Below are 72,089 nucleotides of genomic sequence, written 5' to 3'. Positions count from 1 at the left end.
CCATTGTTTCGAGCTGCCCCATTTGTGTCGCTTTGTTACTGCCCCCCAGGACCTAATCCTCCTTCTTTCAGCCAATCACCTCGTCTGTTGTGAGTCAGCTGGGGTCCAGTGGGGAGGCACCGACCATTTAAATAAAATTCATCAGAGAACTTTTGCTAGTGGTAAGAAACTGAATTCATTGTAGACTAAAACCAAAAGCAAAAACCAGAATAACACCTCCTTTGAAAATGAGTGATTTCCTAGTATTATGGGCTGGTCACAATATTGCCACTGCTCCCTGCCCAGCTGTTTTGTCAGGAGCCGGGACTTGAGCTTGTGCTCGTGGTTGTGGAGTCTCTGAAGGGGGCCTGGGACGGTGGTACAGATCAGCACCCCGGTCAGAACACTGCCGGGTCCTCAGTGGGAGACCGTCCGTGGGCACTTTTATCACCAGCGGACCGGCGGCCTCTCTCTCCTTCAGCCATCTTCCTGAGTTATTGCCAACCTGCCTGGATCAACTTCTTCCATTAAGAAAAAGCTCTCACCGGGGCGAGGTTTTGTGGGTCATGAAAATGAATATGGACTCAGACTTTGAGGGTCGAAGAGAAGGTCACGTAGAAAACAGGAAAGCCCTTACTGTATGTAGTCACCTACAGCACTGCTTCTCCATCCCACCTCGGACCTCCCCACCTGCAGTGTGCTAGGAGGGGCTGCTTCTATGGGGCACTTGTGTGTCTATCAATCTTCTTAATAATGGCCATTCATTGCCCAACAGTTTCCATCTAGGACAAAACAGAGGAGGGAGGGAGTGCTGATTAATTCTTTTCCCAAGAAGCTTCTAAACAGCGACCCGACGCTGCCATCTCTGCAGCCCTTCTTCTTCTCGGCGGAATTCCCGACTCAGGTCCATGGTCACCGGGGCAGCAGCGGGTAGCTCACTGCCCTGTCCCAGCCAGGTGCGTGAGTCCTGTGGGAGACACTCTACACCATCTAGGACGGTTGTGTCTGACTCACCACCAACGCCTGGAGAATAGACCAGGAGTGACCCTCGGGTGACCCGCCAGCACGAGCAGTTTATGCGATTGTAGTGTTGAGTGACACGAGCCATCCCTCTCTCAGAACCTGCCCTGTGCCCAGCTAGTTGCCTTTGGGGTTCCAGAGCCAGTGTACGGCCCTGGAGGAGAGCACTGTCCACTCGGGGCCACGCTTGGTTCCAGCCACTCAACCACAACACTGGACATTTAAGTCACTGCCCAAGGCACAGAGGGTGATGGTTTCCTGCCTGTCTCACCAGGCCAGCAAGCCCAACCTGGCTACACGTGACACTGGGGGAGTTGTCAAATTACCCAGATCTAAGCCTCACCCAGGAGGTTCTATGTTATTGGCCCTGGAGGAGTGGGCATCAAATTTTCCCAGGACAGCCCCACATGCCCACCCAGGTGAGCCTGTGTGGAGCCAGGTTGAGATGGCTGAACTAGAATATTAACCCCTGAAGTTATGGTGTTGCAGTCTATACATTTCTTTTAATTATTGATATAAAAGCCTAGCCTAGTCTATCCCATTTAACAAAAATGTTCCTTGAATGAATGAATGAATGAATGAACAAACGAATGAACAAACGAATGAAGCCTTATGTGCCTTCCTCAGGTTAAGAGGAAGAGTTTGTATGTGATCTGCCAATTCTGAGATGTAAAGACGAAGGTTACTTTCCTGCTAAACTGTGATTCGCTGAAGTTTGTTATTTGACAGGAAAAGGGCAATGCTCTATGAAAAGTGAATAACACATTTTTCATGCCTGCAAAATTACCTAACAGCAGACCTCGTTTGACCCAAATAAACCAAGAGTAATTTGACTTTGGAATAAGATTAAATATGGAGAGTTGCAGACATAAGCCACAACCAGGGAAATGGAGGCAAATGGAGATCTGTGAGTAAAACGGAGTTTCTAATAAACCATTTGTAAGTGTGACCGTGGCAGTGAGCTTCCAGGGCCGTGCTGGAACTTATTAAACGTTCTCATTCTTTGACCAGGAAAAACCTGGTTAAACGACATCTTACTTATCAAGCTTCAAACACACAACATCTCATTAAATTCAGCTCTGCATCTTTAATTCCTCTGACCATTCCATGAAGAATTTGGGGCTCCTACATTGGTTGATATCACATAACTTATTCCTACTTTCCTTCATTACTTACACATTTTCAAAATTATTTCTCAACGTCCTGATTTTCTGAAGGATGTTTTCCTACTGTGTAAATGTTTGAGCCCAGAGGAATTAAAGACGCAGAAAATTCCCAGTACCAAGTATTTTCTTTAGGGATCGTCACAGCCTCAAAATCACATGATTTGACCCAAATTTCTAACAATACCATTCAGTCACACAGTAGTTCTCCATGGAGTCTCTTTTCTGTGCTAAGTACCCATTCTTCTCTTGGCAAAACAGGCTACCAAGGAGACGAGGGAAGGAGCTACAGATGTGGCATCTGGGGAATTCTCCAGACTGGCTCTATTCCTGAAGTTCCATAGCTAGAAACTCTGCCCTTTTAGGTTAAAGCAGTGTTCTCGACCAGGAGCGATCTTGCCCCCAGGGGACATTTTGTGAGGTCTGGAGACATTTTGTCATCACGACTGGAGTAGGGGTTGCTACTGGGATCTGGTGGGTGGAGACCAGGATACTGCCAAACATCCCAGGATACACAGGGCAGCTCCCATAACAAAGAATTGATTGGCCAAAAATGTTAATAATATCAAAGGAGAAAAACCCTGGATTGAATCAGTGAAGTTTTAGACATCTGGAATGAAAATAAAGCTAAAAAGGAGCATTAATGATGTCTTTTAGATCACTAAGGGAGGGTCCACAGATATTTACTGAGTGGCTAATATGGGCTGGGAAACTTGGAAAATTTATTGTATCTAATTTTATCACAATCCTTTGGAGGTAGGTATTATCCTTACTTTATTGATAAGGAAATTTAAGTTTCACGGAAGTTAGATAACTTGCCCCAAATTATGTAACTCTTATCGTGATGCTCCAAAATCAACCCAACCATTTCACCAGAATGTCTCTATTTATCAAATCAAAAAGCTTCAACAGAGCATGAAAGATGAAAATCTAAGACTGAAAGAAGGATGGCCTCACATGGTTGTGAGTAAGTTTATGGAACTCAATACTCACAAAAGTCAGTACCAGCTAAGCATAAACACAGCCACACAGACACTATATAAATTCATTTATAACATTACTAATGGCATTCTCATGGGAAGTTAGCCTGTTTGGAGCACACTTCTGAAATTGACATCAGAAAGGACAATCACCTCTTTCCGGAAACTACCTTGAGATTGAGGCCACATCCTGCATCTCATACTCAATAGTCAATTAACAACTGCGTGTCAAACTAGTCTGAAATTCTTGATGTTCTGGTCAAAGACAAGATTCAGTGGAATGGGTCACAGAGTTTTACTTGACAATTTCTATGTTTATATGTTCTTAGCTGGAAGGAAGGGAGAGAGAGGCAGGGAGTGGGGAGAGAAGGAAGGAGGGAAGGAAGGAAGGGAGGGAGGGAGGGGGAAGGGAGAAAGAGAAAGAAAGAAAAAGAGAGGAAGGAAGCAAGGGAGGGGGAAGGGAGAAAGAAAGAGAAAGGAAGGGAGGAAGGACGGAAGGAAGGAAGGGAAAGAGAGAGGGAGGGAGGAAGGAAGGAAAGGAGAAAGAAAGAATGAAAGGAAGGAAGGAAGGAAAGAAGGAAGGAAGGAAGAAAGAAAGGAAGAAGGAAAGAAAGAGGGAGGGAGGAAGGATGGAAGAGAAAGAAAGAAAGAAAATTAAACTGAGAGTGGATGAATTCCACTTGTATAGTGAGCAGACATGGGGTAGCTAAGTTGAGGAACACGTAAACAGATCTCAACTACCAGTTCAGGGAACTCCTCTTGAAGACAGGGTAATGTCTACAAGCATATCAAGACTTTCTCTATTTACATATTTTTTCTAGTTTAACACTATTTTCATACCTGGATATTTTAATATTAGTCCCAAATCTAAATATTATAAAATGTTCCTATTTTACAAAATCCAACAAATCCTAGACCTTTAACAAGGGAGTTCTCAGGTGTCTTCATGACCTCAGACTTGGTGACGTTTGCAAATAGTCATGAAATGAATCACATTTTCCACTCTGCATGCAGACTGTTCTATGTCACAGACACAGCTTTTGCGTATTACTTTTAAAAATAGCTCACTCTGTTTCCTGGGCTGGCTCGTCCTTCCCCTGGGCTGGCTCGTCCTTCGCTTCTGCATTCCTCTGCAGAGGTTCCCAGGCTGGAGGGGTGGCAGGGCTGTGTGGGAGACTCCGGAGCACAGCCCAGCCCAGCCTGGCCCTTTGCGGCCCAGGGCTCAGGGACCCCGCCATCAGCCAGAGGTCCAGGGCACTGCTTTGACTTCCACCTCTGAAGCCTTTCCACGAGGAACTTCCAACTAGTAGGAGCTTATCTCTGAAATCTGGGGTTGGACTAGATATGTTTTCAGGGCTCATCCATTGGCAGATGGGGGAGCAAGCTGCTCGTGGCCCAAGAAGCTGACTCTCCTCCCCCCACAGGTGCCAGCCTCTCCTCCGCCACAGTTGCCAGCCTTAGCTTAGCAGGGTGACCCCTCTCCCTGCCTTCCTTCCCTTCAGAGCCCTTAAGGCCTGACCCTTCCTCTCTTCAACAACAGTGCAGCAGGACAGGGGAGAGAAGAAATTTTCTCTCTCTGGGTGCAGTTGCCCACGTTAGGGGAGAAGAGGCCGGAAGGTTCCCTCTGCTTCCACACCCCCCACTGAGGTCACAGCCTCCATCAGCACAATCCCTGGGTGCCTGGTGCGCACCTACGGGCACCGGGTGCTCTGTTGGGCATTGAGGGCTGCGGAGGGGAAGGTGAGGTCACGACTCATAGGCAGTCAGTTCATAACCCACTTGGAGAAAAGAATAGCAGAACCATCAGTTAAAGTGATGTGCTTCTAAACAGCAAGGTGAAGACAGTCCTGCAGTACTCAGCTCCCCCCGCTCTGCCCCTCTGTCCCAGGTCCCACCTGGGTGGCACCCAGAGCCCCAGCACCACCTCCTGGGATGAGCCCAGGGGAAGCTACAGTGGTCCCAGCAAAACGCAAAGGGTGAGCCCTCCAGGGCTGGGGGTTAAGTGTGTGTGTCTGCCTGAGGGTTGTGAGGAAAGGCGCAGAATGAATGGCCAGGGAAGAATTCCACATTTCAGGTTTCGAGGACCACTGTACGGCGGTCTGGGCACATACTCTGCACACAATAGTGTTCTAGGGGCAAATAAAATGTGTGCTCTAGGGGCTTCCCTGGTGGCGCAGTGGTTGGGAGTCCGCCTGCCGATGCAGGGGACGCGGGTTCGTGCCCCGGTCCAGGAAGATCCCACATGCCGCGGAGCGGCTGGTCCCGTGAGCCATGGCCGCTGAGCCTACGCGTCCGGAGCCTGTGCTCTGCAACGGGAGAGGCCACAACGGTGAGAGGCCCATGTACCGCAAAAAAAAAGGAAAAAAAAAGAAAAAAAATGTGTGCTCTAGCGGACTTAAAAGTGAGCCTTGGTGACACAGTGCTTCCTAGACTAGCTGGAGAAGAAGTTTGGAGTTAGAAGCCACGGCCATGCAGAGCGGGCCAGGACTCTGCGCTGAAGAATCCCACCCCCTCTGTGCAGGGCACAATGGGGACTCATTGGGCCAACAGGCTTCTTCAAGGGTGCGGGCGTGGGTGTATTCGTTTACTAGGGCGGCCATAACAAAGTACCATGTTTTCACAGTCCTGGTGGCTAGAAGTCCAAGGTCAAGGTGTTGGCAGAGTTGACTTCTTCTGAGGCTCTCTCCTCGGCTTACAGACGGCCGCCTTCTCCCAGTGTCCTCACGTGGTCAGCCCTCTGTGCCTGGGATCTGTATCTTAATCTCCTCTTCTTACAGGGACACCAGTCATAGTGGATACGGTCCACCCTAATAACCTCATTTTACTTTTATTACCTCTATAAAGGCCTTATCTCCAAATATAGTCACATTCTGATGTATTAGGGGTTAGAACTTTAACATGTGAGGTGGGGTTGAGGGACCCAGTTCAGTCCGAAACAGGGGAAAATTGTGAATGGGTGTCTTGAGGCATTCATAGACTTCTCCTCACCCCCAACCCAGGCTCAAGTTGACTAATGCAAATAACTGGCGCCCCAGGGGGTCACAGGTAACTGGGGAAGCTGAGCTGAGGGGTCTCCGGGAGCTGTGAGCCTCTGCGGCTGGGGGCGTTATTTTCAGGCACAGAGAACATAATCAGGGTGGGGTGGGGTGAGGGACAGGCCGAACCCAGAGCAGGGAGGAGCTCTGCAGGAGGGAAGGGACAACGGGGCTGCAGCGTGGAAATAAGGTCTGGATCCCACCTGCTTGTTGTTAGCTCAGAACTGGCCCTGCTGCTTGGATGAAGCTGGTAGTTCAACATACACATCTGACATGAGTGGAATGACTGATAGCAACCAAAAGGGATCCACACCTCAACTTGAATGGCTCCTCTACCTCTTGAAAAACATATTCGCAAAAATGTTCTGCCCTGCAAGACAAGATTCTACATTCAAATTCCTCTATCCCAAACCCCAAACATTGTTTATATAATGAGTCTGAAAATAAAAGAAAAATGTTAGAAGACATTCTTCATGATTTCTGATAAGGATGTGATTCTTTTTGGAGGCATCCTAATTAGAAAGCTACACAATAAACCCCAATTCCAACAGAGTTATTCTTCTCTATCGGGTAGATGGTAATTGCTTTTAAAAATATATATATGTGCACAACTCGTGGCTCATCTGCTTAAGCTATCTGTTTGGGGGAAGTAATATCTAATCTTCTTAAATCGCCTAATTTTTTATTCTGCAGAGTCTCACTCAGAATAAAATCTCTTTTCAAGAAAAATATTGCTACCTAGATGAAACAGCAGCACTGAAAATATAGAATATTTTCTCAGAAAAGACAATAGCAGGTTGTCAGAGAAAAGTAGTTCAGTGAACACACACGTGAAACTTCTGCCACAGAGGCTGGAACTATTTCAGACTGAATGAAGATAAAGGACAGGATGGGGACCCCAGACAGTCACCGAGGTGATCCAGGCTGTGCCACAACAGGCAACATTGGAAGATGCACCCAAAGTTAGGAGAAAGCATGGGTGCAGCTGGAGATCCCAGGATGAATTGGAAGCTGCTTCCCTGGATGACCAGTACCAGTTCACTCCTTCTGGAAGCGTGCCCCTCACCCTCAATCACGGAAAACAAATTCAGAATCAGCCTTGCATCAGATTGCAAAGTAATAGATTCAGAGGGGGGTCTTATAAGTGTTTGCTCCCCAGCTACTTGTGAATGCAAAGAGCAGCAATGAAGTTTTAGGCTCTTCAGCCGCTCGGGCTCAGACACATTGGGCAGCTTGGGATGGGGGTGGCCTCCAGGCTCATCCAGACCCCAGGAAAGGGGTGGGGGAGTTCCAGGCATTTTAGGAGTAATCCAGTGTTGATTACCCCCAGGGTCATAGAGGACCATGACAGTAGAAATGCTGCAGTCCCTGGATTTCTACCCAAGGACCACTGCACAAACACAAACATTTCCAGCCAGGCAGTATCACCGGTGGGATTGCTTTGATCAAAACACAGGCTTTTCTATTTGAATATTCATGACTGGATTAATTCATTTATGCATGTATTCGATCATTCAGTAAAAATATGTTCAAATATGCCATCCACTGAAAGACAGAATAAATTTTATCTCACATTGCTTTTGAAGATATTTGTTATATATCTTAAAATCTCTTCTGTTTTTCTTCGAGCTTTGTTTCCTTGGATGTTAGTTCTTTGGTTAGGGTTGCTTTTCCTCAAACATTTGGTGGTGTTTTATTCTCTGTGCATGTGGGATTGCTCAGGAATCCCTGTTCACCCCCTGGGGAAGGCTGATTCTGAATTTGTTTTCCGTGATTGAGGGTGAGGGACACGCTTCCAGAAGGAGTGAACTGGTACTGGTCATCCAGGGAAGCAGCTTCCAATTCATCCTGGGATCTCCAGCTGCACCCATGCTTTCTCCTAACTTTGGGTGCATCTTCCAATGTTGCCTGTTGTGGCACAGCCTGGATCACCTCGGTGACTGTCTGGGGTCCCCATCCTGTCCTTTATCTTCATTCAGTCTGAAATAGTTCCAGCCTCTGTGGCAGAAGTTTCACGTGTGTGTTCACTGAACTACTTTTCTCTGACAATCTGCTTCAATCTGCTATTGTCTTTCAAGGATGCCTCCAAGTTTCATGTCCACTAATGATTCTCTTTCTTGTTTTCTAGCAGTAATGCTGGTGGGAGTGTAAAACAGTTCAATCAACATGGAAAAGAGTTTAGAAGTTTCTTGCGGAGTTAAACATATGCCTAGCCTTTGACACAGCCATTCCACTCCTTGTTATAACCTGAGAGAAGTGAAAACATATATCCAAAAAGACGTGCACCTCGGTGAGCATAGAAGTTATATACACAATATTCAAAACTGGAAACAACCCAAATGTCCTTCGACAGGAAAATGGATAAACATATTGTGGTATATTCATGCAATGAATACTACTGATCAATAAAAACAACTACTGACACATAGACGACATGGACGAATCTCACCGTGAAATCATATACTGATTATATATCACTGACAGAAGCCAGATATAAAAGAGTACATACTGTATAACCCTATTAATATAAAGTTCAAAAACAAAAAGCAAAACTACTTTATGGTGATAGAAATCAGAACAAAGGGTGCCTTTGGTGGAGGGTTAGGGTAGGCTTGACCTCAAAGGAACGTAGGGGAACTTTCTGGAGTGATGGAAATACTCCATATCTTGATTGAGGTGTAAGCTACACAAGTGCATACATTTTTCGAAACCCACTGAGTTGTGTAATTAAGATCTGTACACTACACTGTATGTAAATGAATCCTCTATTTAAAAATTTTTGAAAATAAGATACTATCTGAGTACCAAATTTGCAGAGTTCATTTTTCATTATATTTTTCAAAGCTGACATGAGAGCAATAAGACATGTATTGTCATACACTGCTGTTATGATAAATAGCAAAAAAGGTTCAGAAGATTCCGTTATACTCTAACGCTTTGAAAATGCATAAGATAAATATAATACATGTTCTCAGTTTCAGCTAATTACAATATTTCACTCACCACCCCTCAGCTTGCCAGGAAGCAGAACTGACTTTTCTTTCTCAGCACACTATATTTGGACCTATCTTTAGACCTAATATTTAAGGTAACAGTGAGTAGAGACACCACCTTGACACACAATATCAGCTGTCTCACACTTCCACACAACCAGAAAGTAACTGTCTTTGCCTCAAGCAAAGATGAAAAGGACAGGAAAAACGAGATGATTATCTCTGGAAATCTCTCCAGGACCAAGTAGTTTCTTCTTCAGAAAAGAATGCATGACTCATTTCATCGGTCAAGCATGCCTTCAACTGCCAGAGAAAATCTAAATTCCGTTATTACAAAAGCCATCTTCTCCACTCAAAAAGCTAAGTAGAGCCCAGGAGGAAGCCTTCAGAGATCGTCATGGCGACAGTTCACACGGGTCCTCCAGGCATCCCGCACGCTGACCCGCGTTTGGACTGGACCACCTGACTTTTGGAAGTCCTGAATGAACAAAGGGGTCAGGATGCTCCGATAGCTTCTGAAGGTCGCTGCAGAGTGGAAGCAGCAGCGGCCTGAGGCAACACATGGGGACAGCACACAGCACCTCTACAGCCATTTCTGGCACTGATGGCATTTCTGGGAGGTGAGCGGCTAAAACCTAAAGGCAATACCCTTCTTTCTTTTGGCTTCCTCAGCACCCCTGTTTCTTCTTTTGTTTCTCAAACACTTCAGTGGCTTTGTAACCAATTATCTGGATTAAATATCTCCTGTTGAAACACTTAGCCTAGCTCTGTGCTCCTGATTAGACCCTAACTAATACAGGGCTTAAGACCAGGAGTGGGTCCAAAGATTGAGATGACCAGCTAATGGTTTTGACCTCGAGCACAACGATGGAATCGATGCTGGCGGAAAATGGAAAATTGGTAGTTAGTGTAAAGCAGCATCACAGTTCCGTAATGATCACCCCCTGTGGTTGCCTGAGATGTGGGACATACTTGAAAGGAAGGTTTGGGGAGAGCAAGTAGCTGCTGCCCTTGACCGTGACGGTAGAAACGCTGATGACAGTGGAAAGGCGGAAGATGAGCTCCTCTGAGCAGTGGAGGGAGAGCTCGCAGAAGGAAAACAGCAAGCTCAGAGATCAGAACACTCAGTCCAAGAAGAATCAGAGCAGGCAGGACACTCCACAATGGCCCCATAAGACTGTCATAACCCTTAGAGCAAAAGGACTGGTACAGCGCAAGACCAGTCCCCAAATATGATTCTTGAGGATACAGGATTAGGAAGTACATTGAACTCACAGCCTTGCCAACACTCTGATGTAAAACTCTGAGCATCGATTGGGAAGAAATAGCAGCCTGAGAACTGAAACGGGCCCCTGTGGGTGACTCAGAAAGCTTTGAGAACCCACAACCCTGACACTCCTTGCCTGTGTCTTTCCACACCTGAGTCAAATACTAGCTCCTTTGCCTGCAGACCCCATACTAATCTTGCCCAAGGGAGTTGCCTTGCAAGGGAAGGCCTGTTCTCCCCAACACTCAGCCACCGCCCCTCACTGCCACCAAACCAGAGCCCAGCTCACCCCAAGGGGACAAAGCCCATGTCTGACCCAAGAGGAGAGAGCTTGTACTCCAAAGAAATTGCAACACAGTGTGAGCTTACACCAAATCCGAAGGGCAGAGTGAAGAACTGCTCAGTTACAGGCTAGAGAAAATGCCCGATAAAGATCGCGTGCACACACACATGATCTGAACTTCTTCCCTTTGGTTTACTCTCCTAAATTAGCTATTAAGTACAGGTGGTAAAGACTTCTACCGGCCCCCCAGAATCCATACCTCCCTGTTTCTTTCTAGTGAGTTTAACCTGGCACACGCTAGCCAGTGAAAAACAACATCTCCCGTGCCGCCTTGGAGATGGGTGTGGAATTGGCTAGGAGTGGTCTATGGAATTCCCTGGACATTTAATTACAGCTACATCCAGAATGAGCAAAAGGCAGCAGGTGAAGCCACCAGGGAGGCCATGTGGCAACTGCCTTGTCCTATTACATACAAGAGAAATAAACTTCTTATTCGAGCCCCTAGATTACTTTTTGTTAAAGCAATCTAACCAGTGCTCTACCTAATACAAAACATATTATTTCAAAATAAAAACACTGCTATATATTATCTAAAGTTTCATGTGAATTAGTTTGACCTAAGTCCACGCACCAAGACCAACTCCCATGGAGCCTCCATCTTCTAACCTGAAGTTCTGCTTTGATGTGTCGGATTGGCTGAGGCCAGGTCCCGTGTCTGTGCCTGGATGCAAGGAATCTGGGAAAGCACGTTTCTGGCTTCGAGGAAGTGAGAATCAGAAAGACCTGTACTGTATTGGTTATCTATTATTGTGTAACAAGTTGCCCAAAACATGACGGTCTACAACAGCAGTGTTCTTTCTTATCCCTCACAGTTTCTTTGGGTGGGAAAATCCGTCAGGGCACAGTGGGGATGGCGGCTTTCTGCTGCTCAGTAACTGGGGCCTCAGCTGGAGGGCTCAAAGGCTGGGGGCCAGAACCGTCTGAAGACAAGTTCACTCACATCTGGTCCCTGCTGCTGGCTGTCTGCAAAGACCTTAGCTGGGTCGATGGTTGAACACCCACATGTGCGGCCTCTTTAATGAAGGTTGGGCTTCCTCAAAACATGGTGGCTGGGTTCCCAAGGCGAGCATCCTGACAGAAAGCCGTCAGAGCCCTGTCCTCTCATAGCACAACCTATGGAATTTGAAGACTGCATTGTGATAGCACTGGATGGGGCATCAGGCCTGGGGCTCTGGGCTCCCTCTCCATCACCTCCTGTGACTCTGGGCAAGATCCTCACTGCTGTGACTTCAGACATCTGTGCTGTAAAATGAAAGGCTGAGTTTTCAATTAAACAACAAAATACATCTGCTTCCATCATGGGTCTTGAGCAAATGCAGAGGTGAGTATGGAACATTCCTTGACGTCCTCAAGCTCTTTCCTTTAGAGCCTGCTAGAGCAATTTTCTATCGAGTGCTCAGAGGGTGATAAAGACATCCTCCCCAGAGCCCCAGCTCCAGGAGGGCAGGATTTCTTCACTGCCGTCTCTGCAGTGATGACTGCATGTAGTAGGTGCCCACAGAGCAATAGTGCAGCACCATATGAAACTGTCTGGGTTTGAATCCTGGCTTCACTGACCACTCACTGTATCATTTTGGACTAGTTACTTAATTTCTCTATAAAGGAAGGCTAAACATGGTACCTACTTAGAAGGTGTTATGAAGAGTAAGTGAATATCTATATTTATATAATACATATATAGTGCTTGGGATGACACTTGAGATATGAAGTCCCATCTAAGCACTGGCTTTGATGATCGACAAACGAATGCCATAATAGGTCAGGTGACCTGGTGACACCAGAGATCAACACTATGCTGCCTTGCAGTGAATTCTAGCAGAAAATGTTTCTGAATTTTGATAGTGATCTTAACACCTTCGTTCAAGGGAATAAACAATGTGTATGAATTGGGGGCTGATATTTTGAGCTAGTCTGGTTGATGCCTTTATGAGACTGGGGCTCCTGAAGAAATAGGACCAACTGGAAAAAATGGGGATGCAGTCCTCTGAGACAAAGAATAAATGGGCAAACCCAGTTCTGCATCTCTTTATAAAAACTGCCACTGGAGACAGCAGGCCCCTGGCACCATTGATTCAAATGCTCATGGGAGGATCACTGGCAGGTACAACACAATTCCCAGACGACGGACGACCGTGATAACCAGCTTCCCTCCCTCCCTGCCTCCCTCCCTTTCTCCCCTTCACGGCAGATTGGCCTCAGCTCCCTCTGCAGAGATCCCCTAGCCGTTCCCCTCCCCACCCCATCACTACTTGCGAAGGGAGGAGGAGATAGAGACCCACAGCTGTTCTTAGAGATTATTTTATTTTGCTAAACACTCTCAATTCAACTGTCTTAATGTTGTAAACTTAATCGCCAATCAGCCAATTTTTAAAAACTTGCTAACAATTTTTTTCATTGTAACTGCAATATATTCTTTTTCAGTGTTTGAAAATCAAATAAAAGAGAATAATTTAAAAAACAAAATGCAACCTCTACACATTGCTAAACTGGGTAGGTGCCCATTCATTCCACTGGTGATGTGGAAATTTCTAGAATCTCCTGGGATAGGAGAAGGAGGGGGCCCTTCTTCCCACCGCTGCTGCTAGCATCCCGTCACTGAAGCAAATGTTTGAGTCCACGGACTGGAGGGTTGAGGAGGGGGTATGTTGAGAATACCTACCTGTACTAACGTAATAATTGTTACCATTTCAATTTTCCTCCTTCTTGTCTTTTTTCCTACATGTAGCTTTATGCAGTTGTAGCTATAGTGTATATAATTTTGCACTCTGCTTTCTTACTTAAAACTATTATGTACATCATAAATATTTTTATTTTGCTATATAATCTTCATAACTGTAATGTTGTTGCTGCATAATATTCTCTCAAGTGGATTAGGTATAATTTACCTTCCACTTATGCTATTGTTGCAAATTTAGGTCGTTTCCAATTTTTAACTAACATTGGCCTTTAGCCCTTTAAAGAGTTGATCAGAGATGCTGAAAGTGTGACAGGTAGATAATAATTAAGATGACCTTTATCTCACCTGTCAGTCTGTCCTGCTTTGGCCTCTTGTCCCAGCATCAGTATTAACTGTGATCCTTTCACTTGCAGAAAAAAAAAAAGAAAAGCTCTGCATCCCAAGAATAAATTATATGATCACCCTAATAATACTTCCAGTCAGAATTAAAGCCCTTACAGATGGCTGCCTGGGATTTCAGTTAAACCATTCCCAAACCACACTGGATGACACCCCTGCTTCAGGTAGGAAACGTTTCTCCAAGGCCTCCCCCTAGGTCAGCTGGCCTGTGGGGATTACAATCACACCTGTGGAGACTTTCTCACCTCCACCTCGGGGACTGGGACTGAAAGCCAACCCCAGCAGAAACCTTGCAGGGCAGTGTACTGTCTGGGGCAGCTGGTCAACCTCAGCACAGGGCTTGGGGGCACAAGGACCAGGATGTAGGTCCCAGCACACGGCTGAGCTGGGCTTGCTGCTGAGCTTCTTTGAAACACAGTTTCTTTACCAATAAAATGGGTCAGATAAAACCCGAGATGGCTTCTGTGGCCGTGAAATGATAAAACATGTAATGCCTGGCTGTCCCCACCAGTGTCACCTCCCGATCTGCTCACATCCCCTCTTCCCATAGGTTAAATGAACTCAGGGTACTTTACAGACAGACATTGTCATCTTCCTGATCAACCTCTCTTTAAAAATCAGAGCTGGACAGAACGGGTCACAAAAAAGCCCATGAGACCAGGACAACTAGATCTCAGTCAGTTGCAGCCAAGATTTGGTCACCAGCCACTGGTCTTGCCTGGTCTGCTGCACTGCCCCTCCCACCCACTGGAAAACAGTCTCCACGGAAAGGCACCTTTATATATAGTCACCGATCCAGGGGACCACGTCCCAGGGTTGCATGCACTTGCCACAAACCGGCGAGGACTGGCGGGCACCTCACTCTACCGGGAAGCAACTCTAGAAAACCGAACCACAGGCCCGTTAGGTCTGAACTTAATTTCCGCGGTGATCTGAAGAGCTATTTTCCACAGGGAAAATTTTTAATAATTTATAAAAAGTGAAAATGGTAAAGACGTTTAAAAACAATCGTCACGGTGACATCAGAATGAACGCGCTCTGCTGATGAATTTAGAGGTTCCTCAAGATGAAAGCCAAACCAGCAACAGCGGTGAAGTTTGGAGTCAGTCCTTGGCCATTTGGGTTTTCGGGGTGATTCCTCCTATATTGCGGGGATGATCACCGCCCCTCCCCATTGCGCAGCTGGGCCACAGACACTAGACTATGCGCGGCGGCGCGATTCCTGCAAACGTTGGACTCTTCACGGCTTCCCTGGTTGTTCCAGCTTCTGGGGCTCTGAAAGTGCTTTTTGCTTGAAATTTCACCAGATAAAAATAAGTTTCAATGAGTTAAAAGCAGAAAGGGAGGGGAGGGATGAAAGCGTCCAAGTTGAAGGAGGATCCCCACCCCTTCCGCGGCCAGTCCCGAGGTTACCCGCGGGTACCGGGGACTCCAGGGCGGCAAAGGGCCCGCCCCGCGCCCTGAGCGCCCGCTGGCGCCAGAGTCGGATGCGTTTCCCCGCAACCTCTTGGAAATGACTCGAAAGCCAGTGCTCCGTGGTCCCTTCCTTCCCCTTTTGGAACACAGGGACCCCCTGGCGTGGCGGGGAGGAGAGGAGCCAGGCCCGGTCGCAGGGGTGAATTCGCGGAACGGTCATCCTTTAATGTCGGGACTTGAGGGGTTCTTTAGCGGGTTGCGGAGAGCACGCTTCCCGCATCCTCCTCCCCAGGCCCTGATTCTTTGATCAGTCCTTAGGAGAGCACTGGTTCCGCAGACCCCGGTCCAGGATTGTGGTGTGAACACCAGGCTCCATCTGGTACACACGGGATTCAACAAACAGGTTGCTTTCCATCCTTCTCTGACGCCCCTTCCCCTCCGGATTGCTCCAACTAGGTTAAGTGAGGTCGGAGGCTCAGGCCGGGGTTAGAGCCTGGATTCCGGGCAGAAGGACCCGGAGCCTCTGAGACCCTCATTAGCGCGCGCACACACGTGCCCCTTCTCGTCCTGCTCCCCACCCTCGCTCCGCTCCGGCCGGCCGGTCGGCTCCGCGCGGCGCTACCCCGCAGCCCGGCGCGCACCGATGTCTCCCCCCAGCGGCCGTGCGCGTGTCGCCGCAGGAGCCGGGCGGCTGGCGGGCGGCGGGGAAGCGGCGCGGCGCAGGCAGTCCCGCGGCTCCGCCCCGCGCCCCCCTCCCCGGCCGGCAGGACCGCCCCCTCCGCGCCGCGCTCGGCTCAGACTGAGCAAACGCCTTTGCAATGTCAGCAGCCGCGGCGGCGGCGGCGGTCGAGGCCCCGCGGTAGCGGCCAGCGCAGCACGGCCCGGCGGGCGCGCACGGCGCGAGCCCGCGGCCGCCTCTCTGCCTTCGGGGCGCTGCGGACGGCTCGGCGCGCCCTGAGGCGGCGCTCGGACTCGAAGCCAGCCCGGCTGCGGCCGCTCACAAAGGACCGCGGACACCAGGCTCCGGGGGGCTGCGCGCAGGGACCGGCCGGGGGACGGCCCGCCGCGGCGCGTCCCCTCCACGCTTCCCCTCCCCGGGCGGCTGGAGCCCGAGACAGAGCGGGCCCCGTCATATGACAGCGGCGACCCAGCGGCCGGCGAGCGCGCGTGCTGCCCGCTCGGCTGCGCCACGGCCGCCGGCGCCAGGGGGGGCCCGCGCCGCGCCCCGCTGAGTGGTCGCCGGTCGCTGCCGCCCCGCGTCCCCCGCGCCCCGGCTCTCGGGCTCCGGGGGCAGGAGCCGAGGGGAACCCCGCGCCGGCGCCAAGCCTAAAATGGCCACGCTGCTCCGCAAAATCGGGCTCATCCGCCTGCACAACCGGGACACCGAGGACCCCAAGCATCACCACAACCACCGCGGCGGCGGCGGCGGCCAGCAGAGCGCGTCGCTGCGCGGCAAGGGCGGCGCCAAGAGCGGCGGCCACAAGCCGCAGCAGCAGCATCCCGCCGGGGGCGCGGGCGACACCAGCCCCGGACCCGGCAAGGGCAAGGGCAAGCGCGCGGCGGAGCTGGCCCAGCGCGACAAGCCGCTGCAGCCGGCGGCGGGGGCGGCGAGCGGCGGGGGCCCCCGGGAGCGCGCGGCGGGCGCCAGGGCGGGGCCGGGCCCGGCGGCGGCGGCGGCGGCGGCGGGCGGCAGCCTGGTTCCCGCGGCGCGCCAGCAGCACTGCACGCAGGTGCGCAGCCGGCGGCTCATGAAGGAGCTGCAGGACATCGCGCGCCTCAGCGACCGCTTCATCTCCGTGGAGCTGGTGGACGAGAGCCTCTTCGACTGGAACGTGAAGCTGCACCAGGTGGACAAGGACTCGGTGCTGTGGCAGGACATGAAGGAGACCAACACCGAGTTCATCCTGCTCAACCTCACCTTCCCCGACAACTTCCCCTTCTCGCCGCCCTTCATGCGGGTGCTCAGCCCGCGCCTGGAGAACGGCTACGTGCTGGACGGCGGCGCCATCTGCATGGAGCTGCTCACGCCGCGCGGCTGGTCCAGCGCCTACACCGTGGAGGCCGTCATGCGCCAGTTCGCCGCCAGCCTGGTCAAGGGCCAGGTAAGCTGGGAGGAGGCCGGGGGCGCGCGGGGCTGGCCCCTCGGCGCTCTCGCTCCTGGTGCGCGCGGGGCTGTGTCTCTACCCCAGCCTGCCAAGGGGAGACGTTCCCGAGCGCCTCCGCTTCTCTTCCCTGAGCGTTTTCTTCTTTCCCTACTTTTCCATCCCGTCTCTGCGGGTCTCCCGCTTGTTCCCGGTCGGTCCCCATCGCTCTAGAATACGCTCTCTCCCTCTCCGCACACCCTCCTCTCTTTTCTCCTCTGCTGCTTCTCCCCTCTGGTTCTGCCCCTCTACCCTCTGCCCTGATCTCCTGACCCGCTGTCCCCATGTGCCCCTCCCTTTCCTCCTCCTCCGCCCCCGCCCCAGGCTTCCGCTCTCTCCCCCTCCCCCTCCCTCTCCCGTTTACCCCCTTCTCCTTTTCCTTGGCTTCTCTCCATCTCCTGACCCCACAGTCTCCCTGAGGGTGGAACTTCACGTGGACTTAGGAATCTAAGTATCCAGCCCAGTTTATTGCCCCCTTCCCTGCCACACACGCAAAGTTCCCCCCCCGCAACAACTCAGGGGGGCTCTGCAGGTGGGGGGCTCTGCAGGGGGCCTGCTGCCTGCTGGTGAATCTGCTCCCCTGCTCTGCCCCCTCTTGACCAGCATGTAGCGCAAAGGTGAAAATTTTGCTCTTGAGAAATTTCACTGGAGAGGCAGAGGTGTGGTTTGAGTGTGACAAGGCCAGATGACCTCAAGGAAATGCATGGTACCTGGCTCCTTCCAGGACCATCACCTTCTGGGTAGTTGTTCAAGGTCTTGGTCTCTGTCAGACCTGTTTCTTCCTTCCGGGTTACCCCTGCCCCGGGGGGTTAAATCCATTATCAGAACTAAAGATTTTTAACTAAATACTGAAATCAGGGGCAGGCTTGGTGCCTGAACCTTCTCACCTATTGCACCAGACGCAGCTTTACCAAAAGAAACCCCAGAGAACTTGAGAGCAGAGAATGAATGAATCTTCTGAAATTTGTCCCCCCCACCACCAGCTGCAGGCAGAGGCATGATGGTTTTATCTTTCCACATTATATGCTCCTGATCATGTTCAAGTTGGTTGATGTTTTCCCAAATCGCTATTGAACATTACTTAATAAAATTATAATTTTATATGGGTGTCTTTTAGATTTATGAAGAATCCCTGTTTTGTTTAGGAGTCCCGAAATGACCTCGATTTGATCTTTCTACAGCTAGCACTTCAGAAGCCATCAGTCCCCTGTCACCTGCCTCTGTCCCTTTCACGGCACGATCTTTCACACTAATCAAATAATGCTTGTTCTGCCAATTTCACTAGAGGTGGAGCCCCTGGGATTCCAGGCAAATCGCATTGTGACTCCAGTGGAGAAAGGCACTTAATTCTTGACTGAGGTCTGTTGTTACCAACTACTATCTTGCTAGTCCATCTTTTCTGGGGTTTAGCTTCCGCTTATTTCTCGCGTTCGAAATAGGAGGGACCTGGCGGCTCTAGAAAGGTGAGGTTTAATGCTTTAACATCAGAAATGCAGTCTGAAGCCTGTGGTTCAGCGCTGGCTCTGATGTGAAGAGCCTGTGATTCGATACAAGCCACGGGGGTGGGAAAGGGTCCCGGTTTATGTTATTATCAGGATTTATACAAATGATGGGGAAAAATATTTTGCAGAAATGCTTCTGTTATTTTTTCTGAAAGCACTGCTAATCAGAACTCTCTGGAACACTCTCTTACCTTCTTTCATTCTTCACAGAGATGACTTTGGGGATGAGGGGCAGAGGAATATCATTTTGCCTTATAATCACAGAATCATAGCATTTAGATTTGGAAGAGTTCCTCAACCACAGCCTGCATTTTGAAAGATGTAGGAACGTAAATATTTCAAAGGAGAAATAAGGACTTTTTTTTAGGAGAGATACATGTCAGTAAGTTAAGTGTTTTCCATGTTCACATGAATGCTGTGATTGACAGTTCTCTTGGTGCCCCTGCACTTCTATTAAATTAGGCAGGTCCTTGTGTATATATGTCTTTTCTTTGTAATCCAAATTGAGAGTCTTCATACAGTCAGCAAGTCAGAGACCTTATTGTTGAAAGTAATTATGAATATTTTTATTTATTAATTTCAAAATCTTACTTAGTTGAACTCAGGGCCCTCCATGTAGCCTATTGTGTTATATCACCTATTCTAAAGTCTAGTTATGAAATATCTGAAAGGGAGGTGAGTACTCAGCAATTTATAAAAATACCAGTTCAGTTTCTTTGCACTTTTCGTGCTGACTTCAACATCCAAAAGAGAGTCGTGTAGGATATACACAAACAACTCGAAATGCAGTGTAAGAACAGGAGGAATGAATGTTCATCAGTGTTTCAGGATTCTGTGCAGGAAAGGATCCTAATAGTGTCTCAGGGCCCTCAGCATTATGGTGCCTTTCCTGCTTTTGTAAATTTCCTACCTACAGGTTGTTCATTGCACTTACTGCAGTTACCGAATTATTTCCGTAGTTGAAGGTAGTTAAAGGACTTTGGGAAAGCAATCAAAATACCTGATTAGGTATTCAAAGAGAACCAAGAGTGCTACCAAACCAATGATTACTTTAAAAGGCAGAACCGTTCCGTTCTAGTTACATTCCTCCATCTGTTGGCCCTTTCGTTTTTCTTAAGCAATGGGATTAGAAAAGGCTCGTTTTCCTCTTCCATAACTACTAAGCGTAACTTTCTGAATTGGGAATATCCTAAGTTGATTTTGTTTCTCTACCTTTAGAGAAATCATAAAATACTTTTAAGGGTTTCATTGGTAATATTAAGAAAAGATCTGCTTAACCATTTTGTGTATAGTATTAATGTTTGCGTTTATCTCACGGTGTGACAGATTCAGTCATTTCACGAGACTTTTACCTGACTTTTGGGGCCCATGTTATCAAAATCTCTCTTGTGCTACCTTATGGATTGTGGTTGTTTAAAATTAACTTAAAACTTTCTTGTATGATATATTCTTTGTAGAGATAATGACATACATACCTCACCTATTTGTTTATTACCGAATCGTCTTCTGACTACAAAGAGACATTTTAGGTAACTCTTGGATCCTGCAATTAAATGAAAACTCCCCGTACCTGGGAGGGTCCTGCCCAGGCTGGGCCTCGGCGTTCACTGGCATGTGTACCAGGTCTCGCACCTGGGATGATTGATGATGCAACAGAGACCCTCTCCTTGCAGCTGTGTGAGCAGAAGGCACCCAAAAGTAGCTTGAGGGCACACTAACTCAGGGTTCTACTTTCACATCAGTTCGCCTCCTGAGTGTCCCCTTTTTAATTAGTTAGACATCGCCAGGGGCAGGGAACCAGACGGCACTTGGAAGACAGTTCCTTACTCCTCCTCTGTCCGCTCAGTGCCAACCATGCGCCTCAACCCAGCATGAGGACGATGTGGCAATAATAGCAGTGGCATTTACTGTTTGCTCCATGCCAAGCTCTGGGCCAGCGAAGCACTTAGGGTGTTAACCTTACCTGATTCTACTGTTTCCGTGGTCACTGTACAGGTGAGGAAACCTCAGCTCCACACGGTCAGGTGAAATTAATGCAGCCTCGTGTTCTAACACTAGCAATGAGTGCGAGCCTCTGAATACCAGTCCACATTAGTAAAAGTCAGCGACGGCAGAGTCACACCCAGGCCACCTGAGCCCCTGGCCGTCTCCAGCCAGTGGTTGGCGGTGACCGGTGTGATCATCATTTGTGTCCACAGAAGACAGGTACACAGTCAGCTGTCAGCAGAAGAATGAAAACAACAGGACTAAAACACCTTCAGTTCTTAGTGTTTGAATTAAAAATTGCTAAGCGATTCCGGAACAGTTATGTTTCCTGACAGCACTAGTTTCTGGAATTTTTGAACACAGAAAACTGGTAGATGTTGCCACGTGTCAGTGTGTGATGAAGAAGTAACAGGCTCTGCAGATCAGCTCTGTTTGACGATAAAGTGCATCTCTGAGGTCGACTTTAGGGCTTAAAGTGTTCTGCACCATGGGTGTCACTGAGAATCTTGCACACGGGCGCACACACACACACACACACACAGCCTGTCTTCAGAACCTCTTCCAAAGTACTAGGCCTGGAAATAGCTTTTTACTTATGGCTACACAATCTCCAGGTCTTATCAGGAAAAAGTAATGAAGATAAACAGCCTTGTGGGTTCCTAAAGTTTATTGGCTTCTGAACTATTATAATTCACACAACATTTTTGAAAGCCCTGTGTGAGTGTGCTAGGGCTACTGTCACAGAGTCCCACAGACTGGCGGGCTTCAACAACAGACATTTACTTCTCACAGTTCCGGAGGCCAGAAGTCTGAGCTCAGGGTGAGAGCAGGGTTGGGTCCTTCCGAGGGTGTGCAGAGGATGAGCTCCAGGCCTCTGCCCTTGGCTTGCAGACGGCCATCTTCTCCCTGTGTCCTCACGTGGTCTTCCCTCTGTGCCTGTCTGTGTCCTAATCTCCCCTTCTGGTGAGGACACCAGTCGTATTGGATCAGGGCTCCATCCTAATGACCTCAGTTTAACATGATCACCTCTGTAAAGACCCTGTCTCCAAATACAGTCACCTTCTGAGGTGCTTGGGAATAGAACGCCAACATATCAATTTTGAGGGATCACAGTGCAGCCTATAACAAGCCCAAACAGGAATTTCTTAAGCAATCCAACCTCTCATTTCTCTAGAGGCTATTACTGGTTTGCAAAGTAACATAAATGATGCCCATCCGTGTGAACACAGGACCACACCGAGGAGGCCCCAGGAGGGCCTACGTGGAATAGAGAGATGGTGGCCGCTTTAAAGGGAAGCTGGGAGAACCTAGCGTGTGAACCGTGACAGCCAGGGGGTGGGTCCTGCCGTGTGACTCACCGAGGAGAGTGGATTTGTGGAGGAGTCTTATGAGTCAACCGTGTCGTTGTGTCCTGTGCCCATGTGTAGGTGAGGGAGGTCATTACCACACAGGATGACTCTGCAGCTTGAGGTCTCCGTGTACTCGACGGATCGGAGAAAAAAATAGCTTGTTCTGGTATCAAGTGGGACAGGGCAGGAGGACGCAGACAGGACTCTGCATCCTAAAAATAGTGCCGCGCCGACTTGGCAAGCTCCCACGTGCCCGCTCCCTGGCGAGTCTGCTCATCCCAGGGCTGACGGTGCAGTTAATAATAGTAGTGGCTTACTTTACCCAGAGTTGTAAACTTTTGAGAATCTAAAGTTGCAAAAAGAGGATGCAAATGCATTTGTGTTTACTTTTCTGATTTATAGTAAAGGGTGTGAGAGGATTGTTTTCCTATTTAAGGGTCAGGAGAGTTTGGGGGGTTTGTTTGTTTGTTTAATGGAAAGTACCAACATGAACACTAAGTTGAAGTTTGTTTTAACCCAGAATCCTGCCCTTTCTCATCCTCACGAACAGGCGTGTGTGAGTCCAGGTTTAGAAGGAAGGCAGCCTCAGTGGTACCACTCTGGGGACAGCTAAGGAACCAGCCAAATGGCTTTCATGGCTTTTTTTTTAAGCAGCCACTAATAGTGGGTTCTTTGAGCCACATTTCATATCTCCTGAATCCTAGATTTTTGCTGTGTTGATAGGGTTGTGGGGAGATGGGGCAGAGGATGGGGACGAGGTAACTCCTTTTCTCTCTTTCCTGTACTTATGGCTACACAATGGCCGGTGGTCCTCAGCCCCAGGTTAATTAGATGCTTCCGGGAACCTTTAAATTATTCCAATGCCAGGCCCTTTCCTCGAAGATTCACACTTCTTGAGGCTAAGATGAGGCCCTAGTAGAGGCCGGTTGGAAAATCTCCTACATTGATTCTAACGGACAAACCAGGGTTGGAAAAACCACCCTGGACCAGAATTACTCATCACGTCTACCATCTTCGGTACATCCTCCCACCAACAGCCAGAACAGGGAGCTTCAGGTGATGGTGGCTGTAATGAACCCCTTGCCTTCCCCCCTCCCACCTTGATTGGACTCACTGTCCTGTGTCCACCCCGACTAGCCCTCTGGAAGCCCTACTTTTGTAGAGGAGCTCATCATACAACCCAGTCCTTCCTCCCTGGACCAAGAGGGAGTGTAAACCCTGAAAAAGGAAATGTGCTCAAGAGAGTTGCTCACCCCCGGATCAGACACTGTTGTGAGGGCTTAGGTGCGCGGACCGCCCAGAACTGTGGATAATTAGCTAGTTCGCACAGCACGGGTACTGAGCGTCCACTCTGTATCAGGCACACACTGGGCACACGTTGGTGAATCAGATTCACGGAAAGTGCCAGCCACAGAGAACTGACTGTCTAGTGGGGATAAAGTGCAACCCACTCACATTTGTCTGTGATGTACCCGGCAGCTCCGCAGGTATCGCTTGCTTAGTATTTGGGTGAGTGCCCATTCACTGGTGCAAGTGGACTGGACACCTGGCGGTGGCCTGTGGGTGCGCCAGGGACTTGAGAGAGATGGGGTCCTGGGCTCAGCAGCGTCTTCCAAACTTCTGGGTGACGTTCCCAGAAGGAATGCTCATTGTTACGTGATTGTAACACTGAGGGTTAGCCTGTTTCTCTGAACATAGTTTCCCTGCTAATAAATGGGACGATCAGGCATTTCCCAAAACAGACAAAGGAGTCATTGTAATGGCAGAAATATTTCCAATAACATCTGCGCTTTCCTACCCAAGGAGTCAGCAAACTAAGATAAGGTTTAATTGTTTAATGCCCCATCGTCACACCCTTCATTCCTTCTTTCTTTCCTTCATTCAGGACCCGTTTGCTGAGGGTCTACCATGACTTGGGCACTGAAGACGCATGGTCTTCAGCACTCCCGTGGCGACCTTCCCCCATTCTTTGGGTCGCCCCTGGTCCTCTCTGCTAAGGACAGGAGGACCAAGGCCCCCAGATCGAGAACCTCTGGGGAGGAAGCGGAATTGGGACCAACCAGGTGGCAAAGCCTTGGGAGAGGAGGGCGGGGCGGGAGCGGGGAGCCGGGAGGAGCTCCAGAAGGTGCCCTTCCCCACCCGGCAGGCCTAGGTGTGGTCAGGCAGCAGACTAACCGGGCCTCCTCGGTCACGTTCCCAAGCCTGGCTTTTCCTCTCCTCCCTGCCCTCCTGTCTCCTTAGAGGCTTGTCATCCCCTGCTTGGATTCCTGGGATGCCCCCGTCCAACCTCTCCGTCCCTTTCCATCCTCCCTGCTGCCACCTTCCTGGGTCCTCTAAGACGCACACCTGGTTTTCTCACACCCTTGGTTAGACGGGGACAGAATACATCCAAGTGCCCCATCGCTGCCCAGCCTGGGTGCAACTCTTCCACCTTCCACAGCCCCCAGGAAGCCCTTCTCCCACCAGCCCCGCCAGCCACGGCACACCAGCAGGTCTCCATGTTTGCTGAGCTCACAGGTCCGCCCCCATCGGGAAAGCACCCCCTCATGCATCAGTCGAGCCCTGCCATCCCTCAGAACCCTGCCGAGACGTCGTAACTCCTGCAGAAGGCCCCGCAATCCCTCCTCCAGTAAGGGCATCGGCTCCCTCCTCTAAACACCTCTGCGTTGTCTGGAAGGTGTTCATTTCTACTCTCATCCTGCTAGATAGACCGCGTGTACCTATTTCCAGCTCTGTTTCCCCTTCCCCTCGCCCAATGCCCAATACGTTGTATGTGCCGAATAAATGTGTCCACTGTGCAACTTGCACAACTGCACACACACCCCATCCCCTCCCCTCGTCCCTATTTGGAATACGGTAAGATTGTGAACTTACCAGGTGCTTGCCGTGGGCCAGCTGATGTGCAAAACGCTTTAGTAGGTCATGTGATTAAATGCTTTCAGCAGCCTATGGGGTGAGCGCTGTTGTTATTCCCATTTTACAGAGGAGGAAACCAAGGCTCGCTTAGCCTGGGGAAGGCAGAGCCCTGCAAATCTGCGGGTTGGGGTCTTCGGGAAGCCCCTTCCTCCAGTGAATGCCTGAAACTAACCCAGATGAACTGCCCACAGTGGCCACTGTGATCCCTCCCCTCACAGAAGTGCTTGTTGTTCCTTTGATCACCTTTATAATGTATCCTATGAAGTATCATAATCTTAGAGAGCTCATGAAAGACAAAGTGTCTCTAATTGTAGGATCAACCAGTAAAATTACATAAAGCTGAAAGGAGGTTGGTTTAATTCATAACTAAAACTAATCTAATAAAACGTGACTTTGAATTCTGCTGGATTGAATTACAGTGATTTTTGTTTTAGTAATTTTGTTTAAAAGGGGATCCCGGCATCTGCCTTTTCACTGACAAGAGAGGTGGATGCCTCTTGGTTATTCTCTCAGATCCGAGAAGAACCAGAGGCCCCTTCCTGCCACCTCTGACCCCAAAGGCCACCCCCAGCATCCGGGGACATCTGAAGACCCCTCCTCAGAATAATGCTTTTAAACGCACAAAATAATATTCATAGGCTTTCAAAGGAAAACAGTCATGCTTAGAAATAGTTATTGCTATTTTTAAAAAGTGATGAGCTAAAATATGAAATTAAAAAGCATGTCTTTATTAACACATTTAATATCAAGGTCTAGTTACTGTCCTAACTGGACATAGGAAGGAGAACTGATGACGTTTCAAGTTGTCTACAACAACTGTCATATGATTTTTAAATGTCTGGGGTTTCTGTTGCTGACAAAATCAAGGCAATGCTAAATCTCTGCTTTGTTACTTCCAATCGCAGTTAAATGAAGTGCTGGACTACAGTTAGAGTTAATGAAAAGAAAGACATTTTTTTCCATCCAAGTTTGTGTTCCCTGGGGATGCACGGCCCCAAGAACCCCAAGGTGGTAGATGGCTCTAAGTGTGGACAGCTGTCTTGGGAAAGAACTTAAAGTTTATCGTGCAGCTCATGGCCAGAACCTCTGGGAACGAGGTTTAGGAGCCCAACATATAGCTCAGTCCTGCCGTGATCTTGTTGGGTGGTCACAAAAATCACAGGGTAGCCTCCTCTTTGCCCTCTCAGAACTGCCACCTCTCCTTGTGGACTCTTGTCATCACCTCTGTGGACTCTCCATCATCAAGTCATTTTGCACCATCAGGTGTCAATGGCAGATAAGAACCACGATCATGTTATTGACCAAGCACAGATCTGAGAGCTGTTTTCACCTCAACAGCCTTGCTCTCTAAGAATCCTATTTGTTGGCAGTATCTTTAAATTAGCTTATTTTTTTGCTGCCGCTAAGTTAGAAAATTACATAGAAGAATATAATTATTTCAAACATTTACTTTTATCAACGCACACATTGATACTGTTCCATATTGTTGAGATTCTTTCTTTATTACAGAACACGATGTTCACTTGAAAACTTTTGAGCCACCATTTTGTTTCAAGATGAAAAGCCAGTTCAGAAATCAAACGTAAAATTTTTTTCAAATGCTGTGGATTCCGTTATCACAGGTCACACAGAATGAACACAGATTGCCTCAGTACAACTGAAAGAGAATTTCACTGAGTCAGTGATCCTTTGCCTGACTGAGACCTTTAGGAAAGGCTTTTTTCTGTAATGAAATTCAAGGGAAATCTAGTTGAAATGTTTGACCTACATACGTATATGTGATATTTTGACAATTGGAGGCTAATCAACAAAGAACACCAATCTTCTCTTATTGCTTAGCAGTTAAGGCCCTGAGCATCTAGGGTAAGTCTTCCTGCATTTGGTAGGAAAGTGACTAGATGTCTCCAGGGTTCTTTCCAACTCTTAAGACTTAGATGAATGCAGCCAGCGTTCTCACAGGGAGCGGGAACAGTATACGGTTCATTGGTCCTCCAGGATTTTTATGCTGTTTTTGTTGTACACTCACTGATTTCCCCATAGTTTAGCAATATTGAAGTCTGAAATTCGACCTCTGAGATCACTAGAGACATGAAGCATCCTCCTGTCCCCCGGGATTCTCAGCCTGCAGTGTGTATCATTCTGAGAAGGGGTGTTATCTTCTTCGTGGAAGTGGAGTCTGTAACAATATCTAAATCAGTGTGTGGGCCTGGGTGGTGGTGCCATAACTACCACGTTAGGTTGGTAAAGTTTTCAGCATCATAGTCAGCAAATAGAAACGGTTCTACCCAGCGCTGCTCAGGTTGTTTTTTTCACATTTACATATGTCTCTTTTTCCCACCTGTAAACTAATTATTTGGCTATCATCAAATCTTTTGACTGAGGTCATTTCAGTCGCCCTACCCTAAGAAAAACATCCATCTGCAGCTTGGCCCTGACCATGTACCGCTTAGAGTCTCAGAGGCCGGCTGGTCTCCCCATTCAGATAAGGATGCACCCAGCAACTGTTGGTCCACACCTGATTTGATTGCCTCTGGGGCCAGGATGCTGCACAAGAAGAGGGGACCCTTGTTTAACCCTTTCAGGCCATTTGAAGAAAGGATAGATGGTCTCACGCCATCTCTGTGGCCAGAAGAGCCCCGGAGACTTCAGAACTGGGTCTTGGTCAGTGCCCAACCGAGAAAGACACCCATGGCCCTGAACTCTAAACCCAAGTGTGGGAGGAGATGTATGAAGGATGCAGCCAATGGAAGGATGTAAGAGGCATGGGTCTGCATGGAGGAAGGAGTGAGGGTGCTGCCAGCAGGTGCTGAATGCGGGTCTGTGATTGAGGTGGGCAAAACAGACCCCCATCCTGGAGCAATACTTGCGTCCACTGTTTGCTCCTTACAAAGCACTTTACCTGTGCGGTTTCCTGGAAGTCCGAGACGGCGGGGAGTCCAGCTGGGGAGCCGGGCAGGCTGGCAGCCCGGAGGGCACAGCAAGTGCCTGTTTTCTTGAGCTCCCAAGGGCAACGTGATTGAACCAGACCATCATATTCCTCAAGTAGGAACTAGGGGCTTAGTGAGAATTTCCAAGGGGCATCTTCTCTCCCTTTTGTCTCATTTTGTAGCATCATTAAGTAGAAGTTGTCAAATATTCAAGTCTGAAGGACCACTAACTAGAAAGAAGACAGTCCACCCTGAAGGGCTGGACAGAATGAGGTTGTTACAGAACTCGGGGAGGGAAAAGAACGCCCTTGCTAGTGTGCATTCAGGACAGAACGAGCCTCGTCCAAAATTCCTGGGGACCGTCCCCATAGAGTCAATGAAAACTTACATACTGTGCCATTAAATTAAGTTGCCCCAAAAGGCTGAGGGAAATATTAAGATTTCTGCTGCAAGGAAATGCTTCTGACATGTCTGCCTTCGAAACCTACAGTGAATTTTGTAATTTGTTTGGTCTTTAGAACAATGCAGTGATACTAACTAGTCTTATAAGTCAAGCATAGTTTGAGTGAGTGATAGAAAGAACGGAGAGTTTTTCATAAGTGATCTTACCTTTCAGACATATGAATGTCTAAATCATCCATTTATTTGCTACTTAGTATCTTCCTTTCCTTTTCATGTTATTTTCTTTACCTAATTACAGTGAATATTGGTGCATTGTACCCAATCTTTATTTTCTTCGTTTCTTGCCAGTCTCATTTATCCCACTACTTTCTGCTACTCTTCTAAGTTAGTAAGTCACAATATTTACAGGTTGGTAGCATTTCAGAAAATTTTTCAGAATGTTCTAGAAGGTTTTACTCTGAGGTTGGGTGAGTGAATCCTTTAAAATGTATTTCTTGCAAACCTTGAGCATGTACCATGTGTTAAATTTATAATACAGTGATTCCAGTATTTTTTCTACTTAAACAGTAAGACTTTTACTTATTACAGATTTACTTATCTAGTTTACTTATTACAAACCAGAGCCATGTACAACAGAGAGTCTGGGGAAAGAATACGGGTTTAGTAGTGACTGGAAGGGAAAAGAAAGCCATCAATGAAGAGGAGGGTAGTGTTTCCTCCGAGCTGGGCCTTGGGTGGGGTGCCCCTCCATTTCTCTGCACTGGCGTAGACTGCAAAATTGTAGGCCTGCAGTGTGGCCATTACCTGCTCCCACACTGCCCGGCCCTCAAGCCATGGTCAGGCCGTAGAGACTAGGTGTCAGGCCTTGATCCAAAGATCTCCCCAAACCTAGTTAGGCTTAGCATTTGTGCTATGATTTTTTTTTTTTTGGTGGTACGCGGGCCTCTCACTGTTGTGGCCTCTCCTGTTGCGGAGCGCAGGCTCCGGACGCGCAGGCTCAGCGGCCATGGCTCACGGGTCCAGCCGCTCTGCGGCATGTGGGATCTTCCCAGACCGGGGCACGAACCCGTGTCCCCTGCATCAGCAGGCGGACTCTCAACCACTGTGCCACCAGGGAAGCCTTGTGCTATGATTTTATGCTGAATTTTTGTTCCAGAATATGCTAAGGTTTTTTTTTTTTAAACAAATTTGTGGAATCTTGGGATTAAGCAGAGCTGGGGAAACACATAATCCCAGATTTCAGTGATGCTTATTGAGCTGTGATGACATTGGCATTTCCTTGCCATGCAAAGCAAATTCTGTCCCCAGTATAACATGGTTTAAAATCCTGTGCTAGGAACACCGAAGCTACAAGAGATTTGAAATCCTGCATCACACAAAATTCCAAAGTCACGGTGGTGAGTTGTCTCATCCATGAAAAAGAAATGGGAAATAGCCCCAGTCAGTTCCAGTAGAACTGTTTAGCACACAGATTCTCCGTTTGTTTGTTCGTTTGTAAGGTTCTGAAGTCCTTTATCAGAAGTAGCTGATTTCACTCTCTCATATGTGAGGGTTCTTGTCCACTTCTGGCTGCTTTTCTCAGTTACAGCTGGACTGGACTGGTTATGTGGAGGTCAGAGAGAAAACAAACTCCTACCAGCCCTCCCTGGGGCTCAGAGGGTCTGGGGTCTGGGAAGGCCACCTTTGCAGGCCTCACTGCTGGACTGCACAGCCCTGCCCCGAGTGTACACACAAGCTTCCGGTCGCAGCCAGTGGGATGCTAGCACCTCCCCAGGAGGAGCATCTCCCCACAGGGGGAGCAACTCCCCATGGGGGCAGCAGTTCCCTGTAGATGGAGCGCCTCTCCTGGGGCGGGGGGGAGAGCTATTGGGTGGGGCTCCCAGGGGGCGTGTGGGATCCAAGGGGACTACCCCAGCCCTTGACCCTAGTAGGCAGTCCACAGCTGTTGTAGGATGAAGTTGAGTTTATGACCTTCAGGTACCGCAAGACCATGAATCATCAAAGAAAGATTAAGGGTGATGAGTGCACTGTAATTGCAGTGTCGGGAAAATGGACATTTTTAGCAATGGGCACTCAATCAAGATGGCGTTTTCTGGTTGATGCTAAGTACCAAAATAATTTTACCCTCTGCACTGTGACCATCCCATGTGATTTAAATTTTTTGTTTTTCTCTAAACACTGAATTGATTGATCCTGGTGTCTTAGTAAGTGAGAATTCATTTTATGAGGTTTTGTTTTTGATCATGTGCCCTTGAAATGTCATTATTCTATTTGCCAGAAAATACATCAGGCTGGTGTTTAGGGTCCAAGAGACAGTGGGTGAGGGTCCCTGCCCACTGTCTTCCGATGATCAATCCACACGTAGGGTTCCGTGATTATTTTGTCAAGCAATTTTAATAGGAAGGAGCTTCCCTGTAACCATCTCTTTTGTTTCTCTGTCGTCTTATCATGATTGGAGGTTTCCGTGTTGCCATATAAATTCATTCTCTCCTCCCTCCCTTCCTCTCTCCCTCCTTCCATTCAGCTTATCGGAGCCTGTAATGGCCTATATTATTATTGGAGGGCACACACCTAGTCAGGGTGGCTAAACAACAGACATTAATTTCTCACAGTCCTGGAGGCTGGAAGTGTAAGATCAAGGTGTCGGCAGGGTGGGTTTCCTCTGAGGCCTCTCTCCTTGGTGTGTGGACGGCCGTTTCTTCCTGTGTCCTCACATGGTCATCCCCTCTGTGTGTGTCTGTGTCCTAATCTCCTCTTCTTACAAGGACACCAGTCAGGCTGGACCTGGGCCCCCTCTACTGACCTCATTTTACCTTAATTACCTCTGTATAGACCCTGTCTCCAAACAGTCACATTCTGAGGGGTTAGGACTTCAACATACAAATATTGGGGGACACAATTAAACCCATAACGGATTCTTCCTTTCAAAGCATGTAAGTTTTAGCCATTTGTTTTCCTCTCCTGACGTTGACCTCCGATTCCGCATCTTCCCGTCGTTGTCCCTGTACCTCCAGGCCCCTTGACTGAGTGACCAGACGTTTCTCATCTAAGCAGCTCCTGCCACATCCACACGTTCTCCTCATCACTGTTAGGTTTCCCATGTCTCTTCGTTTTTCCTGGCATTTTCAGAATCTTTCCTTTCTACTTTTCCCCAAAGACAGCAATTGCCTTTGCTTTGTCACGCTTTCCTTTTCTTCTCCACCTGAAGGGTTTCTTCTGGCTTTGTTTGCTGTGGGCTTCTCCCCCTACTTTTATTAGAGCCAGTGATCAGGGGCTCCCCGTCTTCTCTGGCGCCCTCAGCCAGCTCCCCCTTTATCCCTGCGTGCCTTGTGAGTTTTGCTCCACTTTTCCACATCACAGCTCCTGTAAATCTCCCCATTCCTGCTCCCACGTTTCTCCTCCCGTTTTTCCGCGGTTGACCAGAGTGTTCTTTTCTTTCTGTTCTTTCCAGCCATCACTGTCTCCCGCACCCGCGTCCACACTGGAGCAGCTGTCCATCCTTTTGCCTCTCTCTGGTTCAGGGTTCCCTCTCCTCCGCTTCACCGGGGTTCTGTGCCTTCTTCTCCTCCCGGTCATCTCAGCCCTAGGGGCAGGCGGCTGAGGAAAGGAATGCTCTGCTCCGTGCATTTTCCTGGGGGCCTGTAGACAAAAAGAGGACTCTGGGCAAAGCAACGTTGCAGAGGGGATGGTGTCAGGCGGGCAGTGTAGACATGCCGGGTGGACCTAAAGGGAGAGATGCTGATTGGTTGATGATTATTTCAGATGATGGCTTGGGATTCAGTGATCCTGGAAGGCCACACTAATGGACCAGTTGAGGTCAAAATTATAGTGAATATGCTTTAGTTCAATTGATTTTTATGCTGATACACCCAAGTTGTTGCATGTTTTTAATCAAAAGTGATTTTTGTCATTTTAGATGTCTTTAGATGTAGGAGGCTTTCTGAAAGCCCTCATTTCCATTCTTATGGTATTTTATTCATTCAATTTAGTTACGTGAGAAAACAATTCTTCACTGGTAAATTTATTGATCATGTCTGAAACAAGCACTTAAGAGTTTGAGGGATACATCAGATCGCAAGGCTTATCAGGGAGAACAGTTTTATTCAGCCATTTGCACTGTGCATGCATTCTTGTCTTATTGAAAAGTAGAGGAATTCATTAAAATATCCCACAATATCTCCACCAGCCTGAGAACAGGCTAGGACAGCCCTTCGTGATGATTCCCGGCAGAGGCAAACGTGATTTATACACACAGCCATCCCCGTCTCCTTCCAGCATCCTTGAACTCCTCTTGTTCAGCTCCGGTCCACCTAAACGATCCCTCCTATCTCTGGTCCTCTTGGAACCTGGAATTCTGTAGAGCAAGACAGGCTTGGTTTTATCACCAGCCTTGACAGAGGACAGTAGCACTGTTTGAGCCCTTCCTGCATCTCTTCAATCACAATTATGGTATTTCTGTGGATCCAGATGAAATGCATTGCAGATGACACTCAGCATCTTTGCCACGATTGATTGCCAAGGCCAACTGACCCCAGATGTTACTTGAGTGGAGGGATTTTTCCACAAACTTCACAAATATCAGAGTCTAACAAAATGTCATGAGACTGAGCCCTTAATACATATAATCCAAGGTTTCTTATAAAATAAAAATGCATGTTTAAAGTTTTAAGGTAATTTTCTTATTCAAACAGCATACACTTAGAGGTTTCATTTTAATTTCAGGATGATATCACCAACTTTCACAGGATCATAATTAAAATGATCGGTGGGTTTTTTTTCTTCCACTAAATGCATTTAACCACAAAAAGCTAATTAAATGAGAAATAACAAATAGGTTTTCTCTGTTGCTACTGACTTTGATCTTCCCCCATGATGATAATGATTTATTAGAGAAGTAGATGGCTTTAATTCGGTTCAATTTAACAACAGTCATTGAGTTGGAATCAAATGCCCTTCTGCGATGAAAGTGAGACCAGGAGATGTTTTATTTTTTTATCTTTATTTTATTTTTAATTGACTTTATTGACGTATAGTTGATTTACAGTGCTGTGTTACTTTCTGCTGTACAGCAAACTGATTCAGTTCTATATATGTATATATATACATATGCATGTGTGTGTGTGTGTGTGTGTGTGTATATATATTTTTTCTTTTTTATATTCTTTTCCACTGTGGTTTATCATAGGATATTGAATACAATTCCCTGTGCTCTACAGTAAGACCCTGTTGTTTATCCATCCTATGTATAATAGTTTGCATCTGCTAATCCCAAACTCCATCCTCCATCCCTCCCCCACCCCCCCCCCCCTTTGGCAACCACAAGTCTGTTCTCTGTGTCTGAGAGTCTGTTTCTGTTTTGTACATAAGTTTATTTGTGTCGTATTTTAGATCCCACATATGAATGATATCATATGATATTTGTCTTTCTCTGTCTGACTTACTTCACTTAGTGTGATGACCTCTAGGTCCATCCATGTTCCTGCAAATGGCATTATTGCATTCTTTTCAATGGCTGAGTAATATTCCTTTGTGTATATACCACATCTTCTTTATCCATTCATTTGTCAATGAACACTTAGGTCACTTCCATATCTTGGCTATTATAAATAGTGCTTCCATAAACATAGGGGTGCATGTATCTTTTCAAATTAGAATTTTCATCTTTTCCAGATATATGCCCAGGAGTGGGGTTGCCGGGTCGTATGGTAGTTCTATTTCTAGCTTTTTGAGGAAGCTCCATACTGTTCTCCATAGTGGCTGCACCAGTTTGCATTCCCACCAACAGTGTAGGAGGGTTCCTTTTTCCAGGAGACATTTTACGATAGACGCTGAGGTAAGAGCCCGCATTGGTCCATGGCCATCACAGGCCAAAAACGCCAAGGGGAGCCGAGGTGCAGGTGTGTTTCTGTGCACCAGCACTGAGTCCAGAGACTCGAAGGTCCTTAGAAGGAAGCACATGGTGTAATGCCTTTGTCCCCTAAATGCAAGATGGTCCCTCAGAAGACTGTCCTTCCCAGAGGGCAGTCTGGGAATGGCCTGTGTCCCCTCGAGGCAGGGACTGTGATGAGCTGGTTATAAGATGCTATTACAGCTTTATCATCATCATCATCATTAATTTTTTCGATTCTTACCATGACTATCAGGGGCGCAGGATTTCCTGAAGGGGCCACGAAATGCATAGATTTTGTGGCAATGTGCAAAATGTTAATGTTGTATGTTATTTTGTTTAATGTGTAAAATTCTTAAGTTTTTTCTGATTATAGAAAGTAGTACATGCTTATTGTACAAAATTCATGCAGTACCAGAAAGTACAAAATAGAAAATGAAGAGATCCGGAATTCCACCTGCCAGAAATAATATTTTTTTACACACACGCACACCACACATACACATACATACACACACACACACACAGTTACACCAGTGTAACAACTTAAACAGTAATGGAATTATGCTCTGCGTGATGGTCTGAGGTTTGCACATCTTTTCTCGCCAGTGCATTGTGGATGTCTGAATATTAGGCCAGCTGATCTAGATAGAGGTCGCTCTAAAAGGCCACGGAGGACTTCCCTGGTGGTGCAGTGGTTAAGAATCCGCCTGCCAATGCAGGGGACACGGGTTCGATACCTGGTCTGGGAAGATCCTACATGCCACGGAGCAACTAAGCCCATGCGCCACAACTACTGAGCCTGCACTGTAGAGCCCGTGAGCCACAACTACTGAGCCAACGTGCCACAACTACTGAAGCCCGAGGACCTAGACCCCATGCTCCACAAGAGAAGCCACCACAATGCGAAGCCCGTGCACCACAGCAAAGAGTAGCCCCCGCTCGCTGCAACTAGAGAAAGCCCATGCGCATCAACAAACACCCAGTGCAGCCCAAAATAAATAACTTTATAATAAATAAATACATAAAAGCCCACCGAGCACCTGGGTGTGGAATCGTGCATTCCTGATGTGTCCTCTGGGCAGCCTTCCCTCTTATCTTTCCTGTACATCACAGTCACTCACTTGCGCTTCTGTTACCATGAAAGACACTCCCAGAAGCGGGTCACTGGATCAGAGGGTGTGGACACTCACATATTGATGGGAGAATGTTGTCAAATCGCCTGTCATCAAGGTTATGCCAGGTTGCATCCCATCAACAGCGTGAACTAGAAGCCTCCCCCCACCTCAGTAACTATTACTCCAGTCGTACTTCCTAATCTCATTGACGAAACAGATCTTTTATTTTCTTAAACTCTACACTTAACTGTCTCCCTATTTATTTATTTATTTATTTAGTCTGTGTATTTGTGTTTTTTTTAATTGAAGTATAGTTGATTTACAATGTTGTGTTAGTTTCAGGTGTACAACACAGTGGTTCAGTTATATATACATATATATATATACACGTGTATATGTGTATGTATATATATATTTTCTTTTTCAGATTCTTTTCCCTTATAGGTTCTTACAAAATATTGAGTATGGTTCCCTGTGCTATACAGTAGGTATACAGAAATGTGTATCTGTTAATCCCAAACTCCTAATTTAGCCCTCCCCGCCTTTCCCCTTTGGTAACCATAAGTTTGTTTTCTATGTCTGTGGGTCTGTTTCTGTTTTGTAAATAAGTTCATTTGTATTTTTTTTTTAGATTCCACATGTAAGTGATGTCATATGATATTTCTCTGTCTGGCTTACTTCACTTAGTATGATAATCTCTACATCCGTCCATGTTTCTGCAAAAACAGATCTTATTTTTAAACTTACGTATTTCTTATTTTATTGAGGTATAGCATCTGTATTCATTTGCTAGGGCCACCATAACAAAATACCACCGACTGGGTGACTTAGACCACAGCCATTTATTTTCCCACAGTTCTGGAGGCTGGAAGTCCAAGTTCAAGGTGTGGGCAGGGTGGGTGTCCTCTGAGGCCTCTCTCCTGGGTTTATAGATGTGTTTCCTCCGTGTCATCATGTGGTCATCCCTCTGTGTGTGTTTGTGTCCTAATCTCCTCTTCTAATAAGCACACCAGACCTATAGGATTAGGGCTCGCTCTAGTGACCTCATTAACCTCAATTACCACTGCAAAGGCCCTATCTCCAAGTAGAGTCGCTTAGAGATTAGGGCCTAGATCAGCTGAGGAAGACCTGATGGGGCGAGGACCTGCTTCCAAGATCACTCACATGGTGTTGGCAGTGTCCAGGGGCCTGGTGTCTGCTGGCTGGGCCTCCCCTGTTCCCTGCACCTGGGCTTCTCTCTGGGCCAGCTGGCTTCCCTCAGAGGGAACTGGTGAGAGAACGAGAGAGAGCCCGAAAACACAGAGGCGTCATCTCAGAAGGGGCATCCCATCTGTTCTGCCATAGTCTGTTCATTAGAAGCAAGTGACAGGTCCTACCCACACTCAAATCACAGGGTCATGAACACCAGGAAGGGGATCATTGGGCCCAACTTAGAAGCTGCCCATCACAGGATGGGCAGTACTTGCTGGTTTTGTCAATATGGCTTCTTTTTTTTTTTCTTGCGGTACGCGGGCCTCTCACTGTTGTGGCCTCTCCCGTTGCAGAGCACAGGCTCCGGATGCGCAGGCTCAGCGGCCATGGCTCACGGGCCCAGCCGCTCCCCAGCATGTGGGATCTTCCCGGACCGGGGCACGAACCCGCGCCCCCTGCATCGGCAGGCGGACTCTCAACCACTGCGCTGCCAGGGAAGCCCCAATATGGCCTTTTTTGATTACATTTTCTAAACATGTATTATTGATATATAGGAAAGCTATCAAATTTTCATATACACATGATGTATTTACATAGATATGTATCAACTTACACCTCATTTTTACTGTGACTTTTTCTTTTTGCCTCAGGTGCAGAGAGAATTAGGTTAATCATGGCCCACCAGTCTTTCTCTCTCTTCTTTTACTGAAGAAATGATCGCTAATTTTGAAGTAGTTTCATTCATCCATCTTTTCACGGCAAGAACTGTTTGTTAAGACCCATTTCCTCACCCTATGTCACAAGATACACCCCTATGTGGTCTTCCACTGGCTTTATGACTTTACCTTTTGCATTTTAAGTGTAACCCGTTTGCTTTGTGTGCCATCAGGTAGGAGCCCAGCTTCTTCATGTACTGAAGAACCACCTGGCCGTCTTCCACTGTCTTACTTTTTTGCCATTTTTATCATGTACAAGTCCCATACAGATGGGATTCTCTTCCGTTCCACTCATCTGTCTCCCTGCTCCTGCACGAATATTATTCTGTCTTAGGAATACGGCCTCCTAGTCTGTCTAACAGCGGGTAGGTCAAGACCTCCTCTATGCTCTTCTCAGCTCTTTGTGGATCACTCGTGCTCCATGTGAATTGTTTTCAATTGTTCGTCAAGAATTTTATCATAGTAGTGAGCTCTCGTTTCTGCAAGAGAGTGTCACACATCACACATCACGCATCAGTATCACACAATGGACGCGTATTTCCTGCACACACTCTGATGTGGGCTGGTGCCCCTCTCCATCTTGTAGCATCTCCATCTGGAGCACGTGAAGCAGATTCACAGATTCCCAGCAATGGAGGCTGAGGATGGGTGAGCACAGCAGCTCTTACTGCCCACACTCAGAACAGATATGCCCACTTCTCACCATCCACTGGCCAGAACTAGCCACACGGCCACAATCTGATGCCAGGGAGGTGGGAATGTAGGAGAAGCATGTGGCTGTTTCTGGAGAACCAATGCTCTCTACCACATCAAGTTCCTCAAAAATAGCCATATCTCAGACTCACCAAGTCGTACACGTTTAAATACGTACAGCTCGTTGCATGTCAGTCATACCTCAAAGTGGTTGAAAAAAATTGCTAAGCCGTTAGGATTTTCTGCATAGGCAATTGTATCATCTACAAATAATGAGGTCAACAGAATATTGCATCCCATGGCACAGAAAACCTCTTAATACCATGAAAGGCAGGCAAGCAAAGCCAGAGAGAAACGATTATTTTTGCCGCTTCAAATATCAAGATTGAATAAGCTTGGGCTTCCCTGGCGATGCAGTGGTTGAGAATCTACCTGCCAATGCAGGGGACACGGGTTTGAGCCCTGGCCTGGGAAGACCCCACATGCTGCAGAGCAATGAAGCCCGTGAGCCACAACTACTGAGCCTGCGAGCCACAACTACTGAAGCCTGCGTGCCTAGAGCCTGTGCTCCGCAACAAGATAAGCCCCTGCAATTAGAAGCCCGCGCACTGCAAAGAAGAGAAGTACACACACAGCAACCAAAAACTAATGCAATCAAAAAAAATAAAAGAAGGATTGAATAAGCTTGATTTTTGTATATTTGAATCTCAACACAAGCCAACATAAATATTACATAACAGAGCCAGGAAGTTTTGAAAAATTACCCTTTTACCATTTAAAATATCACTGCAAAATATACCTGAGATTAACTTTCCCATTACTGGGAAAAGGGCAGTTTTGCTGATTTACTCCTTCACTCCCTTTGACGTGTGATTAGTGCTTCCAAAATAAACCCTCCCCCAAATTATTGACTGTAAACATGTCAACCCATTTTATGAGGTACTTTCAGTAAAAGTGAAAGATTTTACTTTGAAGTTTGTCTTCGGAAAATGTCGACTTTGTTAAAGATTCCTATTGGAAAGCTCTGATCAGAACTGGCGTGCTGGTTGGTTTTGAGCCCGCAGGGCTAATATTGATGTTGGTCTGTGCTCACAGTGTCTGGCTGGTACCATCCACCACCGCAATCTGTGACTCCGTGGAGATCACCCATCCAGCATGGAATGCTAGTTCTTAGGCTGTTACTAACGACTGGTGCAAGCAGAAGGCAGTATGGTGGGAATGGGGTATACTGTGGTCAGATAAGGTTGGGATATCCTGGCTTACTCAGAGCCATTAAAACTTCTTAGAGCCAATAACATGATGATATTTCTTGTGAAAGTTCAGACGCGGTTCTATGATGCAAAATTTGGCATCGTGGGTTTCAAGTCTAATTCCGGCAATAGTTGCTGAGGCACACTTCCGTTTACTACCTCTGCTGCCACAAAGAAGTGATTTGCCCCTTCATTCTCCACTGGATCATTTGCCAAAGGACGAGTGTGTCCACCTCCCGGGTGAGGATCAGATGAGCCAGTGTGTGAAATACCGTATGGGACAGGTTTTGGGAAATGGCAGCCCATGTACTACCTTTTCTTTGGAATTCTGGCTGGGACGTAAAGGAGCCTTCAGATCAGTGCTGATAATCCTGTAAGATCCCTCATTCCCTCCTCAGGGAGCGTGCTGGTGCACACGCTGGGTGCCGGTTATGTAGTCGTGTGATGCTTTCATTGAGGCCTTGGGTACCCAAGACAGTGAGTAGAGATGCCATAGCCTCACATGTTCATCCTGACACATAATGAGAAGTGGTTTTGTTCACCTCCAGCCTGTGCCCTATGTTCACAGGCATACGAAAACAGGTGACTGTGGGAATAAAATACATAATCATAGCTGACCTGAATTTGCCTTAGAGACTAAATCCATACATTATATCCATGGTTAAAATTAAGTATCCAAAATTGAAATATAATTCCCTTAACTTACAGTAGGCTAGCAACTGACAGCCAGCATGGCTTTCTCATTTCTTCCCACAAATGTTACCGAACAAAACTTGGGTCTGCTCGCCCGCACGTGGTAAAGCCAATCCGCTGACACCGGCTTGTGGTGAAGGAAAGCACCGTGTTTTTTCCAAGGCATCCAACATGGGGCCGAGCAAGGAGAATGGGTAGCTCATGCTCAAAAGACCCGAAGTCCCCGACGGCTTTCAGGGAAGGGTTTTTAAGACAGTGTTAAGGGTGAGGGTCAAAGGGTGCCTGATCAGCTCATGGACATTTTTTTATTGGTCGGAGGTGAGGTAACCAGGTGGTATTTCAGGAGTCAACATCACCAACCTGGTTCCAACCGGTCTGGGGTCTAGGTGCTTGTGGGCAGCATGCAGTTAATTTCTTCTACCTGGTGGGGACTTGGTATCTGCAAAACAGCTCAAGGATATGGCTCAGGATGTTAGCTGTAGCTCTTGAGAAGGAACTAAAAGTCCTTGACTTTGTTTTATGGCTAAACTATTAGTATTTTGTCTTGCTTGACTGTTTTCCTTTGTTTCTGCATTTTTCACTTCTCTGATAAGATTTGTTCTTTGGGACTCGGGGAGGGCCTAGAAGGCTAAAGCTTTTCTATAAACAAGAGGCGGGGCTAGGGGAGAGAAGTCTGTCCCCCAGAAGGCCCTGCAGTGCCCAGCTAGGTTTCAAAAACTTAAAAGTAAGAATCTTCATGTATGCTGTTGTGTAATTAGAAATCTAATTTATAAAAACTGCATTATTTAATTTTATTACATTTTAGATGTCTTGAGAATATATTTGTACTCAATTTATATAGTTTTTATGAGGCTTCATATAAAGTCTGTCATTTAGGAAGAGTTCATGTATCTGCAAAACACAGTTTGTATGTGTCGTGTGTGCAAACATACCTCTAGGATTTTTTTCTCGAATGCTGTGTCTTTATAGAGGCACCATTGGGCTCTCTGTGGCTAAATCCGTTTTGTTGGCTACATTAATTGTTATTCTGTACAATTATATTGACCAAATAGTTACCCAACTTGATCTTAATAAAGAAAACTAAAGTAACTGGATTTGCCATGGTGTAGTCTTGACCTTGAGATTATGTTGCTAATGATGTATGAATCAGAGGGTCCTTTTGGTCTCATTTCTAAAATTCCCCGAATCTGTGGGGTTTGGTAGCACCTAGGAAGCTGCTGCTTACTGCCTTAGATAATGTGGGAGGAATGTTTAGGAATCCGATGGGGGTCCCAGCTCCAGCCCTGACTCCAGCATTTCTTGATGGGGTGACCCCATTCCCCACCTGCCAGCCCCCCACTTGCACCCTTTTTATCACGGAAGGTAGTAGTTGCTCTCTCTGCCACACCAAGGAGCGAAGATGCAAATGAGAAAGGTCAGTTGAAAATGATGGAGAAACCATAGCAAGCTTTGCAGAGATTGTCCTCAATTTGTAAAACGGGTCTCGTTTACACAGCATTGTAAAGCAGAAGTAACCCGCAGGTCGATCATAAGTCAACCTGGCAATTCTGTCTCCATTACAACGCCCGCCCTTTGTGCTTTGGCGTGCTCCTTCAGCGGGGATGTGTCACACACGCATCCCTGCGGGTCTGTGGCTGCAGTTCTCAGCACTCACACGGGTTTTGATAAAAGACGAGCTCCCCTACCCGTCACAGGCAACAGCAGGTTCGTATGCTCATGGAAAAGGACTGGAGGGAGGGAAAGACTTCTTCCTCTGGCTCCAAAGCTCAGTGCCTTCGTGCAAAATAGGAAAATTAATTTGGGGAAACAATGAAATGACACAAATATAATCCTGATTGAGATGAGAGGAGGTGGTGGGGCTAGGAAAGGACCTAAGAGTCTGCTATAAATAAATAGTCTGATATAAATAAATAAAATGATCTTTTTTTTTTTAAAGGGACTGGCACAATTGGGCATATTGCCTGAAAATTCTATTTAGCATTTAAATACGATTGTGAAATGCTCAATTAAAAGTTGGACCAATGTCGTGCAAACCTGCTGATAATCTAGGCATATATGGGGCTGAGCCACTGCAGCCAACCACCCAGTATGTATGTTTCCATCACTGACAGCTGCTTTCTCTAGAGCACTGAGGGGCAGGGACTCTGGAATCCAACTGTGCCAGTTCAGATTCCAGCTCCACCACCTACCTGCTGTGTGACCTGGGACAGTTTAGCTCCGAGCCTCAGTTTCCTCATCGTGATGGCGGGTATAGTGATCTCTCTGTGGTGTGGATTGAGCGAGTTTATACATGTGAATCCCTCAGAGCTGTGACTGAAACAAGTTTTACCTATGTCGTATGACAAAGTATGTGTTGTTTGAAGATTCCCTGTGATGTTTATAAAAATCACTGACTGAATTCTTCTCTCTGCTCATTGTGATTCTGAGTTCATCAGAAGGAAAGGATTCTGTAGCAGCACGCGTATACAGATACAAGAGCTGAAATCAGAACATCCCTAAAGTGATGACCTAAAAGTAATAATAGCCATCCCAGGTGCTTGTAGAAAATCACTTTTTAATTTTTATTAGGTCAACCAAAATCAGCCCCTCAGTTTTCTAAGCTTTTCCGACAGAGACCAGAAATTTGAATTTAGAACCAACTTCCTTTCTTGATTACAATCTTGAGACTATTTTCTGGGAACAGAATACCACGTTTTCCAGAAAGATCCCCACCCCCTTGCTTCTCAACACAGAGCAAGCTCCTTCATGCCATATTGTTGCCCTGCATGTTCTCACAAACAGAAAGAGCGTGTGTTGGGTTTCCTCTGCACTGGAACCAACACGTGTATGACACCAGCAAATACGGATGACAGTATGTAGCCCTGAAATGGTTTGCATGCCTTACTTTTATCCAGGTCTTCGTAGCACATGGCTAAAGGGGCTCTTTGCGCCCCTAGTGCTTTCTTAATTTAACAAGAAAATGATGCAAGGAAGGCAGTGTAGGGAGGTGGGACGGGGGAAGCCAGGGGAGGCAGGGTCACGATGCAGGGAGCAGTAGACTCCAGCCTTGGACGTGAAATGCTGGCTTGTGACGGATGCTCGCGGGGCAGAAACGCACAGGCTTCCAGCACCCGCCCCAGTTATGGGTGCTGCATCTCACCCCAAGACCCTCCAGAAAGTACGCCTGATGAAACGCATGTAGCTGTTAAGCTCAAGTGCACTGGGATTCCTGTGTTAGGATAAGGTCTTCACACCCATTGACGTGGCTCCTGGGGAACTGCCTGCTTGGCTATCTGGGGAGTATCTGCAACCTCGGAGGGAGGGGGTGGGGGAGTGTTGGTCGCGCTCACACTTCCCTCCTGCCAGCCTCCCTGAGCACTACCTCTGCCCCCGGCCCTGCCCCTCATTAGCACTGCATGGACAGCCAGTGCACAAGACGGTCAGAGTCAGTTCCGGGGCAAATACACCAGGCGTGGCCCAAGTTTACTACAAAGTGCTTGCTTATTAAATGTTTTCCAGCATGTAGCTGGCCACTTTTCCCACGGGCGAAAGCACCCCATTTTTTTAATTGGAGTAGAGTTGATTTACAATGTCGTGTTAGTTTCAGGTGTACAGCAAGGTGATTCCGTTGCACATATTATTGTTCAGATTCTTTTCCCTTATGGGTTATTACAAAATACTGAGTAGGCTTCCCTGTGCTATACAGTAGGTCCTTGTTGGTTTTCTCTTTTATATATAGTATTTGTGTGTGTGTTCATTCCATCCTCCTAATGTATCCCTCCCCTGCTTCCCCTGTGGTAACTATAAGTTTGTTTTCTATGTCTGTGGGTCTATTTTGAAAAAAACCATTTTAAGACCATGGGGGGTTGCTCGGGGGTCAGGGAGCTGCTGTGTAGGCGGGACCTGAGGAAGGATGGGGTGCAGGACCCCACTTATGGGACGGAATGGAATGGGATGACTCATTATGGGATGGAATGGAAACATGGGGTCCCCCTGAAGAGGCACAGGTGCATCTCACAAGTGTGCAAAACCCACCCCAAACCTACACCAGTGTGTGCGGACATGCTGAGAAAGGAAAGGAGCCCCGTGAGTGACACGTTCCTGGTGACACTTTTCTGGCTCTTTTCGTTGCTTGGAATAATGTTTCAGGTCACATCCTGTTGGCGATGCCCACCTGCCCACGAGTCTCCTTATTTTGCATTTGTGCAAGCAAACCACGATTGTCTTCGCTGGACGCTAGTTGCCCCCCTTAATGGTTGCCTTTCACTGGGCAGGAGCATCCCCCCGACCTTGGTGTAGAGACAGGTGTAAACATCTCTTCCCCAGCTCCAGGGGCTCAGAAATCCCTGCTCTGCCTATCCTCGGCGGGTGGTCTCACCTGTGAGCCCTGGGACCACCGGGTCACATCGGTGCTGAAGGCCCATGGTCACATGGCGGGGCGGGGCAGGGCCAGCAGGGCAGACCCTCCCACGTTCCCTGCACCCCGATTGGCCTCCTGCCGCAGACTGAGTGCCTGTCTGCCCGTCTGCCACCTCCTGGGCTTCTGCCCCCAACTCCGAGTGCCCTCCAAGCCTCCCCCCGCCTCCCAAACAGAGCTCGGCTCAGGCCATGACCCCTCCCAGCCAAACTGATGTAGGAGGTGATGTAGGACGCTTTCTCAGGCCAAGTTGATGGGCTCCTGGTTTCAGCGCCATTAGGGATTCTTGGTGCACTGTCCCCGCACCCAACCCTCACACAGGCCACCTGCTGAGATTCAGGGCAGGTGCACTGGCCTGAGGTGGGGCTTACGGGGAGCTGCACACCTGCTCCCTCCCAGGACAGGGGTGACCAGAGCCCCCAGCACCTTCAAACTGGAAGGGCTGGCCCAACAGGCCTCCTAGGCTGAGGGAGGGGCTCTGGGTGACGTTCCAGACTTTGAGAAACCGTTGACTAGAAAGTTGGCGGGTTTTGTGCAAATTGGGGAAGTGGGAGGTACAAGCTATGCAGTGTAAGATACACTCGGGGTGTATTGTAGAACACGGGGCATACAGCCAATATTTTGTAATAACTGTAAATGGAAAATAACCTTTAAAATGGTATGAACAATATTTTTTTTTAATTTATGTATAAATAGAAGGTCAAAGTAAATATAGGGAAGTTAGAAATTCTTTAATCAGGAAGGTAATGAGTTGTATCCTAGCAGTGTCCACACAGAGGCAGCAGTGGCTGGCCTGCCGCACGTGTCCAGCCGGAAGTGACCGGCATCTGGGAGGGAAGGGGAGGCTGAGGTGTGGACTCCAGAGACCCCGCACAGGGCATGTGTGAACCATGACCTGTGGACTGGAGACCAGTCTGTGTGGCCCTTTAGAGACAAACTGCGCATTCAGGGCTATTGTCCAAGGCTTCATCCACGTCCCATCACAGTCGTTTCCATCTTTATCCAGTGCTTCAAGAAAGAAAACCAAGCTGACCACAGACCCTGCCCTCTTGTGCCCATCCTACTAGAACCAGGTGAAGGGCAGGAATGAGGCCTCTCCAGTGGGCAGAGCTGAAATTTCACATCTTTCTGAACACCACTCCTTTACTGAAAATTAGTAAAGTAGCAGAGAATAAAGTAATCCACACAGAGTCTTTGTCTTGCTGTACTTTTTCAGCAGAAACAGACTCTTCTCAAAAGTAATATATATTAGAGAATTTGTGCTCAAATCATAACATTTTCACCTTTGAGTTTTTCTGGAAAATACCTCTTGCGACTTCCAGTGATTCCAGAATCTCATTTATTTTTTAATGTGGCAGAATTTCCTTTAGCACTTTGACGTTCCTGCACCAACTGTGTCGTGCGGTGGGAACTTTCTCTGTCACTAGGTCACATTGCTCGTGGAAAACACTGATGCTGGGAGATGTCACCATAAATCGCAAAGACGGACGTGCCTCCTGAAACTAGAAACCATCAAGCCATCCCGGGAGTGAAAGCATATGTTACCTTGGTTGCCTGTGAGAGTCTTGGGTTACTTCTTGATGTAATTTTTCTAGAACAACACAGTTTGGGATTATTTCATCAAACTCTTGAAGCTTCTGCTGGCAGGGCCGAGGGCAGAAGGCGGCTGCCCTCTGTTTTGACAGGTTAATTCCCTGAGTGGATTCTTGTCACCTTTCCTAGTGACAGTCTCAGTCTCCTTTATTTCTCTGGACTTCCCACCGATGGCATGGCCGTAACTACTGTCTGTGCTCACACAGAATTGCTTCCATCGACGGGAGTGGGTAACGAGAGTGTCCAGGTCACCTGGTTTACTGAGGGTCATAAAATCAACAGCAGACCCCCCAGAAGGGCATTGGCTGGAAGCAGATTCTCTCCCCCCAGCCCTGTGCATGTGGGGTGAAGCTGCAGGAGTGAGCGGCCCTTGTCAGCACGGCCGCTTTCTCTCGGGAGGGCACGGGGGCACGAGGTGTGGGGAGTGGGTGTCTCCTCCCGCTGGCAGCCATGAGCTCTGGCCACCCCAGGATAAAGGAAGACCCGGCCTCTCCAACAAAGCCCCCCCCTGCCCCAGCCCATGCACCCCTTCTTGCATCTCCCCCAGGCAGCAGCAGGAAGGATCCGCATCCCCAGTGTCTGGTCCTTAAATCAAGGCTACGTGGCGGGACAGGGGCAGCCTCGCGTGTCATGGGGCCCCAGTGGGTGAGTGGCCGTAGGCCGGAGTCAGTGGGGTCCCACCCCCAGAACAGGGGGCTGCAGGGAATGGACAGGTGGACTCCAAAACCAGTGGGGTGCTGGGGGGAGGAACCACAATTCTCGTCCTTTTCAAAATGTGTTCCCAGAAGGGAAAACGTGGTGCCCTTGGAAGGTTGCCTGTGTAGGACAGAGGGTTGGATTCTGACCTGAGAAGTCCAGTTGGGTAGGAGAACACCACCGATCCCTGTTCGCTCGCCGGGTGCAGGGCACACGTGGAGCTGTCCCAGTAAGAAGGCTGCTAGGCGACCGCGTGCTTGTCAGTGGAGCCAGCTGGGGAAGCGCGCCCATGATGAGCTGCCCCCGTGGGGATCGTCCGGCAAGGCAGAGGGCGCACTCGGGAGCTTTTCCAGAACGCCACATGCCGGCAGCCGGACTCAGCTCGCAAGTAGAAAATCTGGAAGCTGTGGTTGTGTTGCGTTAAACAGGCACTTCAGCCTCGAGAATGGAACACGCCGCCCTCGGCTCGGCCTGTGGCCAGCAGCTCTGCCTACGTCCTGTGCGCAGCAAATGGAAACCACAGGTGGCCGGCGTCCCAGGGAACAGGGTGTGTGGGTGAAGGAGGCCTCGCAGAGCGAGGCCCCCAGAGTTGGGCAGGGGCCCGAGGTCCACACGACTGTGGCCGGAGGACCAGGCTTTTGGTGGTGAAGGCAGATTCGGTGCTGAACGGCTCGGGGTTTCCACGTGGGATGGAGGCCCGGAGCTCCACGTTGAAAGGAGGCTGCGGTGCAGAGGGATAGAGGGGTTCAGTGACCCCGGGGCCCACATCCAATGAGGGAAGCCAGGCCGGGCAGCGTTCTCTGCAGCGGAGGGTTGGTATCTTGTTCTCTCGCTGACACCTGCAAAACTTCTCCATGTTCTGAGAGGCGACCTGGCTTTGGGGTTCAGGGCGTGGCCTCCGGTCCTGCGTGGGGATCCTGTGTGGCTTCGAGCACGTGATTGGCTTGTCTGTGCCTGTCTCCTCATCTATAAATCAGGGTTGACGGTAGCGGAGCCCACCTGGCGGGGCTCCAGAGAGGGTTTAAGGAGTCTGTTCGAGCCCAATCCTGAGAACACTGCCCAGCACACGGCAAGGACGAGACACCACCACCGAGACTGCCTTTAAAGAGTACGTCCAGCTGCCACTGCCTGTGTCCCTACACAGCTAGTGAAACCCACTGGGACCCAGCCACTTAAGCAGAAGTATTAGTGGAATCTCCAGAAAACATAATTTCGAAATGATTATCTGATACAGTTTAAAGTTTTAGCAAAAAGTTCCTTTTCCCCTGTTTGCTTCTTCCAAGAAAATATAATCTGTCTTAAAACAGATTCCATAATTGCTAGAACTTTCTTTAAAGTGTAGAAGAAAGAGATGCTTATGTTTTGCAAGAATCAGAAGTATCCATGAGGTATGCCTTTGATGCTGCCAGTGGCTTGAGGATTTTTTAGTGATAATGAAGTTGTCCCTTCGTATCTGCAGGGGATTACATTCCAAGGCACCCATTGGATGCCTGAAACCGCGGGTAGTACCGAATCCATATACTATGTTTTTTCCCATGTACTACGTGGAGATGCTGGACAAAGGGATGACTTACGTCCCAGGTGAGATGGAGTGGGACAGGCACACTTCATTTTATTGCAATTCATAGATGTGTCTTTTACAAATTGAAGGTTTGTGGCAACCCGGCATCAAGCAAGTCTATCAGTGCCATTCTTTGTCAACAACATTATTTTTTAATTAATGCTGTTTTTAAATGTTTAAATTGTTTTTTAGACACAGTGCTGTTGCGCACTTAATATACTATAGTGTGGTGTAAACATAACTTTTATACGCACTGGGAAACCAGAACATCTGTGTGACTGTCTTTACTGCGATATTTGCTTTATTGCGATGGTCTGGAACCAAACCTGAAATATCTCCAAGATCTGCCTGAGCGTGAGATTTCATCTCGCTATTCAGAACAGTATGCAATTTAAATCTCATGAATTGTTTATTTCTGGAATTTTCCATTTAATATTTTTGGACCATGGTCAACCAAGGGTAACTGAAATCACACAAGGTGAAACGGTGTCTAAGGGGGACTACTGGGTTAAATAATGTAGTTTCACTTTAATTTCTATTAAATATTAATATTATCCAGGTTATATAAAACTGATGCTGACTTTGTCCTCCTGAGAGGTTCACAAAAATCAAAAGGAAATATCTGAGAACATTTATCGCCTAATAATTGGGAAGCTATTTTAGAGACTGTCACAGAGAGTCTGTCCTTCCATAAGGTTTCTCAATGGACAATTCTAGAATGTTCCACCAGGGAAATATTCCTTCCTGACTGCAGTGGCTTTGCATCCTGGGCATTATTCTCATCCTTCACCCAGATGAGCGTCAGTGCCGTGGAAAGATGGCCTGTGGTCCTGCCGGGGAGGGAACGTGAGTCTGGCCCGTGGCACTCATGTGTTTACTCCTTCATGCATTCCCACGGCTGCTGCCCACGAGGCCCAGGCCAAGCCCTGGACATCTCCCTCACCTGGCCTCACCTGGTGTCTCCAGCAACCCGCACAAGGTCTGTTCCGTGGCAGGCGCTTATTAATCTGTGGGAAATACAGGTTGCTCTTTTGGGACTTTCTGATAGCTAAGCTGCACTTTTCCAAAGAACCAGATTATTTTTTAACATGCAGTGATTGCTAAAAAATAAGGTCGAGAAGAGTTTTTAAAGTTCTGATTTTATTATGAATCAGGGAGCATCACACTTCTGAGATGACTGTTTTTTCCTGAGGGCTGGACCACGGATGCTCTTCGGACGCTCGCAGGCACCCTTCGTAGACCGCCATCTGTGCCCACCTCCCCGAGGTCCCCTTGCTGGGTCCAGCTGCTAAGCCCTCCGCTTCCTGCTTCTCCTCTTGCCTCACCTCCCACCTGCTCCCAAGGGCTCGTATCTTACCCTGGAACCCTGTTTCCTCCAGGGTCAGAAACTTGCTTCCTTCCCTCAACGACAGATCCCTCCCAGTCCTGCAGGCGTCTCCCGGCTGCTCTCAGCCCCTTTCCCTCCCCGCGAGTTGCCTCTGTCCCGGGCCAGGCCCTTGCCCATCTTCTCTGGGCGGTGGCAATAAGGCAGCTGGCCCCCACCCCGTACTTGACGGCCACCCACCTCCCAAGTGACCCATCCCAGAGGAAACCCGGACCCTGCACTCTGTCCCCTCCAGGAGAGATGCAGGTGCTGACCTTTCTGTCAGCCTTACCTCCTACAGTGGGGACAGTTGTGCCCCAAAGGTATATTGAAGTCCGTCCCCTCCCTCCCCCGCACCCCCCAACCTATGAACGTGTCCTTATTTGGACACAAGGTCTTTGCAGAAGTAAAGAAGAGATCATCCTGGGTCAGGATGGGCCCTAATACCATGACCAGTGAGTGTCCTGGTAAGAAGAGGAAGGGTGACACAGAGACAGACGCATAGGGAGCAGGTCACATGACCTGAAGGCAGAGATCGGGGTGATGCGTCCACAAACCCACGGACGCCTGTGATTGACAACAAACCACCAGAAGCCGGGGGGAGGCACAGGACAGATTGTCCCCTGGAGCCTCCCGGATCAGCCCTGCCCACACCTCGGTTTTGGACTTCTGCCCTCTAGAACGGAGAGAAAGTTAATTTCTGTCCTTTTAAGGCAGCCAGTATGGCCCTCGGTTACAGCAGCCCCAGGAACTAACCCACCTCCCATCCCTGCCTGCTCCGTCTCTGTCCTCCCGGGAGCACCTGGACACGTGTTCCCCGTGCTCCCCCGTCTCCCTCCCTGTGTCCTGGATGGATCACTCCACTTGTCCTTGAGTCCAGCTCCTGAACTGCCTCCTCCAGGAAGTCTCCCCTGCCTGGCCCCCCAGGCCAGGTTTGGCGCTCCATCTGCACCCCGCACAGCACGCTCCTTGCATAGACAAGAGCAGGCTATCTCAACGGGAAGCGATTCTGCCCCGACCCTTGGGGACACTTGGCAGTATGTGGAGGCATTTGTGGTTATTACATCTGGCACAGGGCCGCTATTGCATGCAATGGTTAGAGGCCAGAGATGCTGCTAGACCTCCTACAATGCATAGGACAGCCCCACTACCAAGAAGGATCCATCCCCAGATGCCAGTAGTGCCCAGGCTGAGACTCTCTGATCTAGAGAACACTCGCTTCTGCAGAGATATAGTGTATGTTTCCCTGCTTGTCTACCCCAGTCCTGGTGGGGACCACCATATCACCCACGGCTGTGGCCCAGGTCTGCCCGCCACATCACCTCCCTTCTCATAATTGGGCTACAGGTCGTAACGTCAGACAGTCTTGTTGGCATCCGTAGGAGAAAATAAGCATTTAACCTCTTGGATACAGTCCCTTCCGTGTCGACGACTTTGATAGACCCAAGCGTGTCTTTAAGGATGGGTCAACCACAAGGGTGACGCCCCTGGACGTGTGTGCAGTGAAAGGTGGTGTCCTGATGGGCAGAGAATCACAGCTTCCTTCTGGGTGTCCCTAGGGGTTCACTCAGGCATCTTTCCAAAACACAGCATCACCTGCTGGTGCCCTGCCTGCCTCGGGTGGACGCACGCAGCCCAGGATGCACTGTGAGAACATTTCTGCTAGGGAGAAACTGCAGTGCCTTTCTCCAGCAGACGGTATATCCACGTGCACATGTGCGCAAAGCTTTCATCCTGGTCCCTGAATGGAGGATCCTGGCCTTTCCCACCTAAAACCACCCAAGAGTGGCTCCACTCTGTCCACCTGGCAGTGCGGCCCCTAGAGCTGCTCAGCACAAGTGCCCCGTCCCCAACACCTTTTGTTCCTATGGAATGTTCTAGTGGTCTGTCTTGAAACTTGCTTTTCTAATAGCCTTTATGTGTGTGACTGTGAATTAGTGCCCAATGTCAGAATTATAAAACAGACCTTGTGTCCTCAAGGGGTAACTTCCAGAAAGATAAACTTAGCTTTTTGTTTCTGAGGTGAATATTTTGAGTTGACAGTTTCTAGAATCTGCCTTATAGTCTTTTTTTTTTGTGATTTATATTATAAAAATAAGACCTTTAATATATAGTAGAATCCTTACAACATTTTGTGATGAGGATATAGAAGTTTGATTTTTTTAATTGAAGTGTAGTTGAGGTATAATATTATGTGTTACGGGTGGTCATTATAGTGATTCACAATTTTAAAGGTTATACTCCATTTATAGTTATTATAAAATACTGGCTATATTCCCTGCATTGTACCTTGTAGCTTATTTTATGCATCATAGTTTGTGTCTCTTAAACCCCTCCCCCTCTCTTGCCCTCCCCCCCACAGCGGTAACCACTAGTTTGTTCTCTATATCTGTGTCTGTTCCTTTTCTGTTATATTCACTAGTTTGTTTTATTTTTTAGATCATACAGTGTTTAACTTTCTCAGTCTGACTTATTTCATTTAGCACAATGCTCTCCGAGTACATCCACGTTGCTGCAAATGGCAATATTTCATTCTTTTTTATGGCTGAGTAGTATTCCATTGTAGATATGTACCACATCTTCTTTATCCATTCATCTGTTGATGGACACTTAGGTTGCTTCCATATCTTAGCAATTGTAAATAATGCTGCTATGAACATTTGGGGTGCATATATGTTTTTGAATTAAAGTTTTGGGGTTTTTTTCAGATATACACCCAGGAGTGGATTTGCTGGGTCGTATGGTAGTTCTATTTTTAGTTTTTGTATCTCACAAAAGGTCTTATCAACAAAATCTGGGAGACTTCCCTGGCAGTCCAGTGGTTAAGACTTCGCCTTCCAATGCAGGGGGTGCAGGTTCGATCCCTGGTCGGGAAGCCTAGATCCCACAAGCCTCGTGGCCAAAAAACCAAAACAGAAAACAGAAGCAATATTGTAACAAATGCAATAAAGACTTTAAAAATTGTGCACATCAGGGCTTCCCTGGTGGCGCAGTGGTTGAGAGTCCGCCTGCCGATGCAGGGGACACGGGTTCGTGCCCCGGTGCGGGAGGATCCCACATGCCGCGGAGCGGCTGGGTCCGTGAGCCATGGCCGCTGAGCCTGCGCGTCCGGAGCCTGTGCTCCGCAACGGGAGAAGCCACAACAGTGAGAAGCCCACGTACTGCAAAAAAAAAAAAAAAAAAATTGTGCACATCAAAAAAGAAAATCTTAAAAAAAAAAAAAAAACAGGATCTGGAACTAAATTACAAATAGGTAGGGTGGGGTGAGGGGATGGCGTTAAATAACTTTGCTATAGGATGTCGAAATAATGGAAGCAAATAGAAACATGAGCTTCTGCTTAAAACCCAAGGAGGGCACAGGGACCTGAATGCCCAGCAGAGGGATGGGACGCAGGGAACGGCTGAGCCTCTGTGTCTTTGGACACACTGATTGCCTGGAGGGAGCCCGCCAAGCCCCTCCCACCCCCACTAGCAAAGCCCTTTCCCTGGCGGGTTCCGTGCCTCCTGCGAGCCTGGCCATGACGCATCTTCCCCTGGTACTTCGACCTCAAGGGGCCTCCGGTCATCACCCAGTGGTCTGGAGGAGGCAGCTGTGCTTGGGGGGATGAAGTTGATCAGTGGAAGCCCACTTTCCTGAGCAGCCCTGATGATCAAGCTCAAGTGGAGTGTTGTCTGTGGGAGTTTAATGAGATACTATGTGTGAAAGCGGCCACACCACTGCAGCACATCAGCAGACGTGACCAGACGTGACCAGACGTGGACCAGATGCCATCGCACTTGTGGGCAGAGGCCATGTGGGGATTCAGGGCGTTTCACGTCGAAACCCAACACCAGCTCGTTGACGGCGTGTCCCCACCGCGCCATTCTGCCCCCCACTCCCTGGCCTTTCAGCAGCCTCTTCTCCCCACTTCGGCTGGTGCTGGGTGGGACCCCTGACAGGCAGCAGGTCTCCCCCCTGTAAATTCACCATCCTCCTATTCGACGTATGAGGCCCGGAACTTCCCTCGGGAAGGTTACTCTTGGGTTCCAGTCACTGCAAGGACCCTCACATCTCTCCCAACACTACAGTCACACACACACACACACACACACACACACACGTGTGCACATGCAAACGCACATGTGAATGCTCGTGTACATACAAACACACATGCATATGCACACTGGTATGCGCACATGTGAACATGCATGCACAGAAGCATATACACACATACACACATCCTCAGACCTATGGTAAGGGCTGCAGAATCATATCAATGCATTTCCACCCGCAAGTGCTTCTCTTTGGTGCTCCATTGGAGAGATCCAGCAGAATTCCCTCCCTCACTGGTCAGTGGCTTCAGAGTCATTGTTTTGATTTGGGAAAGTTTCTTGGAAGCAGTCTCAACCGTTGTAGAGTTTTATCTGTCCTTCAGAACTTGTAAGTTGATCTACTTTGAACAGCAGACCTTAAAAGAGAGGCAAAATCACTGCTGTCTCTCCGAGCGGACCTCCTTTCAAAGATGCTTGTTCCTGTGCTTTCCTCAAGCCGAGCGTTTGACCCATCTGAGCTTCTCCTCCACAGCCAGCGTCCTGAAGGGAGTCCGCACTGAGCACAACACATACTTGAAACCGGCGTCAGAGGGGTAAGGGTGCGTGAGCGCTTTTAGACTAAAAATTACACTTGCAAAGACTTTAAAAACAAGTAGCAGCAGCTCTATAATGCAGCCCAGGAAATGAAATCCAATGCAAAATATTGGATTTGCCTGAAGATGTTTTTGTGACCAAATAAGCCAAGTCATGATATCCTCATGAAAGACAGAGAATTTTGTGTGTGTGTGTGTGTGTGTGTGTGTGTGTGTTTTCCAAGAGGGCAGAATGAAACTAACTTTGCCAGAGAATAAGGATGAGATCCTCTGTGATAGTTTCAAAAATAAAAATCCACATTTATTGTGTTCATCATGTGCCTGGCACTGTGCCAAGCATCTTATATGTTTTAACGTATTAAATCCCTATAAAAATTCAGTGTCGTATAATCCTGTGACTATGCTTATTTTGCAGATGAGGAAGTTGAGATTCCGAGACGTTAAGTAACTCACCCAGGGTCACACAGCCAGGAAGTGTTGGAGCAGGGATTTGAAGTCAGGTCTATTGAATTCTGTACACCCACCGAACACACACACACACACACACACACACACACACACTGTGCCCTAGCTTCACCAAGTGTCTGCCCATCCTCCTCTGAATACAGCTGCATATTTCAACCACCACTTTTGGACCACTTATCTTCACCCACCATGACCTGATAAACATTTACTACCCGTATTTCAAGGCTCAGTTCAAGTGTCTTCAAATGTGGAAATCTTTCTGACCACACAGACAACAAACACTACCCCTTCTCTTTTCCTCTCCCCCAAGGTAGAATCCATCCTCCCCTCTGAGCTGTAAGTTCTATGAGGACCGAAATCGTTTCCAGTTTAGAAAGCCCTGCAGTCCCAGTAACCAGCAGAGTTCCTAACCCGGGGAGGACTTGTAGCAGTGAATAGAGATGGACTATCTCCTCCTTGCTCTGGGCCGTCTTTATTCCATACACCAGTGGCTCTCATTCAGGAGTGATTTTATCTCTGAGGGGACATTTGGCGATGTCTGGAGACAGTTTGGATGTCACAGCTCAGAAGGTGCTGCTAGCATCTAGTGGGTGGAGGCCACGGATGCTGCTAAACATCCTATGGTGCACAGAACACCCCACGACAAAGAGTTATCCAGCCCATGTTGTCAACAGTACGGGGGCTGAGAAACCCCGACATACCCCTTCTGTCTCAGCAGCGACAACACGCCGGATTCTCTCCCCGTAATGATTCTAAGGCCCTACAGGCAGGGGCCAGGATCATTTTGTCTTTCTAAGCCCAGCACCCAACATACTGAGTGAGTGAATGAATGAATAAATGAATGAATGAACAAGAGGTGAAGAAGTGACAGAGCCAGACTGAAATTGAATGTGCACATCAGGGTAATGAAAGCCACATAAGACCAGGTGGCCTGTCTGAGGACCTGAGTCTGGGGTCACTTGTTAGCTGTGTGGAAATGTTTTCATGTTGATCATTGTGATTGGTCCCCCCAAAAACTATAAGCAAAAAAAAAAAAAAAAAGGTCAAACCAAAGCACCAACTAATGGTTTTGTTTGACAGATGCAGCCGCAGAGAACTGTGTTATCATTAGAATTGCTTGGCATCAATATTACTGAGAGATTTTGAGATTTTTAAGGTTTGTTAGGTCAGAATCCTATGGCTGCACATAACCCTACATTTACAATCTGGAACAAGACAGACTGATTGTAATCAGGAGAGAGAGTTTACTTTTCTAACCTCTTAATGCTTGCACAGAGCTATCACAGTGGGCTAAGCAAACTGTCACATCAGGTCCTTTGGCATTAAATACAAGTATAGGTATTTTAGGGAAAACAAGAGTATTTTGAAGGAAAATCTCCAGAAAAGACTCTCTGAGTATTAGTTACATGGAAATAGATAAGAGAGAAATATCAATGTTAGGAAAATAAGAAAAACTGTTCTTAGTTGGTTGTACGCACCTTAAAATTCTCAAAATGTTTTCAAATTCAATATCTTATCTGACATTCATCATGATGCTGTAAAGTGGGTTTTGTCCCTGATTTATAGAGGAAAATACAGAGGGTCAGAGGAGTTAGGCTGAAGGTTTCCCCAAAATCCAGACTCTAGGAGACTGTACCCGGAAAGGAAGAATGGAGCTGCGACCTCGCTAATCATTAGAGGAAAGCAAATGAACACTACAGTGAGGCACCACCTCACACCGGTCAGAATGGCCATCATCGAAAAGGCTAGGGCTGCCCTGGCGGCGCAGTGGTTGGGAGTCCGCCTGCCGACGCAGGGGACGCGGGTTCGTGCCCTGGTCCGGGAAGATCCCACATGCCGCGGAGCGGCTGGGCCCGTGAGCCATGGCCGCTGAGCCTGCGCGTCCAGAGCCTGTGCTCCGCAACGGGAGAGGCCACAACAGTGAGAGGCCCGCGTACCGCAAAAAAAAAAAAAAAAAAAAAAGGTCTTCAAATCATAAATGTTGGAGAGGGTGTGGAGAAAAGGGAACCCTCCTGCACTGTTGGTGGGAATGTAAATTGGTACAGCCACTCTGGAGAACAGTATGGAGGTTCCTTAAGAAACTAAAAATAGAGCTACTGTATAATCCAGCAATCCCACTCCTGGGCATATATGCAGAGAAAACACCAATTCAGAAACGTACATGCACCCCAATGTTCATAGCAGCACTATTTACGAAAACCAAGACATGGAAGCAACCTAAGTGTCCATCGACAGACAAATGTATAAAGAAGATGTGAGATATATATATATGCAATGGAATATTACTCAGCCATAAAAAGAATGAAATATTGCCATTTGCAGCAACATGGATGGACCTAGAGATTATCATTCTAAGTGAAGTAAGTCAGACAGAGAAAGACAAATATCATCTGATATCACTTATATATGTGGAATCTAAAATAATGATACAAATGTACTTACTTCCAAAACAGAAACAGACACACAGACCTAGAAAAGAAACTTATGGATACCAAAGGGGAAAGGTGGGGGAGGGATAAATAAAGAGTGTGGGATTAACAAATATACACTACTATATATAAAACAGATAATCAACAAAGACCTACTGTACAGCACAGGGAACTATATTCAGTATCTTGTAATAACCTATAATGGAAAAGAATATATATATAATACACATATTCTGGGAATATACATATATATAACTGAATCACTTTGCTGTACACCTGAAACTAACACAACATTGTAAATCAACTATACTTCAATTTAAAAAATAAAGAAGTTCCCTGGTGCCCTAGTGGTTAGGATTCGGCACTTTCACTGCCGAGGCCCGGGTTCAATCCCTGGTCAGGGAACTGAGATCCCGCAAGCTGCATGGTGTGGCCAAAAAAACAAAAAAGAAAAAGAAAGAAAAGAATGGGAGTTGGTTCAACATGAGTATGGCCCTGGACCATCAGAGGCCTGGGTTGGACAGAGTGACCCTCCCCTTCTTGGTGCAGTGGGCACCTCAAGGGCATTTCAGCAAGAAGAGCACAGCCGCCCTGGTTTTCGAGCCCAGGGTGTCGCTGGGTGATGCTTAAACAGCCCATCAGAGGAGGACAGGTGATCTATGAAAAGATATTTGTTAGCTGCAAACGAGGGTGTAAGACGGGGGGCGAGATGGGAGTGCTTTGTGGCCAGCTGAGCGCAGTGAAGATGCTAAGCCCTCCGAGCGCCACACACGGTCTCTGTCTCCCGGCTGCTGAATTGACTGAGTGCTGGTGCTCTATGTTCATCATTCTTCTCGGGAAGAAGAGGCAACAAAGACTGGTCTGTTCATCTGGGGGGTTATCTGTTGTTTTTCGTAACAATTGAGACTTTCACAAAGAATTAGCAAAGGCTGTGTCCATGCCAAGAGCGTTGGAATATTCCAAGATGATTGTGAGCTTGTATTTTTCTGGCTGCTTTTAGTTCAGAATTCTCAAGTCATACCATAAATTTTCAGTATTATAGAAAAGAATGGTAGAGATGGTTAGAATTTGCATTTTATACAAAACAATAGCCCTTGATACTTGCTCCCACTTATGTAAAAATTGATGCCAACATCCCTGCAAAGATGCATTTGCCTGTGTTTAATGAAGTAACGTTGGACTTTGATCTTGACCCACATAATGATGATTATAAATGTATTAGCTTTTCATAGTCCCTTTTCATAAGTGTAACTACACCACATAAGCAAAGCAGGAGAGACGGGGAAGTTTCTGTAAGCCAATAAATGGTGGTTTCCTGTCTTCTTTTACAGTTTTCCTTCACCCTTTAGCAGCTCATTTCTTGTGCACCAAGCAGCTAATTAGAAGCGGTGGTCTTGCCCTTGATTGGCGGATGGAAAAGCTCAGCCAGAGGGATGTCCAGAGCAGCCAGAGCAAAGCAGTAGCTCTGGGTTTCTGACTCGCCACCGCCCCCCCCCCCACCCCACCACCAACTGGGCTTTGCTCTGAGTCTCCACTGTTGAAAAGACAAATGTTAAAAAGGAACCATGAGCTCTGAATTTAAATATGTGGAACAGCCTCCCGTTCCCAGTTTGTAGGGATCCGGTGCCATTTCCCCCGTGAATGAAGACGTCTTCCCAGGGGAGTTACGGGTGGGTTATCAGAGAGACCCAAGATGGGAGGATCTTGGTCCCCAGGCCACACAGACCTGGGTGGCTGCTGCCCTCAATTCTGTACAAGGGAACAGGTATGTGGTGTAGCCCAGCCAGGCCCTGGGGGTGAGGTCCAGGTCCCGTTCAGGTCCCCTTACACAGATGGCAGATACCCGCAGTGTGCTGTAACAAAAATATTACATGCCGAGGGCCTGTCCAGAGAGCATTGTTAGTGAAAGTTCATAAACAACAGGAGACTGCTGAGAATGGTGTGCACGCGTTTGCTAGTGGGTGAAACTCAGGGTGTTTCCATCCCACCTACAAAACACGTGCGTGGGATGCTCGGGAAGACAAGCAAGTCTTCCAGGACGGGTGAAGGGAAGTCAAGTGCGAGGAATTGTAGCTGAGAGACTAAGAGAGCGTTTCTGTTGATGGGCCGTGAGGAGGCGGCGTGGGGAGCGGCTGAGAGTGGTGCCGACTCATCTGATGGAGGGTCCGGCTCCGCCCAGCCCCTCAGGGTCCTCTGTCTGCCCATTCCCTCTGATGCCAAGTGTACCGCATTCCCCAGGGCTCCCTGGAGGGGTGGCGATGGCCCGAGACACGACCACCTCAGCGGTGTCTGCTGGTCCCTTCTCGCTCATGGTCTAGAGCCTGCGTCCATCCTGAGATGAAGCAGACCCTCTGGTCTCTGCAGACCCAAAGGCTCCGTCCTTCAGACCGGAGCATCGCTGGTCACTGTGAGGGGAGTGGACCTCTCCTAGCACCACCCCCCTACCACCGGCGGTTGTGTGAGGAAGCATTGGCCTCCCCTGGACCCCTCACTGGGGACTCGAGGACAGGCTTCCGCCTCCGTGGAAATGGCCCTACCATCTTCTCAGGAACTGGTTCCCTCATGGCATGAATTACAAGAAAGTCATTCATTGCTGCTGAGCTTGAACATAAAAAGTTGGAGTTGTAAAGTGTGTATGTGAATCTATAAATATACACATCTATACATAAACATGTATCTCTAAGTTATCATTAAAGGCATTCTGTGGTGGGAGGGAAGGGAAGTTAGAACAGCATTTTGCCTCCAGGATAATGGGCTCCGTTTTGCATCGATGCTCTTTTGATAAAGCTGGTCCTCCCCGCTTGGGCATGGGACCTGGAGCAGTGGCCGCCTTCCAGCATCCTGGGTTGAGCTCGTTCTGAGGACGCCAGCGGCCCGCGTGTCTCTCTCTCCCCAAAAAGCTTGCCCGCCACTGGACCCCTCCGTCCATTTGGTAACGAAGCTGTGATGTTCCATATCTCCCCTTTCATCACACCGATTCAGACATCAGAAATCCCCGCCACTTTGTGTGTTCTTCACAACGAGGGTGGGAATTGGGATTGCTGATGGGTTCTAACCTGCTTTATCTTTCCTCTCACTCAGGGGCGGATCTGTAGAAAAGCGGGCAAATCAAAAAAGTCCTTCAGTCGCAAGGAAGCCGAAGCTACCTTTAAGAGTTTGGTGAAGACTCATGAAAAGTACGGCTGGGTCACCCCGCCCGTCTCCGACGGCTGATGTTTGCAACGTGCGTTAGACGCTTCAGCCGCCTCTGCACACACACAGATACCCGACATCTCCTCCTCCACGCTGAGCATCCTTCATCCTTTTTCACTCCAGCCGGAACTGAATCCTGAATGCCAAGGAGACTTTTAAGTTATTTATGACCAGATGTGTTTACAGAGAGAAAGAGGGAGCCAACGCTGTTTGGGATTAGGTTTCAATTATAAATGAATGATCATCTCTAAGTCACTTTAGAACAAACGTCAAGATGGTGACATTCCCCAGCCCGCCTGCCCCTCCGCCCGCCCCATCCCTTTGGCCCTTAGCTTCTTTCCATGACAGCAACTCCAAAGAGCAGGCAGGAAACTCAGTGCCCTATTCTGGACCCGTTTACATGTAAAAGGCGCCGTTCATATGTAACAGGAACGCCCTGCATCACCAGTACATGTTTGCTGTGCTCTGTATCTCTGTTTCTCTCCCTGGCAGGTCAACATAACTTGAAGACGTGTCTTCCTGTGGCCCCATGTCATGACATGTAGACCTCATTTGTGCTATGACCTTTGGCTCATGAAAACAAAAATTTAATATTGCCAGGTTCTAGTGATTTAAAACAGCAACTGACCACTTGGTTAAACCGTGCTCCCAATGCCGACACTGCAGTGTGTGTGTGTGTTGTCCACAGCTCAGCCCGTGCCCGTGGGTGAAGCCGGACGTGCTGTGGCCATGATGGGGCACACACGGTGCAGATGCCAGGGGCGCCCTCCCTGGGGCTCAGAGCAACGGTGGTGAGATGCGGACAGTCTCTTCCAATATCCTGAGATGCTCCTACGACATTTGTGTTCCTGTCTTCTCTCTGCTGGTCAACCCACCACCAAAAGCAAAAGACAATGTCCCATTCACTGAAGTCACCTTACTCACTTTCTTCTGTGTGCTCGTGACAGGGAATGCCAGAACTGCCAAAGGAGACCCAGTGACCGTACGATGATTTGCATGGCCCAGTAGTCACTTGTGTGTCCCCGAGGCTGGGATGCGTGAGCACCCTTGCTAGGATATAAATTTCTGTTATTTAACTCCCCACAATTTCATTTTTCTCTTCTGTTGAGTTACTTAGAACTTTCTAAGAAAAACCATGAAATGAGGAAACACTGTTTATAATAATATGCGGAAAGAGGTTAAAATGTTCATTCCAAGTGGAAAAATCTTATTGGACACATTTTAAATAAAATCATGCATACCTGAATCCAGTCATTGTGGGCTATCCTTCCATTTAAAATATTTAATCTATTTTCAGAATTTAATATTTCAAATACTACGAATACCATGACAGCATTCTGCAACAAGGTGCAGGAAAAGAGTCTTAGGAACCCATGGTCTTTGCAAAAATCCAGTGGGTTAAAATCGCCCCCAGAAGCAACCAGGGAGACAATTAGAAACTAACTGGAAGCATTAAGGGATGGTTTGGCCAAACTCTGATGTTGCCAATTATATTTTGCCACTATGAGGGAAGGGGAATTTTCTTTGCTGATTGTATTAAATTCTTCAGGCAATTTTGGGTATTCAGAGTTTTGGGTTCACTCACCAAGGTGATCAGAGATCTGAGACACCACGCCTCAAAGGACGGGGGTCAGCTCCTCCCAGCAGGTTTGGTCATTCCTCTAAAATCTACCCTTTATTGCTACTTTTATTTTTTTTTACAATGTTCCGATGTGCCCCAGATACACATGCAGTTCTGTGCGGCCAAAATGCCTGACCTCCAGCTCAAGTTCCCTGTGAGTAATAATAGTCATGAAATTTGATGACAATGAACTTAAAGTGTCCATTCACCTGATCCTCCACAGCGGAATTCTCCATCCTGGAAACCCGACGTTTAACCCATGGTCTTTGGGCCCCTGGGCTCCTGATTGTAATGGAATTACACGGTGGATATTGTAGATCTAGGGCAGAAACACCGGCAAGGCAGAGCACCTGAGTTTCTTTCTTTCCAGATAGCTTCCTCTTCCAAATTTTGAAATAAAAACAACTTTCTTTTAGGAATGTATGTATATATTTGGACATATGTCTATATATCCACAGCTGGGTCACTTCAGCACTGCTTATTAGCTGATTGAAGAGCTTGGCCACAGTTGGTTCAGGTGTAGCCAGGAGGTGACTTATAACCTAAGGGTGGGAGAGATTACTGCCAACAGCAAGGGGGAGGGAGACCATTGGCTCAATTTCAACCTCTCTGTACACCCTAAACTTGACTTTTTTTCCATGGCATTTCCAATAGGTTTTTTAGAAACTGGAAGTTATAGAAAAAATACTCTTCGGTAAAAGAAATATTATTTTTCACTGAAATTCATAAGACTTTCTTATTTTAAAAGCAGCAGAGAAGAATTTAAAATTCAACAATTGCTTTGACTCTTAGTCTGAAGCAAGAACTCCCTTTCTGGGGGCTGGAGAAAAACATGACAGTGTTGGCCAAACAGCAGAGCCCTCTGGCCATGGAAGTTTCCCGATGACCCCGCATGTGGGTCCTGCTGGGCTCACATTCCCACACAGGCCAAGAAATCCATCCCTCTCCAGGCCAGCAGCAGGGGAGTAATTGGACGGGCCTGCAGATGTTCACGGCCCACCAGCTCCACAAGCCCGCTTATGGAAGGAACTTGAATCCAGCCAGTGGACACAGAACCAAGGGCAGGAGAAAGTACAAACTCACATGTGCCTCCTTTCCGTTCAGCAGTTTTCCTGGACTGACTGCCCTTACTCCTGGGTGTCCCCTCCACAGCGGGCCAAGGGCTGTGCATGGGACTGCACGTGGCTCATTGGCTTCATAAAGATCGAGAATTACGTCTGCTTAGGAAGTTCTCTGTGAGCAGTAAGGTTCCACACACACACACACACCACAGTCCCTGGAAGACTCACAATATCTAAAACTCACTTACTCAGAAAAAAAGAGGCCCCGATTTTTCAGCCCCCAAGTTTACCCCAGTTTTCACAACTCAGCCTTATCTCATGAGAGGAAAATCTGTGGCCTCGTGAGAAAGACCCGGTATAGAAAGACAAATGCCCACAGTGTCTGTGTGATACTGGCAAGTCACGTCACCTGCTTGAGCCCCAATTTCCTCGGCCGTAAACTCCTACCAGGTTGGCGTGAGAATTGACTTAAACAATGAGGGAAAGCGCTTGGGAACCGAAAATTGTCCTATGAACTTTATGTGTCATTTTTACAGTATGGGAAAATTATAATAACAACAGGATTTCACTAGAACACACTTGGATAGAGACTCAGACTGAGCAATTACAATGGTTCAAATACAATTATCTTATAACCCTACACTGGCTTTCTGTCCCCAGTCCCTTACTTTAAGTCAATCAACCAAACTTAGCATCTCTCCACCCACTCAGATACAGGGAATGTAGAAGTTAAAGACACAGCTCACTCCTGGAGAAACTCATAAGACAAGAATAACACACAGATAGCTAAATGCTAAATTGCGTTGCAGCAGTTGTCCACGTGGTGCAAGGCCAGAGGCTTCCTGACTGATAACTAGGGAAGATTTCAGAGTGAGTCAGGTTTAAGCTATGGCTGGGGGAGCGGGAAGGACAGGGGTCGGGCGCGGTCTCCATCCACACTGGCCCTGGAGGGGGGAACTGGGCAGCCACTTGTCACTTCTCCCCTGCAGGGACCCTGTCTGCAGACCTGATTTCAGGAGGCAGGACAGAGTCCAACCCCACAGCCTAACATGGCTTGTGGGGCTGGCCCCTTCCCTAAGAACTGGATTTTCCGTGTTTTATCTGAACCCTCCTAAAAGCATGCAGAATTTTCATGGAATTTTCTTTCTAGAGAAGCAGGGCTGCTTCCCAACTTCAGTGAGGGCAGACCCATTGAATCTAGGAGACATTTAGTTTAACTTTATACACCCTACAGTGGAGGCCATAAACCCAGAGAGGTTGAGTGGCTTTTCCAAAGTCAACTGGAGAGGTGAAGATAAGCCCACTGTCTGGGCTTTCTGGTCCTTTCTGATGCTTCCTAGGGACCATTTGGCAATTCACATGGACCACATCCAAGTGCACACCTTTTAGCCCACTGTTGGGTCAGAAGAGCCACAGGTCTTCCAAGCTGGCTGGGACTCACCCAAAGTCATCCACTCTGCGTTGAAAGCAACTTGGTGCAAAGGGCAGTTTCCACTCCCTACTGTTTTGGGAAGCCATGGCGAGGGGCTTAGAGCTCAGTCCATGTGGTCACAATCAACCATTTTTTTTTCCCTCCAAAGACATTAAAATAAAATACAGCTTCATTCCTTAACTTCATGCTATGATGCTATGTTCTATCTTATCTGTCTGATTTTTGCAGCCTCCAGTTCACGTAGTATTGAATATCACTCAATCCCAGGGCCCATCTGACCTGCAGTATGTGACCAACAAACTGGGAGAGCCAAATACTGTTGTCATAGGGAAGGAAATAAGCAATGTTAGCTCTGTTCCAGAAGAAACACAGGAGCAAAGTGTGCTGGCCAAAGAGACATAATCAAGGCAGAGCATTTGAAAAGAGTGTAGATCCAGAAGTAACCCAGATTTTATCACAAGGTCATAATAGCGCTAAACAAATTGTAGACTGGACCTTGAGGAGTCTAGTTCCAAGGTCGTCCTCTTGGGTCATGAAGGCAGTATGTGGTGAGAAAATAAATAACCTGTACTCCTTCCCACTGCAGATTCACCCTGTTTGTCCTGCAGAGTTAAAACAAGGAGGTGCTTCCCCATTTCTTCTATGGGAGGTAAATTGGCTGTCCTGCTTTGTAGACATGCAATCACTTTGTATCTCTAGATCTTGGGCAATCACTTGTGATGACACTGACTGAGCTGAAATAGAACGGTTGTAAACTGATATGCTTGGTTTCACTTCCTGCTTGTCCTTTTTACCGAAGTGATTTTTTTCATGAACGTTGTCGCCATTTTCACCATGGTAGGATGCTAATCTACATGCCATAGGCTACTGGTAACTTTCAAACTATCACCACAGTTGTCCTATTCTGTGATGCTCAAAAGGGTGGGTGGAATTGCATGTGCCGTAAAATAAATAGGAAAGAAATATTGACTATTCAAAGGAGGTGAATGTACGGGTCACATAATCTAGAGGCGTTGTCCTCGTGGGGAAAACAATGATGCTGAAAAGACTTTAAAACCAATAAATGTCTTTCCACGGAATGGTTGTGTTCTTGCATGGTCTGTGTTCAGGATCTGTCAGAATTTCTCTGGGTTTCCATGTGTGTTATCCTCTGTGGTCCATTGTGAGCAGCTCTCTGTCACGTGGTCCCCTCTGATTTGCTTTGATTTATTTGTGGTTTGCCAAATGAAAACTCTGAAGCATGTCACAGGCATTCTGTATAAAAGTCAATGAAATGTAATTGAACCAAATCTAATTAAGCATTCGTGTGATTTAGAAGATTTCTCCTTCAGCTGTCATATGCATTAAAAAGATTTGTAAACGTGTTTGCTGATGATTCCCATTAAAGTTTCTTAACATAATTGAAATTGTGTGCTTAGCACAATACTGTAGCTTAAACTAATACTGAATTACAGAGATACTTCTCTGGAAAACTCTTATAGAGTAGTAACTCTAGAAAGCAACAATTTTCACATAACCTAAGTTCAACTTATTTAAAAGATACTTCAGCCAACTTTTCACACTAGCTGGCTTTCAGTTTTTATTTTATACTCTTTGTCAGAGAAACTTCTCAGCCCTGTGTCAATATTTGGAACTGTTTTCCAATCAAGAGCATACTTTTCTTTTAAAATCTGAAAATATGACTATTTGGGTACTGAATAGGCACGGGCTTTGGAATCAAACAGCCTTGAATCCCGTCTGCCTCTCATCACATGTAGATAAGGAACTTGGCCACTCAGACACTGTTTCCACTTTCTAAACTAAAATTATGAAGTTACTTTTTACAGCTGAGGCTGCTGTGATGAGACAAGCAGCACGTCTTGAAGCCCTGCGCCTGGCAGGTAACTGATACTCAATACATTCTTTTGGAAACAACAGAGATTGATCTGGTATGGTCGATCGGACAGCTTGAGCTGGCTGTTAGGATCTACTTTAAGTTGTTCACTTCATCCCAAGTGAATTTGCAACCTTTCCTTTGGGCAAAGGCATGGAAGGTCCTCCATCAATTGGGCACTGGCTCTGCCTTTCTCTTGACGATGGAGATGGACGTGTGTCCAGTCACACTCTTCCCTGAAGCGTATCCAACCCCAGCTGGTGGGGGAGTTGACTGTGGTGGCCTGGGTAACCTGTGTCCAGGGACATGGTTTCCTTAAGGCAAAAGTTAAAGATCCAGAAGGATTGCAACTGACCCATCACCCTAAGACGTCAAGGTGTGGTCTGTGTCCTAAGGATAGGGGCTGGTCAAAACGACATAAAATGCGTGCTCTTGACCTCTGCTATGTCTGTCACTTAGGTGTTTGTCTTGAGTTCTATTTCCATGCTAGAATAACTGTTACATGTTAATGGAAACAAGTTACTTTTACTTAAACACAAGGATAAGGTAGAGATATTGAGGTAGATGTGTACACAGTCTGTTGGCAAAAATGAAGTTTAAATCAATCGTGTTTAGTCTGGTCAGCCTTCAAGTGTAGGGATTGTGTATAATCTTGCAAGGATTGGTCCTTATAGAAGCAACAGGGTCAGAATATGGTGCATTTTGAAAGCAAAACTTTTTTGTTTAAACTTATCTCATAGTATTTTTTAAGATATTTTTTGAGTCATGAAAAGTTTTTTTAATAAATAATTTTGAAGGTTAAATCCAATCAAATAATTCTAAACAACATGAATAAACTTTCCCATGGGGAACTATTGCTTTTTTTTTTTTCCTTCCCCTTCTTCTACATTTGCAAAGGTTTTAGTTTCTTAAAGACCTTTGAGAACTATCTTCTCATATCATCACCTTAGGCAACGCTTTGAGGTAGCTTTATAGGCAGTACTATGCCAGGCTTATAGATAGGAAGCAGGGGTTAAAAGCTTAATTGATTTTTCTAGTCTGATTTTACTTAAACGTGGTCAATTACTTTCCTGTGTCACTTAAACATTACATTAAGTTGATCCTAAAGCAACTCTTAAATCTCTAATTTCAAAGGATATTTCTAGCTACAACTTTTCAAAGTTTACTACTGCTTTTAAATGATACAGATCATTTTGCATTAGACAGTACTTCTTATTTTTACCAAATTCTGTGTGTCTACACACACACACACACGCACCTGATTTATGTAATCTTATTCTCATTGTTTCACAGGTTTTCTTCCTCCTTTACTCTAGTTTCTCCCTTTAATGGTGTTGCTTTTCCCTAAAACATGTTAATTTCTGAAACAGTACACAATTCCATGCCACGCCACCTCCTCTCTTCCACAATCTGGAGCCTCTGGGGGTCTCCGTTCTCACCTGCTGGGGGGCTTGTGTCCTCTTTAGGCTGTCCTCAGAGCCCTGGACTTCGTGGCATCCAGGGTCCAAATTTCCCACATTCAAATGGTGGGAATAGAAACTGCTTTTAATAAATGATAGCTTGGAGCTCACTCATATTTACTCTAGAAAGTTAGTGTTGGAAATAAAAGCAAAGGCTCTGAGTTCTAATCTTCATCCCAATCATTTATTTAATAAATGAACTGGAAAGGACCTCAGTGGTCACTGGGAATGACCCCGGCATTTAATTTGGTTCAGTCGGCCCCAGGCTGAGTCCTCAGCTCAGAGTCCGTTCAAACACTTCCCTCCGATCACATAGCGGGTTTTAAAACTAGCCTGTCCCAATGACTTCAACTAGTGAAAGGACTCTTTACAACAAAAGAAGTGTAACCTAGGGACCTCACTTTTCAGAAGGGTGTTTTTAAGGCACAAGAAGTTAAATTCAGAACATCTTGAAGGTCTTCATCCAACACATCGTGAAGCTGGGACCAGAGATGAGGGCTTTGTTATTCCGGTCATATTGTCTTAGATGTACAAAATATATCTACACTCTCACATATGTGTGATGCACCTAAGAACTAGGCATTGTCTTGGAACATGAAAAAATATATATGCTTATAGCCATATAAAAAATATATATATATATATATATATGTAGTGGTGAGTTGAATAGTGGTCCCCCAAAAGATATGCCCAAGTCTTAACCCCCAGGACCTGTGAATGCAACCTTATTTGAAGTCTTTGCAGATGTAATTAACTTGAGGATCTCAAGATGAGATCACCTTGGATTTAGGCTGGACCCTAAAGTCAATGGCAGGTGTCCTTATAAGAGAAATGCAGAGGGAGATTTGAGAAACTGAGACACGGGGCGGAGTGATGTGAAGACGGAGGCTGCAATTGAAATGATGAGTCTACCACCCAAGTAATGCCAAGCATGACCAGCAACACCAGGGGCTAGGAGGGAGGCAGAGGATGGATTCTCCCTCACAGCCTCCGGAAGAAACCAAACCCAGTTTTGGACTTCATGGGTTGGCAGATTATTAGATGCTGTCCCACTAAAAGCCGTCCCTTTGAGCTTCTCTCTTTAAATCTCCGAAAATGTAAGTGCCAAGATGGTCACGACATTGGCACCCTCTTCCCTCGGGGGCAAAGATCACAGTGGTGTGATGGTGCCGGGGTGGCAGGTATGGAAGGAAGCAAGCGGGAAAGAAACGGAAAGCTTGCGAAGGGCAGCCCCAGGAAGGAAGACGCTCCAGGTGTGTCAGCCGCCCCTGAAGGTGACTCCCCAGTGAGTCGCAGTCTTGTACAATCCCTCCCCACAGTGGAGGTGGGGCAGACCGACAGAACATGGCAGAGGTAACGGGGTACACCCCCTGGTTATGTGCCGTTTCCTGGCAAGAATGAAGCAGTGGAGTCTAGTCTTTACCTGAAAGCAGAGATTCTCCTGCTGGCCTTGAAAAAGTCCACTGCCAAGTTGTGAGGGTGCCTCGTGGTGGGAGACTGCAGGGGTCTCTAGGAGCTGGAAGCGGTCCCCAGCTGACACCTACAAGAAACAAGAGACCCAGTCCTACAGCTGCAAGGCCTGGGCTTGGGAGAATACCCCCAGCTCCAGAAAGGAACGTGGCCTGGCTGACCCCTGACTGCAGACTGGCGAGACACCAGGCACCGGATCAAGCCCAGCTCTGCCTGGACCCCACACCACCGCAAAACGTGAGATGACAGACGTACGTTATTTTAACAGCGAACACCTACAATAAAAATAGCAGTGAAAAGTTAATACACCAGGAGAACCTCACATTTTTGTCCTCCTCTTCCCCGATTGAGAGACGTTGAACTCCATGGTGAAGGGAAGGTTCTTGCAGAGGACAGCGGGCCTGCAGTTGCCCAGATGTTAAGTGATGCTTTCTTTGGGGCCCTTGGGCATCGCCGTCGTTTCCTGGGGCTCCCATAACAGATTACCACAAAGTAGGTGGATTAAAACAGCAGAAGTGTATTCTCTAACAGCTCTAGAGCCCAGAAGTCTGAGATCATGGTGCTGGCAGGACCACGCTCCCTCAGAAGGCTCTGGGGAGGCTCCTTCTTGCCTCTTCCAGCTTCTGGTGGCTCCTGGCATTCCCTAGCTTGTGGCTGCATTTTGCCAATCTCTGCCCCTATCTGTGCCAGATTCCACTCTGCCTTTTCTTATCTGGGCACGTGTCACTGGATTTGGGGCACACCCAGATAATCCAGGATGATCTCCTCACCTCAAGATCCTTAATTTTATTTATTTATTTTTTTTTGCGGTACGCGGGCCTCTCACTGTCGTGGCCTCTCCCGTTGCGGAGCACAGGCTCCAGACGCGCAGGCTCAGCGGCCATGGCTCACGGGCCCAGCCGCTCTGCGGCATGTGGGATCTTCCCAGACCGGGGCACGAACCCGTGTCCCCTGCATCGGCAGGCGGACTCTCAACCACTGCGCCACCAGGGAAGCCCAAGGTACTTAATTTAATTATGCCTGCAAAGACACTTTTTCCAAATAAGGTGCCAGAGGTTAGGACACGGACATGTCTTTTGGGGAGCTGTCCGTCAACCCGCTCCAGGCATCCCCGCCAATGATGTTGAAATTCACACGCACACCGCATCCCAGCTCTGTCTGCCCTTGACTCTGGGACAGAGCCTCCGTCCTCTGAGTCTGCGGATCACCCTCTCCAGAGAGCACCGTCCTGCCTGCTCCTCCATCAGCCCACGCTCGGCACTGGAAGCCTGAGCTCGCGGGTCCCTCTTCTCAGCATCCTGGGCCTGGGGAGGGGGAGGGGACGGGGGCAGAGCTGGCAGGCCAGGTCACCCAAGGCCCTGCAGCGGGAGGGACAGGGGGTCCACTGCTTCTCCAAATGAGACCTTGGGGAGAAAGCAAGAGGAAGGCCGCCATGGTCCCACTTGGTCTGCGGGTCCACAGAGGACAGCTCCAGGTCAGCGCATCTCATTAGGAAACCCCGTGCTGACTTCTCTGGGAGAGGCACCAAACTGCACCTTTCCCCTTGAACTGGATTTTCCTCTCTCGAACCAGCGCTGAATAACGAACACCTGCAGGGAGCTGTGTACTGAGTCACCAGCTGACACACCCATCCTGCCATTTGGTCCTGCAGACGCCCCACAGTCTTGACTCATCACCCTCCGCCCTCCTGGCTGAGAACAGACAGACGTCTTCCGGGACCACAGAGCATGAGAAAGAGAAAGGGAAGATTGATCTCGGTAGAAGAAGGCAAATCTTCTCCAGGAAGGGAAACCCCCAGCCCTGTAAATCCGTCACCAACAACTGTGAAGAAACGCCACCACCTTCTGGGAAGCAGCGCTGCCTGGAGCTGACAGGGGAAGGCCCCGCCCTTCCCTCAGCTTCTCCTGGTCACCTTGGGTACCCCTTCCGCTCTCTTCATTGGCTGAAGGTTCAAACTTCTCCCAGACGAGTCTGTATGGGATTTGCCCCCAGCACTACATTTCCCCGTGTTGGTTGTTCCTGTAGCCTGAGCCGCAACGATTCAGCCCCAATTCTGCTATGTCTGACGGGTGCAGAGCAGATGCTGTAAGGTCTGCTGGCGGGTTAACTAGAAAGCGAGAATTAGAGGAAGATAGGGAATAGGGACTACATACTCAGCGTCATCGCCTTTTCCGGGCTGGCAGCTTCTGAACGGCATGTCCAAACGGGTGGGGGGTTCCGGGCGATATAATTACTTTCCTTTCCAGAGCTCATCCAGGCTGGGACTCAGTGAGACACCAAGTGGTGTTCGAAATAATCAATCTGCACTCAGATGAGATTCTCTACGGGGATTAGTTGGACCTGATTCTGACGGTTTCCGCTGGAACCGATGGTCCTGGAGACCAGGCCCCCTCAGAGCCCTGGGGTAGGGGTGAGTTTGCTGCAAAAGATTCGGGGGTTGGCTGGTGAGATGAGCCTGCAGGAGGACTTGTCCCTTCCGATTCCAAGCCTAAAACAGAAGGCTGGCATTTCTCAACCACAAACAGGACACCAACCAGCAACACAGGCAGGACCTGTACAGAAATATCCATCTGGAGTTCACCCTATAATTTACTTTCTCTGTCATAGGGAGAACTATACTTTTTTCTTGCGAGAACTTCCTTCCCTTCCCCATAATTCTGAATGTTGGACGGAACTAGGAGATGCACCAATCAAAGATTCCTGTCCTGCCCCAGTGCCTGGCCAGGATCCACGTTTCAGCGGGCCCCACGGGGCCGTCAGAACAAAGAGGCCTCGGCGGGCTGGGGGGTGGAGGGTGGCCTGCTTGGGC

General features: G+C 47.8%; 1 protein-coding gene across 1 annotated transcript; it reads left to right on the top strand.

Moving 5' to 3' along the window:
- The first annotated feature begins 16,099 nt into the window (after nt 1-16,099).
- On the top strand, nt 16,100-61,609 carry UBE2QL1 (ubiquitin conjugating enzyme E2 Q family like 1). The gene is made up of 2 exons (XM_033436609.2): nt 16,100-17,374; nt 60,253-61,609. The coding sequence occupies exons 1-2, from the start codon at nt 16,604-16,606 to the stop codon at nt 60,382-60,384; spliced, it is 903 nt and encodes a 300-aa protein (XP_033292500.2). The 5' UTR covers nt 16,100-16,603; the 3' UTR covers nt 60,385-61,609.
- The last annotated feature ends 10,480 nt before the right edge of the window (nt 61,610-72,089 follow it).

Source organism: Orcinus orca, chromosome 3, assembly GCF_937001465.1.
Source record: "Orcinus orca chromosome 3, mOrcOrc1.1, whole genome shotgun sequence".
NCBI classification, from domain to species: Eukaryota; Metazoa; Chordata; class Mammalia; order Artiodactyla; family Delphinidae; genus Orcinus; species Orcinus orca.
Note: the sequence above shows the minus strand (reverse complement) of the source record. Positions and strands in the feature narration are given on the sequence as shown.

What these genes read in the sequence shown, in the direction of transcription:
- UBE2QL1 (XM_033436609.2), top strand. Translation starts at nt 16,604, where the DNA reads ATGGCCACGCTGCTCCGCAAAATCGGGCTCATCCGCCTGCACAACCGG. An exon ending in CCAGCCTGGTCAAGGGCCAG is followed by an intron (nt 17,375 to 60,252) that starts GTAAGCTGGGAG and finishes CCTCTCACTCAG; the next exon opens with GGGCGGATCTGTAGAAAAGC.